A 72,089-nucleotide genomic window follows, 5' to 3' on the forward strand; every position below is an offset into this window, starting at 1 on the left:
GCTGACATTGTTCTACAAAGGAAAAAAAATAAAAACCCTGAAACAATCTTTTTTATGTTTAATTTAAAAAAAGCTTTCCCAAAATTAAACAGGTTTTGCAAATATGCAAAAAAAAAAAATAGGTCAGTCAGACTGGAATGAGTCAATCCCAACATCGTCCTTTTCATTCTCCCCTTCCCTACTCCCCCCCCCCACCATCCTCACTTTAGTTACTTACTTTATCTCCTACCCTTCAAACTGAAGGCATTGCCCAACTGTTAAGATGTGAAATTTCAGAGAATTTGTTTACATGAAGCCAGGCTGCAAAGTAGAAAAAAAAAAAAAAAAAAAGGAATTTTCTCCCTGCCGTATCTATTTTTTTCCTGCATTTTGCAAGTGTAAAGGGTTGTTTTTTGTTTTTTTAAATACAGGCATAAGAGTTGCGAGGCAAAACTGAACAAACTTCTGTTTCACTTCAGAAAGATCTTGTGATCTTGTGTAACCAACTAATGTCTCTTTATAATTAAAGCTGATAAAAATAAATCCATAGTCACCCGTTAATAAAAAATAATAATAAAAAAATCTGTAGTCAAGCTGTTCTTTCAAGTACGCTTCTCCCCTCACAGATGAGCTGCATTAGCCACAGTACTGATCAAAAGCTGCGTTATAGTCATTACGATGCAGACCTCAGGTCCAGATCTACCGGACTCAGGTCTCCTCGGCTGGATCCCAGCTGAGTTCATCCAAGGCTGGAGCAGGGGGTGTGCAGGGAACATATGGATGCATTATGTGACATCCATAACTCACTGCTTCTGCTGCATCCTCCTGCCAGTCCAACATGGTGACACGTTGACCACGTCCGTGTCACCTCCCATCACATCCCCTGGACAAGGGACACAGCCCAGGGGCTCCCCAGGGGGTCTGGGGCATCTCCCAGGGCCAGGGCAGCTCTGCGGACTGGGAAACGTCTCCCAGCCCACGCTGCAGAACTGAGCCAGAACGGTCGTTCCTGCACAACGTGGTATAAAGCATTCACATCTCCATCTATTGCAAATAAGGAAGCCATGAGAAGTTACCAAGGGGGGTTCTCCAAGGGCTGGCCCCAGCATTAAACAMCAGAATGTGTGAAAAATAAAAAGGGACAAACTTCCTTTGCCCTGTAAGCAAGGGTGGCAAATTCAACCTTTCATCTTTCCTTCCTAAACATCTCCTATTGATGCAAGAGAAAGTGCAACTTTGCAGCATGTTTGTTCACATCAGAAGTTTTCCCGCAGGAACATGTTTTGCAGTAACAAAATATGATCTATAAAGTAGCAAAGTGCACAAGCTGAAGGCACAGAGTACAAACATATAGGAAAACAGATTTTAAAACAGAGAAAGTTACAAAAAAGAAACAGATAAAAGAAAATCTGAAATTTAAAACTCCCTGACAGAAGACACTTTATATGGGACCAACACTTAAAAGGTGACATCATTTTCATACTAATGAACAAATACTGCAAAATAATGAAACTTTATTCTTATTAAGTAAAAGCTCCAGAAAATACCTTAAAGTTTAAAAACTAATACACTGATGTGTTAACTAGTTTTAAGAATGTCCTTAATATTAAGAAAAGAGTGCAAAAAAGGTTCTTCCATTCTAACACTTTTGGAAGCTGCTGATTTCGGCTACCCATTTCCACTTTGAAAGGATTGTTTTTCAAGGTGCATTCCTCACAAAAWCGCAGAGCAAGAACTGATTGAGAGACTAGACCAAGGAATCACGTCTTTCAAAGTCATTCCAATTGTAGCAGCAACTGACATTTTATTATATAAAGAAGAAAGTCCAAAACTCTTCTTCGAGGCATAGTTCGTGTCAGAGCTCGAGTATCAGCAGTTGCCAAAGGAGGCTCCGGATACCACCTGTGCTCCTCCAGTGTCTGTTCTGGCTAGGAATAGAAGCTGATCCAGTATATTCACTATCTGTACCCCCTGGAGCTTGCACAAGCTGAYGAGCCATCTGAAATTATACAAAGAAGTTGAAGAAATTCTCTCATATTAAACTTTCACCTCATGTCTTTGAGCCTCACCTCCCCCTCAACAATCCTAAAGGCATTTTCTGCAAAACATTAACAGTGAAAACTGAAGCTCATGTATCAATTAAACAAGCATTTATTTGAGACTGTAGCAAGGAGCTCAATGCTGTATGACATTTCAGGGAATGACATAAAGTGATTGCACCCTGCTTAAAGCACAGTAGGAAAATAGCCAGAAAGAATGCAATAAAATGAACCAAGATTAACAGCAGCACCAGAACAGACACCATTACCCAACCCACAAAGGTACTTAATGAAAAGCACTGAGGTCCTTACTGCAAAATGCAGTTCTAGAGCATATCAGGCAATGGAGTTTCTGCTGTGCAAACCGTTTACTCAGCACAGAAAATCTGACCAGGCCATAAGGAATCAGTGACYGACTGCACACACAACAGGAGTAACTGAAATAGTGCAGCCAGTTGGGAATGGAAATACCCCTCCTCCAYGCATGTCTTCCTGTTCCTCATTCCATCCCCAATTTACACTGGGGAAATTAGGGAACAAAGTGAAGAGTTTCCCAGGTAAACCAACAGCAAGAAACTTCATTCACAATTGGAAGTGATTTTCTCGGCTGCAAGACTCTGGAACTTGTAAGCCTGTGAATTTGTAAACAAGTTACAGCTTTCAGCATCTCAGCTCAGGTTATGAAAGACATAATTGACCATCCCAAGTTGAGCAGCACAACCCCTCTGAACTTTCTCWTTTGTCTATATACAGAAATAAGAACGGAGTACACAGACCAGGTAAAGACTTTGGGCAACTATGCTATTTAAGACCTCAGCTGCAGGCATAAACAAAGCAGAAAAATCAGTAKCCAGGCTATCTTCCTACCGTAAGGGGTGGCTATGGGAGCCTGGCAGAGTCAGGCAGGCTCTGCACCCCAGCAGTGTGTAGCATTACTCATAATCCTGGCAATTAAGTCAGCAGCCAGTTGGCTGCATGCCAAAGGGCAACCCTTAACACCCCTTCCTACTCCAAAACCCAAAGGTCCTTCATTACCTGTACGCCCAGTCTGCAAAGGACCACAACACGCTGCAAGGAAGGCTTAAAATTCACATTCAGCATGTCCACATTATTCCCTCCCAAATTTGCTCATAAATATTGAATACTGCACCTCTGCAGAACCATGTCTGACAGTGAGCATCTGACACTCCTCAATTTGACAGAGGAGCTCTGCTTACTCTTTTGAGAATACTTCAGCAGACTGTTCTGWATCTACTTTCAGCTGAGCCTAGGTTTATTGGGCACACTTAGGCATTGTCCACATGCCTGCAAGGGTCTGTTCTATCATAAAAGRAAATCAGGTTTACAATAAAATCAAGCAGCACAGTTCAAGAGGAAAGAATACCTGCTAGAGAAACACATGCAGAGAAATTGCATTTTCTTGCTTATTGGTATGAACTATAGCCAGAGCTGATGAAATACAGAGCACAGGACTCATACTTACTGTAAGTTAACTCTTCTCCAGCTCTCTTACGTGACTGGTCACCCCTAGGAAACAGCAGGAAGACAGACACTGATCRTATCTTGGTTTCAAAATATCTCTAACCTGCTTCTCAAGCCAAACGCTTTTCTCAGCCCAAGTTCTTACAACTAAGCTTTTAATGTCTTATTTCACACACAAACCCATCCAAAACCAAGGTTTTTCTCTACAGAAAGACAGTGAACAAAAGCAGCTTTCTTTCTCCTACTTTACCAATAGTGGGTTTACAGTAACATTTTCATTTGGGTCAGTATCACAGTTTTGAAGCTGACTTATTTACAGGGCTTTGTAGAGATGACCACTAAGGTTTAACCTTTACCATATTCCTATAAGGTGAGTGCTCAAACTACAAGACCTGATTCTCACTGTTCCACTGGTGACAGTAAASATGAAGAATTTCCTTTTCCCTTGCCAGATAAAAATAGGTACAGCAGGAACAGAGCACAGAACCTTCCAGAGCCTGATCTTGGTTTGTCAGGGCTACTGCAGGAGCTGAAGTGCTGTGACAAAAGTGCTGTGCTTCTACCTAAGCAGTTCAGTGAAAGAGCAGACAGTACAAGCCACTGTTCTACACAAACAGCAGAGCTAAATAACATTTTCTGCTCTCTGTTTGCTCATTTTTCCAGTTCAAGACTCAATAAGAAATGAAATGCCCATTTAAAATACTAAAAATAAATAATAAAAACAGTACAATCGACTGTACTGTTTTAAATAGCCCTGGAGATAGGGAAAGGCAATCAAGGGTCATTTTCAGAAACATCATGTAAAAAATATCCAACTATCAGTGCATAGAAAATAAATGAACTAGGTACAAGGCTGAAGGAATGACTGAGCTTTAAAAGTTCTGTCAAACCACAAGGAGGCATGAATCATGACAGGCTTCATGAAAAAATAAAAACTGTTGATCTTTTGCCTCTTGCTATCATCCAATCAGTTTGTACAGGGTAATTTGGGCACATTTCAGATATGGAGTTTTGCATATTTTTGACTAACTCAGAATATTTCTTAGTATTTTTCAGGGAACCCATTTTTACACTTTCTGCCTTGTCCAGGACAACTACCGTTGAAGGCCAATAATTATTACCTAGTAAACCCATTCTGCATGAGCTCTCTTTGGAGCTTCTGGTCTTGAGCAGCATATTCTTGAAGCTCAGATTCCACAGCAGGGGGTAGAATGTTTGGGATGAATTTTGAAAATAAAGCAGGTGCCATCTGTACCCATTCTGCAAGAAGAGAGAAAGTAACAAAGATAAAACATGTAAAAGTTTGTATTTTTTTTCATAAAAATTTTATACTCTGAAAAGAATTAGTACTTTTGGTCTATTTTAAATAAGTTTTAGGATACTGAATAACACATACGGGGGAGGGGAGGCGGGGGGAAGGAAGCACATGTCTATTTTGTCAGCTTTCCCACCAAAAGTAGGCATCATCACTGGCACTAAAGCTATACAGCTGTTGTTCTTTGAAGTCTTTCACTTTTGTAGCTATTTGCCACAGCAAAACAAAATAATAAATGCCATTAGTTCATAACAGTAATTATCCCTACCTTTTAAACATAAATAAGGTTAAAATACAAAGACTCTGGGCACCAATCTCAACATCTCTCCAGACCTCAGAACCCAAGTCTTAAACGTAGAACAAACATTGAGACTGTTAAAATCCGATGTTTACATCTGGATTAAGATTTTTTTTTCTTGTGCTCGTCATGAGGCACAACAAGCAATGGATTTCACCTTGATGACAGCAAACCCATGCAGAGAACCTCAATTATGCCCTTGCAGAGCTCAGCAATCCCAAGGACAGGCACCACCGCACAGCAAACCTACCCTGAAAACGTGCTCGTCTGAAACGGTTTGCTCATGTGGATTCTCTTGGCTCTGCTTCCACATCCCCTCCCAAGCCCTGCTTCTAGAAACTATGGCTATATCACCACACAATCCTTGTTCTCCTTCTCCCACTTCAAATGAAGTGAGGCAGTTCTCTCTGCTGAAGATTTACCAAAGCTCCAAGCAATGAATACCTTAATATTCAGATAATTTTAAACTCCAGGCATTCAACTACAGAATCCCAGCAGATCTAATTCCACTGCATTGAATGCAACAAGACAGCTGCCTTCCAGGCTGACAGTAGAAGACCCAGAAAAGACCAAGCAAAAGCACAGAACTTGGTTTATAGCAATTGCTAAAGAAGTTCTGAGAAGAATGCTCAGAGAGTTTTAAATGCAAATTTTTAGGAGACAACAGTTATTTTAAATCTTCTCTTCACATGGAAGAAAGGAACACTTTTAAGTATGTTCACTAAGGCAAATAGCAAGTTTATATCTAGTAAGAGGAGATGATTACTGATTGAGATAAAGCAAGCTTCAATAATGCCCTCTTTGACCAGGAGGCATATTAACAAAGCTGGTATCACACGGTCATAAGAAAAGATACAGGATTCCTCAAAAAGGTTCCTCTGAGACATGTTCCTAACTGGAGTCCACTCTCCAGCATTAAAAAGGTCAGACAATTTGGATTATTTACTCATTAGTCAATGAGAATTTAAGTTAGTATTTTACAAGTTCTTTATCAACAAAGTTCTATATTGCATTAAATGCTCTAATAGAGAAATTCTTTAATAGCTTTATTCCTAATGGGAAAGAAAGATGACAGGTCAGTTCATAAAGAGACAATTTGCACATTAAGGCAATATGCCTATTGAAGGGAAACTCCCTGAAGTTCTGCAAATAGAGAAAATATTTTTAAGACAGCATCAAAATTCTCCCTTCACATTCGCCCTTCTTGTTCTTCATCAGCTACTCCTGTTACTCTTCCCCCTCACTGTTCTACATAGAGCATCTGTCTTGAAACGCTTAAGCCAAGGCCTGTGTTCCCAGTGCAATAACACCAAGTCACTCAGTATCTTCCCACTACAGACTATAGATTGCTCTATAGCGTCCTAGACTGAAGGGCTTCCCGAGGGCCCTTGAAGGAAGAAGTAGGTGCCGCTGGAGAGACTAGCGCGGGGCATCCCAGGAGGACTAGGAATGCCGTGGGAAGGCAACACAGGCTGCAGGAGGAGAGAAAGCCCAGGGACAAGAAATGCAGCATCCCAGGAGAAAAACACGAGGGAGGGAAAGTTTCAGAGCTGCTGCCTTAGACAAACTCCCACTCCAATTGTTTTGAAATTGATCCTCAAGGGCCAGCACCAAAGAATACCCTTTTATAATAAATATTTCCTGTGTTCCTTTTGATTGAATTACTTTGAAAGTTATTTTCTTTTYCCCCCGTTCAAGCAACAATCAATGGTTTTGCTGAGAGATTAAATTTTAATTAAAATTAAAAAAAAAAAGAAAAAATGCAGCAGCTCTGTGAGAGACAGTGCATATTGTAACACCAAACTGTTACAATCCATTCTAATAGTCTTTCCTTAACTCTAACCGAAGACATTCTACTTTACTCCAAAAAGATAGCTGTTCTTCACAGGTTAGCTCTCAGATCAACCATATAAAGCCCAGTTACCACCTGAACATAACTCGAACTTGCTCTTACCTGAGCACTTATTTTGCACACACCATTTAAAAACCACTACAAAGATAAATCTTGTTTAGCAAAATACAAAGCCCCAACCTGATGCCAAATACCTCACTGAAGCAGTTAAAACATTGATATGTTCATCACAAGCTACACTAACTCCTGATTTTATTGTGAATCTTACTAGGCAGTGCTTGGGAATTTGCACATAATGCTCAAAACTTGAACCTACATAAAGTTATATAAGCTTTTTTTAACCTAAATTACTTATTCTCAAAGATATAAAGACTTTCCAAAGTTAAACCTTCAAACTCAGAAAGGCAGAAAAAGTATTTTAGAGGCCTTCCATTTTTCTATGGCATGACTTACAATGTGTGTTGTGTTAAAAACATGAAATCCAGTCACTTTGAATTGCACCAAATTGGTTCGTGTGTTGTTTAGCACTTTACTTAAAAAAAAAGGCCATAGAAATTAATAAATTCAGCACCTTGGGAGGCTGGAAAGTCTGARGAACAGGTAATTAAAAGCAAACCTGTACCTGTGCAAGTGGGAGCYAAAGCTGAATAGAAATCAGTATCACAGGTCTTTCTACTAGGCCATGGAAAGCAGATTTCACAAGATTAGGAAGAAGCTTTAAGGTTAAAGATCTTATAGGACAGCCTCTCAATATGGGTGATCAGATGGGTGATAGGAATCCAAACTAATGTCTACCTCTTAAGTAAACAGCACGAGGGGTATCACCTGAACCAGGCAATACGGATGTCACAGGCCCAGCCACTACAGTGGGGTTCTGCAGTACCACAACACTGCACTGAACTGCTTTCCAAAGAAACGTCCCTTTCACAATTACATGCACACGCTCCCCTCCCTTGCTATTGAATATTTTTAAGGTGATGAAAGGGGTGTTACTTTTAATGTTGTATGCAAATGCAGCTTACCTACTAGAAGTGATTTATCTATGYGTTTTGTAACATTCCTAGCTTGCAAATAAGGAACAATGCACTACAAAAAAAAGATACAAAAAAAGAGCTTTTTTGCTCTAGGGGCAACTTTTCTCACCTTCATTTCTATTTGTTATATTTGGGATTCCAAAGGAAAAACAGATCACAGCTGGGACACAATCTTCCTCTCACATCATRGTAACTAAGAGATGGCAGCAGTATTAAGAAAATGTTTCCCTAGTGTCTTCAGGGCAGAGCTTAGTTGGTTTGAATGATTTTGATACCCACGTGGTTATTCTACCTTGTGCAGGTCACAGACGGGCAGTAAGCAGAGCCAGGGCCTTTACACACTGTACAGCTAAGCACAGGATCTTAATTTTTCTTTTATATATGTATTATACAGGCAGTGACTACATATTTAGGAAAAGATCCAAGAAGCACAGTATGAGCTAATCCTAAAAAGAACAATCTTGTTTACCTGGTCTTAGTGTATACAGGCCTTTCACAATATTTGCCATGGTTGAAGGAGTTATTTGAAACGGTGTTGACTGAGCTTCCAAGAGTAAAGCTGAAATAAAATTGAGACATATAATTAACCACTGTCTTAATCAAAAATGCAAGCTCTTACAAATGCAATTTTGTGCCAGAGAAATGCACTAGTTCTATTTCTGTTATCTGATGCTGTTATCTGATGCTCTCACAAAGGAAGCAGCTTCATATCTCATTGCCAACTTAGGGGTTATAACAGATAAGGTTGCGTAAAGTATCCTATTCAAATTAGGCACAACGCAAATGTGAAATAAGTTATTTTCTTCCATTTTAAGCTTGGTATCTGAAGCTGCAAGGAGGGAAACAAACAAGCAAGCAACAGCATTTTAAGTATTCAGCTGGAGAACTAAGAAACAATTTATTTTTAGAAGCACTTTTGCACTCTGATCATGAACAGTCCCACAGATCCTTGTATTATCATATTTAACATCTTGTCCATAAAACAGGGTGGATTTAAAGTCTACGAATGAAGTACATTTAAGTATGAAAACAAATATGACGTTGTTTGTTCTTTCTCCAAACAAGAATCAACATTTCTGTTTCATTCTTGGTATCAGCTATAGTAAACACATCAATTTGGGCATCCRTCTCTTGRGGGAAAAGCCTGTAGGTAGTAGCAGACTGTTATTGTATCTGAGATTTTAGCCTGTTTGAATTTAATTTCATGTTTGTGATGTGTATGAATTATAAAATAGACAAACAAAACAAAATAGTGAAGTTGAACCAACTGCTGCTTCTCAGGTTTTATGTTTCTATAAAGGATTTGTGCATTATATAAGTCACTATATAAAGGAGAAAAGACTGTTACCATTCTACCTAACAGGCTAGGGGCTAATATCTCTTCTTCCTGCACTGTGGAGACTCTGTTTTTTTAAAAGAGGAACTGCAGAAGCTCTGGAATTAACATCTGCCACTATGGCACCTACACAAAAAGGAAAAAAAAATGCTATTATCCTGAATCTCAGTAAAGCAGCTCACAAAATAGGGAGACTGACTAAGAAAATATTTTGCTCTAACCTCTTGGTCTAAGTTATCAAAACAGTTAAATGCAACTGTTATAGAAGTATTTACTTTACAAATAGCCTCATCTTCCACAGCTGAAGCCTTCAGATGAGGACCTGTGATTTGTTTTGTAATGATGCACTTACAGTCTCTTCCCTAAACACTACTCTTCCAGATAGCTTCCTCACAGCCAAGTTACAAATTATAAAAATTAAAAGGGGAGAAGGTTTCACATGTACAGTTCAGTTATATACAGCCCATACACTATACATGCTTTTAATTAGGTTACTGCTACTTCAATACAAATCTCACCAAAAGATGCGTAAATAGATTTGTTCATATTTTCTATCATGCAAACAACTTATTTAAAAATAGAGCGAGTCTAACAGTAGTGCAGACTACAAAAATCTGGATTAAAAAAAATCACTTGAGCATTTCGTTTTTAACAAGTGCTAAGATACAAATGGATTACTGTAGCTTCTTGAGTTTATTCCTGGTAAACTATGACYTGCAACCTCCAATAATGTTCAGTTTATAACCACTAGGAGTAGTTTACAGATATTTCAGAAGCTATGGATAACTCACCAGTACAAACACGCAACATTTCTCATAGGCTACTTCTGAAACCAATTTACACCCATAAAACTCAATTCCACCATGAATCGGATAATCTGAACAGATGCTTTTGTGATAGGAAGCAGTGAAATACACTTGCTTTTACTCTAGATTGCTGACCATACCCCCTGTAGAAACCAATTTCATGAACAAGATCAGTGAGAGAATCCACCTAGAGGTCAATCCCCTCAGGATGGAGGTACCTCCTTCCCTGCCCTATGRCAGGAGTCTCTCAGCACCACTTGGGTTTTGGGGAACACCTTCCACCCCACCCAACGCGGGTGCTAATCACCCACTTCTGCTTCACAGTCGCTCTTACAAACACGACAGCACAATATCACTGACATACTACATTAATAACATCACCAAGCAGTGGCACGTGCTTCCTGTGGCTTCCCAAGGGCATAAGGAAAACAGTATTTAATTCATTAAACTCTATAGCACAAACTATCAGCCAGACCACACTTTTTCCAAAAGCTGGGTCACTATCTGAAGGATGATTAACGCCACTGCAGGAGATTGCCCTAAGAACAAATAAGACTCCACATTTCTCYGGATCTGAAAATCTCAGCTCAGTTTTATAGACAACCATATAAACATACAAGAGCTGTAAAAGTGAAGATGAATTTGTTTGTGAATGAGTTTTGCAACAAACCAAACAAATTCCCACCCAAACTTTCAACCCAACATCAGTTTTTAAGAGAGCATCATCTGAAAGCTCAGAAAGAGCAGGAACAGTCGTGTCACATGCAGAGTTAACTGTGCTGTTGTTTAACAACCTTACATTTACAGAAGACCTCCAATTCATACCGTTTGCCCTCTTGCTTTTTCAGAGCATTCAGTGAGTTGACAGTAGACGCTACACAGACTCTTACCTACCTCCAGACAACTCTGCCTGCAGCATTGACACAGATAGGGCAGAATAAAACCAAACCTCAGGTGAAACCGCTGATAATGACAGACATGATATTATCCAACCTCCCTCCCCAATACTTAGTTTGTAAAAGACAGTTTTATTTCACAAGTAACCAGTATGTGAAAGATTTAATCAAGTTGCATGTAGCCTTGGGAATAACCCCTTGCAGAATGACAGGGGTACAGGTTCCAACACTGAAATGCTGAGTGCAGAAAGCTGCAAGGTGCTCAAAAATGTTGTTGCATTGAGGTAAGACACAACACCCATAGCCCCCTCAGGGGCCTGCAGGACCACTGCATGAACCATTCCCCGAGTCAGCACTTCAGGTGCATCCAGCACTACAGCAGATTATCCTTTAATGAAGGTTTAAGCTACTTTATAATTACAGTGGGGTAATTAAGATAAAGATCTCCAGTAATTACAAGAGGAGCAAACAGTTTGTTCCAAGATCACTTGTTCGTAACCAAAGAAATAAGAGTTTGCTATTCTAAGACTCCTTTCCTATCCCTTAAAATCTTTACAAAGTAATTTGCCTTGGCAAATATTTTTTTTTTCCTGGCAAAATTAAAAAGAATTCTCTGCACATCAGCTCACAAGATTTTGTGGTACTCAAATAGAACTTCCTAATAMAATATTGCAGCAAACTATATGTAAGCATGGCTTAGGGCAGAGTGCTCAAAATTGTAATTATTCACCACTTTCAAAAAGTATAAAACTTATTCGCACCAGAAGCAACTCCAAAAAGCTTCACAACTAAGGCATTAATCAGCTGTTCCACTCAAAGTCTCCCTAGAATAACTGGACACCACAACAGAGAAGTGACACAGACTCCTACCCCTTCCAGACAGCTCTCCCTGCAGCTTTTATGCAGACAGGGCCAGGCAAAGCTGAATAAAAACACAGGCACTAAACARAAGCAGAACTGCTGCAAGCAACAAGACTGCAGAAGAAAAAAACAAGAGAGAAAACTTAATCACAGTGTCTGAACTCTTAAGTACTGACTCCAGTATTTGCACCATTCCACTGAACTCGGGGTGAATTTATCATTGCAGAGCAGCTATTTTTACCTCTCCACAGAATTTGAGCCCTTACACAACGGCAGAAACGCAGATGTGCCCCAATGCACAAGAGCACTATGGAAAGGGACAGTTTCACAGAGCTGAGTTGCTTAGCACAGGCCTAGATGTTTTACAAGAACAGAAACCACTTCCTGAATGCAAAACCTTAACATGGAAGGGGATTAAAACTGCTCCTAAGTGCACACGGGCACCCACAGGCAGCAGTTAAGTACCACCGAGATACRCAGTGACTGCTGTTTAGTTGGAAGTGCCATAACTAAGGAATTCTGTACATCCTGGTCCCTTCCGACAACAGAGAGGAAATACAACAGCTCTAAGCAAAGACTTCATTTCCTTGGATTCCCTCCTAATTYGCTCACTTTTGTGATCAGTTTTAAGCCATTTAAGCTATTGTTGCTCCTCAGCACCAGAATGCTGCAAGAACCTCCCAGCGCAGAGTTACAGGCCAGGGCTCACCTTCCTGTATAACTTTCTGGGAAGAGAATTGAGGTAACTGCAAACTCTCGTAACTGGAAGTTAGTTGATCATCAGCAGAAACAACAGCACACATATTTATTTATTTAGATTTAAAAGCCAACTTGCTTTGGCTACCCAGCTGCTGATCTTGAAAGAGAGGAAAGCGTCCTTGCTTATAAAACACTCGGTCCCACTGAATTTCACCCAGTGCAAATACCAAGGATTAGGAGTTTCAGGAGCTCTTAACTTATTTTCATCACTGAGGACACTTAACATTTCATAAAAACTCATGTTCTTCTAGAAAAAAGAATCATCGGGCAGGATGTTTCCATCCCAGTGAGATTACAGGTCAGGAAACCCACGTCTATCCTAAAGAGGCATTAATTGTACAAGGACAGAAAATACAGAAAACCTGTATTTTCCAAACACTCCCCCTTTTGCAGTGCTGTCCTGCAGGACCCAGCAGGAACGCAGCATTTTCCTCCCCACCTCCCCACCGAGGAGCAGGTTTTACCTCCATCTTTTGAAATTCAGAAGATTCTTCCCAGTAAGATGCTGCATCTCTGCTTGTTACACTCACTTAAATAAGTTTTGCACACAGCAAATTCTCCCACACCGTTTAATACACTGCCCTTATCAGCAASAGCCAGCTTTAGGTTTCGTAAGGAAAATAATCAGGTTATATTCACTTGGTTCATACAGATCCACTCTAACTGGATGACAAACATGGTGACACGGCCTCCATTCCAGGTATCCTCTGGTCTCCTCCTGCGACTAAGTCCTCAGACTGTCCCACAGAACCCCACAAAAACAGGTCATTCCACATCTCCCACCTTCACCCAGCACAGCACTGGGGACTGTTTCTCCAGCAGGAGTTTAAGCTTAGAAGCACTAAGAAATTTGTGCTGCCGTTTCCCCTTCTGACAGTTTTGAGCATTTGGCTGGAGCAGGAGCATTTCCTGAAATCAAGTGAACTTGAAATATAATTACAGAGCTTCCTGAACGCAGTTTTCAACAGAAATACCAGCTTCCAGGCTTTGATAGAATGACAAGATTCTACAAACAAAAATCCCTGTGTATGAAACCCATATTAACAAATTTCAAGAGCAAAAACAGATGTTGCTCTTTCCCTCTAATTTTACATCTCATACTGATTAATCTGATTTTTCCCTAATATATGGAGAGGAAGGAAAATTTCCTCATGCTGAAGTGGCAGCTGTAACATCTCTAAGAAACATCCAAGAACTTCTTTTTTCTCCTCTATATAAACTAAAAATTCAGTGGCTTTAATTTCCTAAGCACTCACAGCCTTCCTCTTTTTCCTCAGAATACACAAACACTTTGCTGAACCAAACCCACATTCAAGTATCAGAAAACAGTATCACACAAATGCTAAACAACTTATTGTCACCTTATTAAAACTAAGACTGGAATGAAATCCAGAGGTTAATAGCCCTCACCATAGTATACATAGAAGGTAACAGCTTTTTTGTGTTTTCAGTGTTTTCTTCTTTTAATTTGATTTCTGCAACTACCAAGTAGGAAGGGAAAAGCAGGAACTACCAGAATTTGTGGTTCCCACTGCACAGTACTTTACCTTTCATTGCAACATTAATTTATGATTGCATTGCCATAGTTAAAGAAAATGAATTACACCGCAAGACAGTTCTGGAGGTCTTGTGATATGCACTGTTAGTTGCATTTTCCATGATATTGTCACAACAGCTTCAAGAAAACCACAGACACGTTACCACGTTTCATGACATTCTCTTTAGCCTGAGGTAAAACATCAGATCCGTGCGTCGGCATTTCTTAACTCTCCTGCTATTTCCTTGGTGAGCTGATCTGCTACAAGGCTARAAGCTGCTTTTAGGAGGTTTTTCCAGATGACATAAACAAGCCAGCATCAGGAATCACCATCTTCCATCACAGCAGAGCACCAGATTCCCTAATCCAGGATATTCATCGTGTTCACCCATTTATTCTGTTAAGATGCCCAGGTTCAGTGACCCAAAAACACAAGGCTGCTTTCCCCCAGCCTTTCACTGAAAAGTAGAGAGCACTGCTACCTAAACAATAAAATACTAGTTATGCTAAAAGCTAAATATCTCAATATAACTCCAATATAAATATAAATACATTTTTAAATAAATATATCTCAAAAGCAAATATCTCAAATCACATGTCTTAGGAGAAAACACACATTGCTTCACCAAACTTGGACAACTGTGACTTCAAATTATGCTTTAAAAAAACAATAAAATAAAAGCTAAAGTGTGCYATATTCTTTCACAGGGAATAAAGGAAAATGCAAATGTTGTAACAAACGCTCAACTTCAAAACATTTCATTTTTTACCACAGTTAAAAACAAAGCAAAATCCTTCCCTCATGCCTCAAACAAATTTGCATTCAAGCCCASCAGCCGTTTCCTCCCTATTTGCTGTGGATTTTTACAATGCCCAGGAGAAAATGTAGTGCAGTTTTTCAGACTTTAGGAAAATTCAATAGGTTTACTTACGCATTAGGTTGTAAATGTGCTTTTCTGCAACATGGTCCGTAAACAGCTTTATAAGGTCATCTTTTAAGTCTCTGTTAAGCTTGGTTTCTATGTAAAATTTATTCTGGAAAGAGAGACAAAAGCTTTTGCAGTCGGTTTCAGTAAATTCAGTAAATTTACTTGCCCTTTAGTAAAAATGGTTCCATTTTTTAACACTGAAGTTATTTGACCATGTAAAGTGCTTACTCCATATCTGCATTTTCATTGTTCTGGAATGTTCTATACAATAAAAACATTATTTAGAATTCATGAGGTGTGCTAATGTCCATATACATGTGTGAGAGAGAGAGAGAGAGAGAGAGAGAGAGAGAGAGAGAGAGAGAGAGAGATAACACCATCATGCTTATAACAAGATAAGCATTTTACTAGTGTCTGAAAACAATTAAGCCACTGATACAGATATATTTCAATAATAAATCAGCAGTGGAGCTAGCTACTTTTGTGCTTCATTGATAATCCAAAGGAAATAAGAGTCAAAAGAAATTAAAACAATTGCAGRAATAAGTTATATAGGCAAAGTTGCACAAAATTGAACCATGTTAAGATTTTGAGAATTTTATTGCCTTGACCCACTTGGCATTAATACTTCTGGCTTATAAYGGTTTTCTTCACCCCTCAGAGAAAACTCTATTGGTGTGTTCACGAGGAGTTTAAAACTTAATATATTACTTGGTGTTATTCCTCAATTTCAAACCTGCAATAAATAGCAGGATTTCCTGTCCACTTCATTCAGAGGTGGGTTTTAGAAATTCAAATAGCTTCCCTCCCCCAGCCAATGCATCTTCTACCAAGTGCTAAGCAACACACTGTAATTGAGTCTTTSATCATACTTAATTTCTTAAACCATTTCTATCTTAAACTAAAGAATGAAATATTTGGGAAGGTTAGGGAGAAAATGCACCTTGACTTTACATTATTTTCCAGAACAGTCGGTGAGGCTGAGCCCATTAGCCTTGTATTTGTTACAGGGAGAATCTAACTCAGAAGTCACTAGCGTTCGGGAACAGCTTGAATAAAAAAGCRTTGGCAGAAACAGATTTATTACCTGAACAGAGCCCAAGTCATGTTTTAACGAAGCTTCTCCTTTGAAATAATAAACTAAGCTTTCTTTTGTTCTCAAAAGAATCCTTTCTTTTAAACTATTCATTTTATAGACTTGCTTATCATTCATTAATCGGTTTGATTATTTTTAGATTATCGTCTATACTCTTAAAAATTAAGCAATGGCAAAATTCAGTCACTCCTCCTTTAAAGACAGGCAAAGCTTTCAGGAAAAACTTTCATTACACTCACGTACAAGGTAGGATATTGAAATCTATTCAGGGGTTACACCTTGCCTAGACATAAATAAAGGCTTCTGTACTATTATCATGAACATTCTTTTGCACTTCCTAATTTCTGCAAGCTTAATTGGTGGGGAAGGAGTTTGACCAAGAGCCTGATAGATGTGACTCTCCCATAAAAATACATACCTGAAGAGCTCACAATTTAACATTCACTTACAAAAGCAGTAAGTGTGAGATTGCCTAAACATCTGCCTGCATAAACAAGTCAGGTACCTAGAGGTGGACAAATGCAGCCAAAACAAATGTCTGATTGCAAGAAAAAAACCTCTCCCTACTCTTCCCTGGCATTTCAAGATAAGAAACAGGGACAAAAATGTGGCAATGTGATTCCATTTTCTACTAACTAGATATTCCATTCTGTATTAACTAGATAAAAACAGATTACAGGGCATTCAGTTCAAATAAAAAGCCATTTTTTCCTTTTACAGTAATAAATCTACATGATTACACTGTACACAAACACCATACCAAATTACTTGGGTTTGGGTACATCTGCCAAAACAGAGGTCACACTTTGAAAAGATACTGCTAAGTTCTTAGAACTTACCAATGAAATMAATTCAAAAATTTAACAGCTATTTAACCAAAAACTTTTTTTTAAAGCCGTTCTATGAACAAATACTTTCTTTATTCTTTATGAATAATGCCAAAGCAAATACCAATTCTGAGAACGTGATACCCAAATCTATTTTGATCATTACCATAAAAGAAAAAGCAATAAAAACTTTGGCACAGTGACAAAAACTACGTAAATAATAAACTCCGGATATATGGAAAATTTCCTAATTTCCAAAATCCGCAGGACAACCAGTGTTTCCTGAGATTCTGCAAGTATGTTTGATAGAGCTAAGAAAACAAATTTGCCCTCATCCCCCCAATGCTCTCGACTGTCACTTGATCGTGCAYAGACATTTCCAAGAGACAATACAGAACATTTTCTGTCTGAACGACAGAATAGTAGCATCTGTCCTGTTTAAATCAGTKCAATTTAGAGTAATAAATGATCGGCTCTAACCTGCCCAAACTACCAAGCCAACATATAACAAGCTCATTAGCTATCTCTGTTCAAAAAGATATAAAGAATGACCTAACTATCTGTAAAGAACTTTATCCAACCAAAATAAAAAATCTTTCCCCTCCCAAGAACGGAGAGAACACAAGAGAGAAACAATTTTTAGTTTACTTAAAGACATTGATCTATCTTCCTTCCACATGTTTACTAACTCTTACATAAGTGAGTCAGGTATTAATAKGATCCACCAAGAAAAACAGTTATAGTTGCATTTTACTCTTAATTTTCATTTAAAATCTTGTGTATGGACATACTTGAAAAGAATTTTCTAAAACTTACCATATATATGAAAAGAGGCACAATGCTCTGCAATGCTCCCATATACTGTCCAAGAGCTATGTTAAATCTTTCAATATAGAGATCTGGAGGGCTGGCCTGCAAGAAACCATAAAAGTTATTAGGTTGCAATGTGAACAAGAGGAAGATCTGGAACACCAAAGGCTTGTGCTTTCATAGCAAAAATCCAAAAAATATTAAGTATTTAATAGATTCAGTCCACGCAAAGCCAGTCACATTATTGCTGAGTTTCTACTAAAACTTCCTCTAGCAAAAAATGTTTTCAAACAGCAGCTGTTTTTGTTTTGCCTGTAACTGTGTGTCCATGCCTAGCAAAGGGCAAGTCCACTGTTAAAGATGCTCTGCCTATAATAAATCAGCATTTAATATAAGCAAATCAAAACACTTAAATTAAGCATTTAAATACCAGACATTCTACTTAAAAAAACCTCTGTGTCAAGTGTAGAAGCCATGAGCAGATGTGCCCAAGTGCTTGTGGTCACCCCAAGGCAGCAGGTGACCTGGAGCTGCCGCTTTGCATCCGAGCTGCCGTCCTGCACATTCCCAGCTCTAGGGAACCGTGTCCTTCATGAAGAAGGACCTGGAGTGTTTGCTGTGTCACACAGACAAGGGAAATATTCAGAGAGGTGGAGCTGGAAGGACTGCAAAGCAAAGCCTCCAGATACAGTGCAAAGCTTCTGTCTTTGAGKAGATTCTTCATTCTTTCAATTCAAATTTATATTGATTTTCTACTCTATGAAGTGTTCTGAATTTAAGATTTTTTTTCCCCTTGTATTAGCTTCTTTTGCCTCCCTCCTAAATAATCTCAAACATGTGGGTAATGTTAACATTCACAATAAACACCTAGTGACACAAAATAGATATTTCAGAATGAAAAAAAATCTGGCAAGGGAATAGAGGGTTATTCTATATTCTGTTGCTAAAGCTTATACATAGAGATATTGCTTAAAGCCGATTTRACAACTTCTGACTTGTCAAGACTTTGGATACAGCTTCTTAGAATTTTAAAAAAAGAAAATTCTGCTTCAAAGACCATCAGAGGGTGACAATAGTGTGACACCAGGTGCTGATCTTGCACTTAGAGCTTGGACCTTCCTTTACAAGGGACGAGAGTTATCTGCAAAATAGTCTGAAGATGATTTAGCCACCTTCACAAATCCCATCCAAAGGAGCAAGTCTAGTTTGGCACTACTGTTTACAGGAGACATTAAGATTTTATTTCTTCTTCTCTACTGAAGATGAAAACACATCCTTCCTTCCCATCACMAAGTGCAGGTCACATCAAGCTTAAGAAAACAGTTTTAGGAGGAAACAAGAACCATGCACCRCACCAAAAACAATATCAAGAGTCCTTTGTTTACTAATGATGGTAAATTTACCCTTTTCAGGGAATACCTAGAAATTGTTGACTACAATCACCTTAAAACCAAGCAGAAAATAATAGTTTTAGACCAAAACCAAGAAGTGCAAGAGATCTACCATCTTCTCGGAAGGCACTCACTAGCGTAGGATGAATATTAGGCCTGGTTTTAGCCTCCAGAACACGAAATCACAGTGTTAACTGCTTAATTCATATGAACTACGGGACAGTTCCAAGTTTTATTCTCCTAATAMTGTTCCACAGCAACCTCACAGCTTGACAGTCAAGGCACTAACAAGAAAGTGCTCAATAAGCATTTCCATTTGTTCCAAAGAAAAACTTGACCACTCAAGCTCTTCTCTTTTCCTGCTTGATCTGTAAACTAACAAAAACACAAACCCAAGAGAATTCAAGAACAGTATTTTCAGTTTATTATCTAAGAATAATAATAATCCATGTGGAGAAAACATAGCCACCCCGATGCTCTCCGTCTTTGCTGTTCAATGTGCTGTTCTATGGCTGCTCGAAACTGCTGGACTGAAACCAGTTACTTTTTTCAGCATAGCAACTTTCTCCACACATTTGTATTCATCATAAAAGAATGACTGCATTTGAACTAATTTTCCATATGCTACTTGAGTTTTATAAACAATAAAGCAGTGGTTAACACCAAATCTGCTAAACAAATGCTGTCCTGACTGCACRGCTATTGCTTAGATTTTTCCTATTTAATGGCCATCATTAAAGCACAGCTTACATCTCAAATCTCTACAATTTCAGCTATAAGCATCATAAAAGTTAGGAAACTGCTTAGGATGGGGGAAAAAAAAACCTCCCTTGGTCGTAATAGAGAAAACACACCACATTCAGCTGTTTCAACTAAGGGGAAAAAAGTCTGACATTTGCTTCTTAAAAACCACACGTATAAAAGCCACTTCTCTCTTTCCTAAGGGTCTGCATTAAGGCAGCTGTTCAAACAGAGCACAAAGGCTACAGTGGTAGTCAAAGGTTTTCCTGGAAGGAGCRGGATCTTTCACACTCCGTGCTCACTGACAGCTTTATCTTGCTCAAGGTGCTCTATTAGGGCAGATAGAGCAAGTCCACCCCTACAATTGCTCTCACCTGTCACTCAGAGCTAAACACTGTTTTCTAGCAGCAGCTCTACAGTGCTGGGAGGTTTGCTCAGATTTCTCAAGCTGCAATGGATTGCATTTCTCAAAAAAACAAGCTGAAGAGGTCAAGACTTCTCTGCTAGCATGACTTCCTATGGCTGCTGCTAAAAGCTGGTATTCGAGACACCATTTAACCTCCTCATATACCACCCTGGACATCTCACAGCACTGACAGAYGAGAGAAATGCCAACAAAAACACCCACGAGAGGATGACATGCAAGACAGACGCCCTCAAACAGAAGCAAACGAAACCACCTTTCTCTTGTTTGAAATCTTGTAGCAAGTCATTATAGTTATCTTGCATGCAACAAACATGTGGAAAAAGTGAGGCTCTTTTTTCCAGTTTGAGAGCTCAAAAGTGTTGTTTGAACACCGGGCTTTGATTCCACATATGAAGGAACACCAGAACACCTGCCTACACAAATTAACCCRTTGTTCATGCAAGGAACAGCCTGAATCTTTCAAATCATCTTTCTTTGTTGCTCAGCAAAGTGTCATTTGCTTATGGGCTCTAGGAGAACAGATCTGCGATGMCCAAGTCAATGGCACTAAATGAAAGCACCGCTAAAACTTTAGAAACAGACATCAAGGCCACCCAAACACTAGCTGACTGTGTTGCAGTGCTCGGGGGCCCTCAAAACTGTTCGAACTGTATTGCATCACAACAGTCTCAACCCTGCAGAGCRGAGTCCTTCAAACGTCTGGGCTTCATTTCCCTTTCAAATAATGTTCATAAAACAGAAAGACCTACAATTTAAGCAATCGCCAAAACTGTTTAAATATAAGAAACCTTCCGAATTTTTCCATCTAGTAGATAACTCATTCTCACGTGCCACATTTGCTTACATCTCTCTCTGATTATATCAGGGTCTGCAGCACAGTTTAGTACGAGAAAGTAAAACACAAGTCTTCCTGAAAAGCTGCAGGTACAGCTTTTTTCACAGCACGGTAATTTTTAAGGGCAATTCTGATGATTTGGTGACTTACTCCTATTTCCTGTCAAAAGCCACCTCCTCGGAGGCCCCCATATTAAGATGCACACATTGCTACAATTTCTGTTCCATTACTGCAACATCCATTCAATCCCACTCAAGTCACTGTGTAACCCCAGGATCCAGGGCTCGTTTCATGACAACTAAACACCACTGCCCTCGCAAAACTGATGGGTGAAGGGCCACGGCACTGGAGATTTGAGGGGCGGGGACAGTTCTTTTAAAGACCTTAGGCCAGATAAGAAAGACTCAGCCCTGCTGTTTAAAAGATGTAAAATGGACCACAGTTGTTAACAGGACATCCCAGTGACCCAAATGGACTTCAAGAAATGCTAATAATTTAATGTATTTAGCAACAAGAGTCAGGAAATGCGAGATTTCAGTTTTCTACCTCTGCTGCTTTCTGCATCAGGCAGAATTTAGCAGTGGCAGATCTGTCTTCTCAGCAAGTGGTTGGGAAACTAACATCTCTGAAGCGTTTCAGGGAGGAGACAATTTTGGTTTTAAAGTTAATTTCAGYATTATTTCTGTGCTACAAGAGAGGAGATATCAATACCTGCAGAAGCTTCTCAGTTCTCATTTGGCTGGCATGTTAACAGTGCCCCCTGCAATATAATAAGGAAAGGCTTCCTCACAGGCATGGTGTTCAAAACTCTTCAATTATAATACATATCACTATATAAAGGTAATCAATGCACCTGAGAAGGAAAGCAAAATATATCCACAAAGCAATTTATGGTAGAATCACCCAAAGGAATGCCCATCAAGAGTCACTCTGTATCAGGTTACCCACTCACAACATGACACAGTCAGAACACTAYTTAGTGACACTTTCACACCATCCATAGTATAAGCAAAGCTCACAGTAAGGTAAACACTACAAGTCTCTTCTATGGTTTATACTTTATGCCTTCTATAATAAGAAATACTGAAGGTTAAACAAACGTTTCTAAAAGATTAATCAGTACAAAAAGACAGCCAAGGTTCAGAGCCAGGCCTCTGATGGTTTCTAATCTGATCAATACTATAAAGCTATCAGATTAATAATTCAATTAATGAACTCAACATTTCTTTCTGGACAAGATTTAGAATTGACTGGTTTCTTTCCTTCCTTTGCCTTAAATAAAAACAGTGTGCCAAGTGACTCAGAGTATTCTAACTAAAATGAAAATATATCTGTGCTTGCCTGGAAAGGCTACTGTTCTCAGACATCAGCTCAACATGTCAGTGCATTCTGACATTTTAAAGTCTTGTGACAGGAGGGGTCTGTCCCAAAGAGCTGATGGTGGCACAACAAGTGATTAATGTCACATAYGTTCCTGGTACAGAGCGTTCACTGCCCTACACCCTAACGCAGCCATATCCATCAGCATCAGCCTGCCCACGTTCTCCCACTGCCTCTGCAATGCAGGCAGCGGAGCAACTCTAAGGCAGCCAGAACAAAGCCAAGGTGAGAATGCTCAGACTTCACGAGGCTCCCGAGAGGCTTTTACGTTTTGGCATCTGACTGTTTTACTGCTGTTGTGGTAGGCGAGGTTTTCCTGGGAAAAGGGCTCATTCCAGCACGTCGCTGATACGCGGATGTTCCGCAATCCACCTGCCGAAGAACTGCAGCACTTYGGTGCAGAGCTGCTGCTCTGCTAGTCCTGGGCATTTTAGTTTTCATAATCACCCTCCTTCTCACTGAAAAAAATCAATATCCTTGCCTGTGTTGGCCTATATTTGTCTCCTTACATGAAAAAATGAGCRTGCATCAAGTCGCACATTGTCAGTTAAACAGAGGCCAGTAATTACATCAAACTTTGCTGGCAGTGGGGGTGACTCTCAAAGAAAACAAGGTACCACACAGTGTTCATTTAAGTCATTATTTATGTGAATGCTTTTTTGTTTSGCTTTATGGACTAAAAGTCTTCCAGGAATTCAACAGCAGAAGAGACCAACATATACCGAGTAACTGGGGAAAGGTCTATTGCCCCATAAAAAGAAAGAAGGTGAGTCAATATCACCCATGCATTTTAAGAACTAAAAAGGATAATATGTATTCTAAAAAAAGTAATTCCTTAATAGCCAATTTCACAATCCAAAGCTAAAGCATATAGTTTATTTACAAGACAATTTTCCCAGGCATCCCAGTGTGTGGATGAAGTCACACTTCACCCAGGCATGAAGTGTGAATTCAAGGTGCTCAAAAGAGGGATTTAGAATCTAAAAACATAAAGTCGTATTTGCTTTAGATAAAGAACACATCATACATTTATATCAAAGATTATATCGTGTTATGTTACAGTCATCTTTGCACCTGCCACAAGGTGTGCCTAACCTACGTCAGGAAACTCTTGCAAGACAGAGATTGCATTAAACAGCTGGCTCAATTATTCTTTCAGCAACTGATGTTCAGCAGGGAACCTGGTCTTTAAGCAGATGCATTTTAATACCTTTATGGACTAGAGGAAATTTTAAAGCCAGCCACTTCAGCCAGTTTTGAACCTTAGGAAGACAGTGCTGAGGACTGCACCAGAGCCCTGGGTATTCCCGGATTCAGAGGAAAGCACAGCACTGCCACGGATGTATCAGGAAAACCAGCCAAACCAGCACAGCTGCAATGACTCTCAGTTCTCACAATCAGAGTCAAAAAAATTACAGGCTGCACCAGTTCAACAGGACCAAGGGAAGACTTTATTCTAAATATTACGTTCATCCACGTTGAGCAGTTTTTACAGAGCAGTCAAGGCTGTCATTACCTCAGGAATAAAGAGCTGTACAGCAGAAAAGAAAGAGAGAATCTGGCTCAAGACGAGCTAAATACTCCACAGTCAGACTGTCCCAAAGACAACAGCCATAAAATTTAGGGACTTTTTTCTTTTAAGAAAACTAAGAGGAAAAGGGTAGAAAAAGTAAGAACACCAGAATTACAAAAGTGCTGTATGCATATGGACAAACATGGCTAGCTGTATCTGATATGGCATATGAAATTAGTTCTCAATTATTAGAAGGGTTTTGGTGCTGAGGTTAAGGTTTCCTGGAGATTTGGAGTCTCTGTTTGACTCACTGCTAGTCAGCCCTGAACTTTAACATTTGGAACTAAAAAAAAAAAAAAAAGCTGCGAGAAAATATAACAGTACTGCTGCTATAGCAATGACAATTTGCAGATCTTAAAAGGAGTTTTAGACAAGGAATACACACAAAAACAAATACGGATGCAAAAAAGATATGCACAGAAGGACAGGCATACACAGGTTGTATTTGGACTGCTGTAAACCACTGACATCTAGAGATAGGTACAAAAAATGCAGAATAATCTCTAGCATTCAATTTCATACATAGGAATTCATTGTGTATAGTTCATAACTCATACTTAAATTAAGTACTTCTCTAGATCCTCCCTTTTGCCTTGCTTCTGATGGTCCTTCTGACAAGGACAATAAACAGTTTATATAGATTAACCTAATGTCAGACATTGGTATCATGTGCTCATATCCTGTTTGACTGAAATATTTACAGCCTAGACTAGATTATCTAGATGCACTCTAGATTATCTAGCATCCAGACTTTGATTCTTTACTACATACGATGTTAGCCACTGTGCTGCATTTTTCTAAGGCTAACCAGATGCCATATAATTTCACTTAAAAGTTGGTGCTCTGTCTCACAGCCAGTTAGTGGGGAATCAAGTCGCATAMAGCTCAGTAAACTAGTATAAATTAATCTTAAAGGCAATCCCCTCCATCGTCTGTCTTCACACTACTCTGACATAACCACAGATCCCAGGAAAGACAGAATTAGATTGTGCAGCTTCTTACCTGCAGCTCCTTTGAGACTCTCTCTAAGTGGTTAGTTATCTTTTTTATTAGGTCACTATACATCTGTTCCGAATGCTGCTGGCATACACACTTATACACACAACTGCAGAAACAAATATAGGAACAAACAATGAACTTACAACAGTTTGCAATGGAAAGAAACAGACTTTAAAAAGTTTGTTCATGTCACAATTTAGAGGATAATAGGTTTAATGGAATGATTAAAAATCTACATGAATAAAACCTCCACTATAATAAGAAGGTTTAAGAATGTGTATAATTCTAGGGAAAAATCCCTACTAAAGGATGGGCAACACAGCCTATCAAAACGCTGATGTTTTAAAGGAAATCACAAAAAAAAATCTATAAAAATAAATACAAGCATGCAATTTAAATACCTCTACATTTTCACAATGAAAGAAGATGTGAGAAAGTGCATCAAATTTTAATTCTGCCTTCCATGGTTGGTTGGATTAACTCTGACCTTCAATGCTTTGCTCTTCAAAAATAGTTTAATATTCCCATAGAGYATGCTATAACAGCTTGTCTGCATTGTCAGAATTATTAAATACCTTAAGAATACATTCAAAACAAGTATAAAATAAACATGTATATTACTTTGAGCAAGGTTACATTAAGTTAGTCAATCTTCAGAACTGACACTCATGTTACTTATACTAAGCAGCTTTTAGGTTTACTTTATGCTTTTATTCTATAGGTCTATACTTGGAAAACCAGCTACAAAAATCCAAAGCAAAATTCACTCAATATCTGGAAAAGCTGACTCTCATCCGCCAGGCCTCTATTTCTGCTCTTCTCTCTCTATCCCATAAGCACTACTTAGCAAGGGATTTAGACCAGTGCCTGCTCCTTCAGCACATACCAATAAAAGCTCTGTTTCTAGTAAGGCTCCTATTCCAGGCTTGAATTCTGTCTGCTGCCAGTAGACTTTCAAGGCTAAAGCCAYGGTACAGCACCATCCCTAATGCCTCTCTGGTACAGTGACTCGAACTGCAAACATTACAACTCTCCCATGAGGAAGTTTTACAAAAAGAAAACAACTTGCAAAGATGGGATTAAATGAGAAGTAAATTAAGGGCTACTGTAATTCTGCAATGCAATGAACCATTAGGCATTAACACCACACGTTCAGGGGCCAAGACAGCTTGCTCAATCAGCAACTGTCACCCTCAGAGTTTTCCTGGAGTTCCACAGCAAACTATCACCAAAAAATTCAGTACTCCTTTATACACTAGCATTCTCCATATAGCAATTAAAATACTCTGTTCAACCYTTTGTAAAGTCTTCATCTGACAAACTATGCTGTACCTTAAAAAAAACACCTCTCATCCTATTATATTTGGAAAGTAATTATCTGCAGTTAGATACTACAAATCTCTTGGTAACGTAAGTCTATTTTCTTTAGCATGGAGTCTACCAATAGCAGAACCTATTTTGCAATCACTGAACATTAAAGACATTTTTGTACGATGCAGTAACAGCAAAAATAGCAATCTAATTTGGATCAGAGCAAAACACAGGGGAAAAAAAAAAACAGCCAAACTGATTTTTGTGATTTCTTACAAACCAGTCACTAGGAGACAACAGCAAACAGCTGTACAGTTTTGTTTACTTAATAACCAGTATATAGTTACTTCCACAAGCTCTTTCATTCGTAACTATCTAATYAAACCCAATTTTGAAGTATATGTCTGCTTAATACACACAATATTACTGTGCATACTCCTACAAGACATTCTGCAGCCAAACACCAGCCTCTGTATGTACATGCACAGCATGTTTACATTTCACTTGAGCACTTCTACTTAGGGGTTATTTCCCAATTTTCACATCCTGTTTTCACTTCCTGATTGTGGGCTGATCTTCTGAATCATCCTTGCCCTCCTACCAGCCAGAAGTCACCAGCTTGTTAGTCCTTTAGCATAATCTAGAGCCTTAAGAAAATGAAGCCCAAAAAGGAAACTAGAACTTGTGAGAGGAATGTAGGTCTGAGATTCAGGTTATCTTGAATAATATCAATATAATTGCACTACACCTGAGAATAGTTGTTAAARCAACCACAAACACAGCTTAACAATTCCTATTTTCCTCATCTCCTCATTTTCCTTCACAAGTTTTTGACAATATATTTAAGTCTTTTAGTAAGAGGTGACTATACAGAGGTAAGGTTTGGGCTCAAGCATGAAAACAAAAGCTAAACGTTAAGTTACCACAGTGTGGTAACTGATCCATGTAGATATCCCTATACACAAACTCTGTACACGTCTGTGGACTAGACACCTACAGATAAGACTGATCAGACAAAATACTGTTCTGCTGTCTAAAAGGGTATTTCCAATTTGCGCTATAGAAACCTTGATTCCTTTGGTCAGTACAAAGGTGATCAAAACCATCACGATTTTTCAACTCTGCCTCTCTATAATAAATAGYTGTTTGAACCATTGACATTAAAAAAATAAATAAATAAAAGCACCCAGTTCAAAATGAAGAACTAGCCTGGAGAGACAGAGAAAATCCAAACCCTAGGTGTGCTACAGACTTCCTGTTGTCTCCAAACAAATGTCATCACTAGAATACAACAACAAAGGCAGTTTTCTTCTGTCTCTAATCTATTTTGTTTAGATTAGGCAAAGATACACTTTCTTTAATTAAAGTAACAATAATAATTATTACTATAAAGAATAAAACTCTGGTTGTTATCAGAGAAATTATGCTCATAAAATTAATATTTAGAAAAACTTCAAAAACTGACATGCTAGCTTTATAGCTTTATCAGTAACACCAAACAGCAGGACAACCCTGAGTATTGTSCTAATGTACATATATATCATCTAGGAGAAATTTAAAATCCAGAAATAAAGATTATACTTTCAGTATATAAAAGCTTTTGAAAAGTATAATGATGATAAAAATCAATTTATCTGGAAACCATAACTAGGTATAGAACTACTCCAATTATTGTAGCACTGACCTTACACGTCTACTGTTAGAGCCGAGATCACAATCAATAGATGTCAGTTTAACTATTATTGATTGCTATAGGCACACAGGAGATTTTGAATTACAGAGATTATTTGGATTATTTAAACTGAAGTTTCAACATCTCCCTAAACTCAAATTGAGCATCTCAATTATTCACGTATTACTCATATGGATGCTGCTAAGTCCTAAACAGTTCCAAAAAAGTGGGAATAGGAATGGGGAAGCTTACTGAAGTTTTCGGATGGAGTTAAAAGGGAAGACCTGCTACTCTTGTATCTATCCTTACTTTAAAGCTTCAGGCTGAGACCACAGCAGCTAAGAGCATGTGCGCAGGAGACAGAAGGGCCGAGAGGTTCATTCTCAAAACAAGTGACCAAGATACCCATGTTATTTTTTGGAGTGCAACACGATGGCAGGGAAGACAGCACTGCTACTTGTACTGCTAGCAAAGGCCAAGTGGTTTTACTTGCAATATAAACAGTAAAAACAACAGCTTCTTCCCAGTTTCCCTATTAACCTACACACTGGATACCTGTCAACTTACACTGAATATCAACGACAACAATCCCTTCTGTGTAGCCAGCTAAGAACCTCTTAGGTCTCTAAAAACTGCACCAAATTTAGCAATTTGGTTTAGAGCAGTAGTGCAGTTTTGAAGCAAATCCCCTACCAAGACAACTGCTGTGCGCTGGCTCAGTCTGTTGGGCAATTCACTGAGTGATCGAGATTGCCGTGGGAGCTGAGCACCAAACAGAAGCTCCAGGGCAGGTGCAAGCCAAATGCTGTCCAGATCAAAGTAAGTACTACGGTCTCAACCAAAACTTCAGACAGTCTTTAACCAACAGGTTGCTTGGTCAAAGGGAAAACTGATCTAAATCTAGTCTTAAATCAAACACCCAAATGACAGGTTTTAGACTTGAGGGATCTCAGTAACTTTGATTTATTTCTGCACTTCTAATGCATCATATTAACTGCTATTAAAAAAGACAAAGAAGCCCTTTCAAACACTTTATCAATAACATGCCAAGCTCTTCCATGTCTATGGTCAATGATGTTGGGAACTTAATCCAATTCTAATCTACACTAAACAACTGTTAGAGCTTACTTCAGTGTTAATATTTTCGACCTTTAGGCATTCGTCTTTAGTGCTTACTGCTGTTAATGTGAGAAGCTAAGACACTTAGTATTTTTACATGCTGTTTAAACACACTGTATCTTTCTCACCCATACATACAAAATACTGTATATGCATACTCTACAAAAAAGAACAAATATTTAACTTAGCAACAGCCATATAGCATTTAAAGATTTCCTTAGCATTTAAAGATTTCCTTACCTGTATATTTGTTCATAGGATATAGGGATGTAGTCACCAGGACTCTGAGTTAAAAGTTGATCTATGGCACTGTCCAGCTTTGGCCAATATGTGCTCTTATAGTCTTCAATTGTTATAACATTCATTACTGCAAATAAAAGACAAAACCACGTTTAGTAACTTAAACTAAAAGAACTGAAGCAAGGGAACAATCAACTGCAGATTGCACAGATATGTTGGCCAAAAAAGGGGAAGAGTTCACTTCTGCTACCATCATCTAAAAATAAAGCCTATAATTGAAATTGTACCTTTACAATTACAAAAAACAGAAAGCCAGATAAAATAGTTCCTGGACACCTCTACTCTAAGGTCCTATGTAGCAAGTAAAAATATAAACTACTGGCAGTTCTAGTATGACAAAAATAAATAAATAAAAGCAGCTTAGAGGCTTGACTGAGAAATCAAGGGCTGACACAGAATTACACAGCTCTGCAGGAGACCAAAATTTGTAACACTGAAGTTGTTGCATACAGAAGAACAAGATTCAGTCAAGATTAGGGGGTGTAGAATACTCTATATCTAAATGTACATTCACAGCTGCTTTTGAGGGACAGGTTTTCTGAACTCAGTTTCAGTGAGGCTGAAGAGAGCCTGGGCTATTACTTTGTCTTAGTAGAATTCAGAAAAAGAATTTCAAGAAAATAGAGAATGGTTAACAGCTCCACAACAACAGAGGAATACAAAAAGCATGTGGACTAAAGAGATATGAGACAAGAAAAAAAAAATTGAATTCAATGCTTAAAAGCAGGTTTTACAAAGACTCCCATTCTTTTTCTCGGGGGAAGGGTGGGTGAGGCTGGATGGAAAACTGCTAAGTGAAGCACTGCTCGGAGCAGCACTCGAGTCTCCCTTCACGTTTCTCGCTCTTGCTTAATATCTCTTCTAGAAACCAACACAGGGAAGGGAAGGTCACCATTGCCAGGACTGCAGGATGCTTTCCCAATGCAAGCCTGCAATCTGAAAGCAAAACTGTCATTTGCTGTCAAATGTCAAATTCAGAAATGTCAGAGTTCACGAGAGGTCCAAGTACATACACAATTACTAAGGCAGAAGCTCCGTGATGCAAAAACATCCAGCTGATCAAGAGCAGCAAAGCAGCTACTGGGCAGCTACTTCACCTCCTCATTCATCTCTCAACAACCTGAGCTCTCTTCCCCTACAAAACGCAGGCTCTGGGCAGTTATTCCCAAAAGCAGCGTCCACAAAGCAGCTCTGGAGACTTTTACACTCAATAGCAAAACTTAAGAATTTGTATTTTACTTGGCCACCAGAACTTAAATGATTAATGACACAGTAGAACACAGGCCATGATTTTTTGTTTTGGAGGAAAGAATTAGGAGGGGAGGATCTGTATGAAGGTCACTGGACTTCTAGTTCAGCACAGAAATGTAGAAAACCATAAATGACTCATATTTTTGAAGATCACCTGTAGGAGAAATGTGTCCAAGACTAAGTGTCTGCTTGACAAGCAAGGAATGAGACCTACTTTGCTGAATGAAAAGCTTCCTGTTCTCAAAAAAAGCAATCTAAGTAATAGATGTTGAGAAATTCAAGTCTACACAGCCAAAACCATTCAACTGGGCTGGTTTTATTCATATATATACACACAGCATCAAAGCTACACTCAGGCAAGGAAACAAAAGGAACAGAGAGTTCTAATAAGCACAATACCTCAGGGAATTTCATGCTTTACATGAATTCTGGATTTCTTTATATGAATATACACATGCACACACAGTTATTAGCACCAATAAGGCAGATATTGTGCTGGGATTCAGATTCTGACACTTGAGAAGTGAAAACAAGAAGTCCAAAACCACACACTAAGCAAAAACAGGCACAGCTGTTTCTTCTCCCACTCAGACTTGAGCTGTAAAACTAGCTGGAAAGTCACCTTCCTATTCTGGGGAAGTTCTAAAGTTTAAAAACTATTTTCATTCTGAAATAAAAAACAAAAGCTCCAGTGCAGCTCTCTAAGCTTCTAGACTGGGAATTCAACAGTTTAGCTCTATTTCAACCTTAGCAAGGATTTTCAAGCCACCCCTGGGTACCTGGAGCCCCAACAGCTACGCAGGCACGGAGCCAAGAGGCTCAAGGTGTCTGGGAGCCTTAACTTCAAAGCCGCTGGTCTTGGCAAACTGCCCAAGGCCGGGGCTACCAAAGAGCCAGGGATCCAGAAGCCTGAATTTCTGGTTCCTGAGCTGCTCCGAGATGGGCTGCTGGGAAGCTGTGCAGGTGAGCTGGCACAGGAAAAAAGGAAGGGAAAAAAGAGTGTGTTTCCCATCGGAATTTCAGCAAGGCAGTTACATTTCCACACACTCTAATTAGCCAAATCCAAGCTTTCTGACAGTCATTAGCGAAAATGATACATTTCACCCTGAAGCAAGACTTTCGGGATTAAAAGTAGAAAAAGTAGCTAGATCTTAGCTCAGCAAAACCACAGAAAATTCTTGGTGCTTGCTGTTTCTGTCAAGGGCTACATCCAAAAGGTTCCTGAGCATTTCAGAAGCATTTCCTTGGGTAATTGGGTAAATCAGTCTCCTCTTCTAAGCATATTTTCACGGACATGTATAACCTTTCCAGAAGGGCAGACACTCCAGATACCACTAATCCACAGTTTCAATAGTCAGAAAAAGGTTTCACAGCCATATGTGGGGCATTTGTTTTTATTGCTGTCCACCAGCCAGGGCCAGCGTTAGCTTTTAATTCAGAAAGAAACAATCTTGAGGCAAGCCCTGTCCGAGCAAGACTTCAGGAAAAGCCACAGTACCTCCATCGACCCAGGACACACTCGCTCTTCCAGCACTAACACCCAACATCCTCACGCGTCTCCCTGCCCTGACAGGGAAGCAAGGGAGGCTCAGGAGCACGCAAGGGAGGGGACGTTTTCTCCCTGCAAGGGAGCAGCCCGCCCTGGCACGTTTGGTTTTCCCTCACGGCTCACACCATGAAATGGGCCTGTTCTGGGCCAGGCCAGGMGCTCAGGGGACATCAGGGAAGGGGGGCGGAAGGCAGGGGCAGCTGCAGAGCCCTGACAACCCGGGGGACGGGGACGCGCCCCCGGTACCCGCAGAGGGGCCCGGCCCGCTCGCTCGCTGCTCGGTCACTCACGGAACTTGGAGGTCGAGGCGTTGATGTTGATGGCGGCGGCGATGGCTCCGGCGCCCCCCTTGCCCGCGGCCGCCGCGGGGTCGCAGCTCCTCATGACGCCGTTGGCCTCGGGCAGCTGCGGCGCGGCCGGGCCCGGGCCCAGCCCGCCGGGGCCGCCGCGCAGGAGGCGGTCGCCGAGCGGCCCCGCGGCCGGGCCCAGCAGGTGCCGCGCGTAGCCGCCGGCGCCCCAGTTGTTGTGGTTCTGGTCGTCCATCATGGGCTCGCAGCCGCCGCCCTCCTCCTCCATGCTCTCCTCCTCCATGGGGCCCCTGCGAGGCGGCGCGAGGGCAGCGATCACCGCCCGCCGCCCATGGCGCCCGCCGGGGCTCCGGGCAGCGCCGCGCCGCCGCCGCCAGGCCGGCTTCGGCCGTAAAGCGCCGCGCCGCCGCACGACGCCGTGCGGCAGGGAGGGCCGCAAAGCGCGGCCGCAAGGCCTTGTGGGGGGTGTAGTCCGGCGGCGGGTGCGGCTCGCTCGCGGTGCACCATGGGACAGGGCGGCCGGTGTCACCCCCCCTCACTGAGTCCCTTTTCATCTTAAAACCTCGGTTTTCAGTCAAAACCTTCCCCGCTCTTCTCTCGCCGAGAGCAGAAAGGCATAAAGCGGCTTCCCCGAGCAGGGGAGGGTTTCACAGTTGGAGCCAGCAGTGGCGCAAGAGCCGTCCCCATGGACGTGCTCGGCCCTGCCAGGCCTTGGGGCTGCATCTCCCTCTAGTGGGAAAAACTGCCCGCATAGACAGCGAGTCTACCCCAAACAGAAAAAAAACACACAYAAAATCAAAACAACAGCAAAAAAACCCATTATTTTAAACTATTTTATCACTATAGATGTTATACCATCCTCCCAACACTCACTACTTTGTCATTTTAGCATAATTGCAAAATCTTACCATTCCACARCTTTTCCTCCAATTACTGAGGAAAAGCCTGCTCAAGCAATATGAAACTTCGTTTTCCTCACACGTGTAATAGCTAAAATAAGAGGAAACTAAAAATATTATCTAGTTTMCTTAAGTATAATTATGTATTTTCATATTCCTCTAAATGTTCGGGATGCTTTGAGGAAAACAATGGAAATGCAGACGGGTTTTTACAGAAAATAGATTTCCACTGTGTTGGTTTTTGCTTCTACTTGGAAAAAAAAAAAAAAAAAGGAAAAAAGCAGAGTGTCTGGCCTTTTCTGCAAAATTTTTTATGAAAAGTAAAGAACATGGCTAAGATGCCGCAAATAGAAACACTGATTTCTCTTTTGGTGTGTGATAAAACTGCCCTGTTTTGTAAGAACAGAGGATGCCATTGATTTTGCTGCTCTTTGAAGCAGGTCTGTTTTGAATTGCTTGCATAAAGGCAAGCAATGAAAATAATATGTCCCCAGTGCATTTTTATTGTATACGTGAAGTAATAGCATTTTTTCTCACACACACATATATTTAAAAAAAAAAAAAAAAAAAAAAGGAAAAAGAAAAAGAGAGAACAAAACTGTGAATCACTAACCGTTTCGTCAACCCAAAATTCAATACTTTACATTTTCTGACTTATTACACACCAGCGAGTCATTAGATCTTAGATTATGGGCTCAGAGTATTTACATGCCTCATTTTTTATTTTTTTTTTTAATTTTTCCCTGGGGGGTTATGCTGGGTCCGTGAATATTCCTTGTGGGAAGCAGCACCGTTTCTGCCTTCCCTGCACTTTCCCTGCAGCTCCATCCCTCGCTGTCCCTGCCCCAGTTACCCGCGGGACATCTGCATTCCCTGGCATGGCCCTTCTTCCCTCCAGCCCCCCAGGCTGCCCATGGATGTATTTTCTTCAGAAATACATCCCGGCAGGATGCATTCCCAAGGGACTGCGGCTGTGAGCTGCAAGGTTCCCAGATTCCGTGTACCAGACGGACACAGGTTTCTATGTCTTGTGTTTGTGTTTATAAAGCAGGATTAAGAGGTAGCAACAGTTGCCCTCTACCTCAGAGCTAGGTGCAAGTGGGAAGCAAGAAAATGTTGCACAATATATATGAATTGTTTTTATTTCCTGTCATTGATGGCAAACATGACTTGGACACAATCTTCCTTATCTTAAAATGACCATTTTGCCTTCCTTCTCAAGTGCCCTGTTCACTGAAGTCATTAAGTTAGTTTTCATTGACATACATGGGATTTCAGGCAAACCCTAACACAATATGTAAAATACTGGCCAGATTTATAGCCCTGGTTCTAAAACCAAGACTACAAATTTATGACCAGGAAATAAATAAAATAAATAAATAAATAGACAGTTTATGTAATATGCCCCTAAATAAATAATGCAATATGTCCCTGAGAACTAAAGGCAGTTTAACATTTGACATCAGTGATATTACTCGCAGAGAGGTCAGAGTTAAGGACACTCCGAGCAGGGAGGAAGCGACTGAGCAGAAATGATCCGCCGTAAAAGGCGTCATTTATTTGGGATGTCCCCGGCTGCCCAGCACTAGTGCAGCAGGATGGGGCTCGAGCCAGGGCAGGCAGCGACAGCAGGGGCACACGCTGAAATGCAGCAGCTTCCATCTCCACACAAGAATGTCCTTTGCGTTTGGCAAATAAGACTGGTCTTCCTCTCCGGGCTTTAAAAGAGGCTACAACTTAGGTTTGCATAAAGCTGACACAAGCAAAATACACATAGAGAGCGTAATGACTATGGTAATAGAACATCTGACTTCTCCTGACTTTTCCCGCTGCTGATCCCATTCCCTGAGTTATTTATCCATGGTGTTAGTGCCCTGAGTGCTCTCACAGACCTTCCCTGCCCTGCCTGGCTCCCCCATCCACAAAGGCTTATCCGGAGCCACGATGACAGAAGGATGGGTGACAAACACATGTAATTTTACATGGTCTTAGTTTTACAGCCCTGTCAAAAGCACAACTTTCTCAGCATAACGATGCTAAAAGCATTTCTGTGGTATAAGATACTGTTTAAAGCTGTTCTGACTATTGATGTGACCAGACTTTCTGAGCCATGAGCCAACATGGGAAGGAAATCACACTTAGACAGCAAAGTGCTTTGGCTCTTCTTCACGGGCATCCTCATCCAGGTTGTGTGTTGGCTCTTTAGTCACGTCTGGACTACACTAGGGTCAATACAAGCACTTTGAAGGACTTACTGAAAATAAGTGTGTGCAGCACTTCGCAAACCAGCTGCCTGCCTCCAGGACACACAAAATAGTCTAAAGTGCAACATACATTAGTGCTTATACAACAAAAAAAAAAGAAAAAAAAAATGATAATTGAAGCTACCAGCAGGGAATAGTTCAATCATCTCAAATGTCCTGGCCTGAGTCCAGGACAGAAATATTCCATAGGCCACAGCTCTTCCAAGGCTCTGAAGTGGTGAGGAGGGAGAAGCCTCACTGATTTACCACTCAGAGCTGAGGCTGCTTGTGCATCCTGCGCACATGGTTAGACAAAGCAAAGGCTTTGACAATATATTAACCAGAGAACGTAAAGCTCTCTTACAGGTGATACCACACGCTGGACATCCAAACTTGTCAAGTTGTTTCCTGACGCCTGGATTAGAACCTGCCGAGCGCTGGGCCGGCCTAGCTGGACGCGCGGCCCGTCTGCCTCCATTTCCCTCCCTCTGCTGTTTCCACCAGGGGGCCTGTCTGTCTCACAGCTGAGGGAAACTCGCTGAATACAACTTACAAAGGCTACTTATATRGTTGAATTCTAATACACAGCTTGTCTATGGGCTGTACTGCGATCTGTGTATTTCCAGGCACTGCGCTGTGGGTTTCCCACCGGGCTTTCCTCGCTTCAGGGATTGCTGCCCCATTAGAGGCACCACCAGTGCCCCAGGACGACGGAACCAGTCCCAGTTAGTTTTCCCAGAGGCCCAGCTGGATATATCACTCCATCTGCCCTCACGGATTTCGGTTTTCCATGACAATCGTTAGCCACACAAGCGAATCCCACACTTTCAGTGTGTCATTTAGGGATAAACACGATGGTCCCGATTTGCTTCATGCCAAAGGAAGAAGCAAAACAGAATGTAACTTCTCTGCTGCTTTGTCCTGCTTTTCCATTTGACTTTGCTGCGTTATCTCCCACCCTTCCTGTACCTCCATTCACATGTACACGCCGTTGTACGCTCACTAAAAGCACATTATTTAACAAACAAGGACCTCTTGACTAAACGCTAAAAGGAAATCAGACATCTCAGAAAAGGTTTTGTTTACTCCACTGTGATGTGTGCAGTTTCAGTAARTTCTCAAGCTGGGGGAGGCTTTAATGGCAGTCTTTCTACATTATCAAGCCTATCACATGTGATTTCTTTGTTTGTTTTTTTTTTTCAATTTTGTCTTTAACATAAGTTCCACCCACAAATTCTGTGGCACCTGGTGCTGTTTCCTGCTCTCAACTCTGTACTGTTTAGGTTCAGGAGCTGACATCGATCTTGATCTATTCCAAAATTTCAGCTGGCCAAACTAACTTCCCATCTCTATCTGTAAAATCCTTTAGGTTGAAAGGAATTTTACATATATATATGTGTGTGTGTGTGTGTGTGTGTGTGTGTGTAAACAGAAAAAAAAAAAAAGAATGAAAACCTCTTTTCCCCAATCCAGGTTCTATTTGCAGTCCATTGCTTTCTTTTTTCCCCTTATCTCCTTTCTTCCTGGCAATAATACAATCTCATCATATAAAACTRTAAGCACAACCTCAACATGGCCTAAGGAGAGTGTTTAGCTTTTCTCCCTGTTCATTAACTTCCCTTAGGTCTTTTTCTTGCATGCAGTATCACTATCACACCTGGGTATGCTCAATCAAAGCAAGTTATTAAAMCATGTCAGACCCCTCCTGCCTTACCTTCTGGATCCTCTTTTCTATTACATTAAACACCAGTTTCACTTGCTAGGTTCTTTATGATCCAGTTACTGTATTTCCTTAAGTATCAAGAAGCCAACTGCTTCCTCCAATGAATTCATGATAAAAGCCATTTTCTCCCACTTGTTAAGATGCTCAGTCAGGTACCTTTGGGCTTTTTGTCCATGTTGCTATAAACTTCAGCAAAGCTGTCCTTATTATCCAGCCTTGCCTTAAAATTCTCCTTTGACCTTATGTCAATAAAATCCTTACAGTTGTTGCTGTGCTGAAACCATCTGTCTGACAGTGCCTCATATGTCTTCTTTGCCTCCCTGCCTGCCTATAATTCATTCATCAGTTTTTGTTGGGTGAGGAGATTTAAGCCTTTGAAGGAAGGACATGCTCTTTCTGCTGAACAGCCTCCGCTGCAATAAGGTCTTGACCCATGACCAGCCACTGTATTACAACAGTAAGGGAGTAAATTAATCCATGATCTCATTCCATCAAAATTATGCTTGAGGATTATCTGTGATGAGTAGCCCAGCTGTCCCAASTTCACTGTGGACTATGTGCATATAGCACATATAGCATATATAGCACAGCAGGAAGCAATGAACCAGCAAAAACATGGCAGAACATTATCCAACATCATTCCTGAGTTAAAAAAGAAATATAGAATTTCCTGATAGCACACTAACACAGTAATGATGAAAACATGCAAAAGCATTCCTGGGAGTTGAATACTGAAATTCTTGACAGAAGTAAATTTTTTGAAAGTGAATTTTAAATATTATTAAGTATTCGACTTAATCAGATCACTGAGTGCCTTATCAGGAAACAAGAAGTGGTTGAGAAGGAGGCTTTTAAAGGACTTCTAAAAATCTAGCACCCTTTAAATGTCATCATCTGACATTACAATAAATATCAAATCCCATCCCAGTTCCTCTGCGGTAAAGGTACSATCAACAGATTATGCTGCGGGACAATTAGCTTCTCTGCTCTTGCAAGCTGCTCCTTCCCTACCCAAAAAATGATTCACCAGGACTGATTTTATTTCTAGGTCAGAATCCTATCATATTGGCTTCACAGAGATCTCCTGTGAAGTAAGCAGAATTCARGCATTCGTTTATACCAATATGGTCAAAAATTTGTGGTTCCTGTTAAGCAACAATTTCTAAGTCATAATTCTTTCCCAGGGTGGCTTTACCTGGCAGAACTGCAGTGACAGCAGAACTACCATAACATACCTGGTGTTTTACATTGCAGATCCCCAAGTTTTGCATATGCCTAAGCCTAGAACTGAGGGACTAGGCTGTTCATTTGTGTAAACCACTGATTCAGTCTCTTTGATTTATACCAACTGTATATGTGGCCCAGAATCAATGTTATAATAAAGATACTACAAGAAAATAAAGGCAGTAGGAAACAATACAGGAACAACAACAACAGCAAATSTACAGTGAATAAGAAGACACAGGGAGAATAGCAGACAAATCAGTTATCTTTATTTGTATTCATTAGCATGGCTTAAGGCATTTGAAAAATTTACAATGAAATTCACTAGTGAAATGAATAAATAAAAAAATCACAGGGATTGCCTTCTATCATAATGAGAAATATCAACTGAATCTACTTATCTTTCACATGGTTTCCTTCAAATGTTCTCTGCTGAGGTACAATGAGAATTACTATGCTGTAGGTGAGCTTTTTATGTGCTGCTTTATAAAAAAAATTAGCTTTTATGCCAAAATAAATAATTAAATCACAATGGAAGATTTGGTTGAATTACATTAAGCAAATAAATATGCAATAAGCAGTTTACTGCATTAAAAAAAAAAAAAAAAAAAAAAANAAAAAAGCAGCAAATAGCAAGCCAAATTGGTTAGCTTCACAGACAGGAAATGACTTTAAGTTCTTTAAATGTTCCCTCTGGGAGCAAAATAGCTAAAGAAAAATCCATACAAAATAATATGAACTAAGTCTGGACTCATCCATCAATGTAAATGCAGGACAACTCCATCTCTTTCCATTCAAAAAATCATTTAAAGTGGTTGTTTTCAAGTCAGTCTTCCACCATTCACTTTCTTTCTTGCCAGGGGCCAGAAATAGCACTTCATAATTCATCCTCTGTGTTGAGCTTCCCAAGAGCCACCCCTTCTGAGCCACTGCACTGTGTTTGCTGCGTCTGCTTTCAATATTCGCACTGGAGCCATCTCCTCACTCTTGCATTCACCTGTCAAGCACAGTTTGAGGGAACACGCTTCACATAGTGCCAAGAAAACCTGCATAAACAAGTGMCACATAAACAAGTGCCACATAAACAAGTGCTACTCCTGTGCTTGTAATGCGGTGTGTTTGTGAGCTGCTTGGAAAAGCCCACAGAACTTCATCACCTTTCAACACATTGCAGGGAACTGATGCTGCCAATTCGTGTTTGGGAGTTCTTGCCAGAGACAAGTTAACGGATGGTTTTAAAATGTCGAAATTGGCACTTCCTTTGGCCCTGAATTTCCCAAATTTCTCCCAAAAACCAGTGGTGAAAACTCTTCATGTTTTGACATTCATCCTCTCTTTTGAGCAGGAAAAGCCATCGATATATGGGTCAAAAGAGAGCGTATTTTAGACCTGCTCTGGTTAATCAGGAATAGGACTGTACCACACCCTGTATTTGCCACCCTGCAAGCAGCAAATCTAATCTAGCAAGAAATATCTTCCTCCCAYTAAGTAGATCTCAAATAGGATTAAAAGAACAGCTTCCATGGCAGGAGAAGCTTCCTGAACAAGGGCATCACCATACCAGGCTGCTTCTCACTTTCCATCCGTTATGTTCAGAGTCATCATCAGGCTCACGATTCCTCTAAGAACACGTGCAGCGAGATTCAAGGAACTGGCATTTGGCACATGGCAGTTTATATCCCTTTACCTTAATATCTGCTTCTTCATCTTTAAAAAGTAGAAAGAGTAGCCAGTCCAAAYTGGAATCCAACCAGCTTTGGGCTGAACAGAGAATCCCCTTTAAAAGGTTAATGTTCAGCTTGAGCTTTGTTCAGAGGCACCTCCTGAATAGCAAGGGTTATGTCTGCAAAGGTGTGTTCTTTTAGCAGCTCCTGAATAGGAGAAACTGTAGGAGACTGCACATTTTTACAAAGGATGAAAGTGTTCTTCTCCATTTACTGATCCAATGCTCAAAGAGCGGAGAAATCACATCCTGCGGGTGCCAGGGTTTGAGAGCAAAACAAAACAAGAAAAGAAAAATGGATATTCTGGTAACTATGGAGAGGCTAAGAAAGAAAATAAAATCATGTTTTTCTAGGTCACTAAAAGCAAGCAAAACACAGAGAAATATTTTCTATTTCTACTTCATTCCCCTCCCCTTTCTATTTCTCCCAGCACCTAAGCAGATATATACGATGATTTATTGGAACTTTGCTGTTGTTTTGAATGTTGAAAAAAACATTTCTAATTGCTCTCTCTCCATGTACCAATAATAATAAGAGAAACTAAGATACATTTTTACATAAAACAACATGGTGTTCATCAATATCATTACTGCATGAGTTCGGAAATTCTTAGGAGAAATGACATTTTCCCAGAACACACATTAAAGAGAATTAGATAAACAGAAATTGTCTCCTCTTACTTTTCATCAACACATCAAAACAAAAACCTGTCTTTCCTGTAGGAGTTACAGTTCTGTTAAAATACCAGTCRAGTGCTGGCTTATACGTATGGTATTTTTCTTTAATTAAATTCTCCATTATTACAGTTATGATGAAGATAGTTCCTATTGAAATATTTCATCTTCTCTCATTCTTTGCATTTCAAGTGTATGGATTTAAACAGCACTGAAGTRCATATATACCATTTGTGACAGCTCTGCTATTAAATGGAAAGATAGAATGAACCCCTTAAGCCTAACCTAAAGGTAAAAATATGTAATTATGAGTAGGGGGTCAAAGCAAGTGGTGGACCCTGTGCTACAAGTATCTCCATTCAATAAATCAGCAGCCAGTTCCTTCCCAGCAAGGGAGGCATCATCCACAGCAGAACCAGCATCTCGTACACGGGCGTGCAGCTGGGAGATGAAAGGGAACATGCACCTTTTCTTTCCTTCTTTTAACCACCAAACCCTTTCAGAGTCTGCAAAACACCATTGCCTGGGACATGTCTGGCTGTACAACAAATGCAACGCATCAATTGCCGATGTTATCAAAGGAAATAACATTTCCAGCCACATGGGAAATATGTCAGCAAAACAAATGGATTCAAATAAACAGTAGCAGAAGGCACACAGAAATATTGATTCGTGGCTCTTTATCCTCTGTCCTTTTCAAGTGGTCCTGTTCCAGCACTCCAGCTGCTGTGATAAATACCTCCTCCCCGTCAGCATTCTTGACTATAGAGGATACATTTTGTGTGATTTTTCAGGGTATAGGGGGAAAAAAGAGAGGGAGAGAGACCTATAATTTTAGTGATTSTGCCTCTGAGCCACTACCTCACCCTGCTGGTTCAGACGTTGCTTTAAACATCTCCCTAATACAACAGTGGCTGATTTGTATCAAGGTGCTTCTCAGTAAAGGTGAGACATTTCTGAAAAATACTGAATTAATGTYGTTAACAAGATTAGCAGGAGAAGTGCATCAAAGGAAACAAGATCAAAACCACTGCAGAACTGCAGAACAGTTGAAGCAACTGGAAAATCCTTCCCATTCMGATAGGTCACCTTTCAAATCCATCTAAATCCAAAGTGAAAATTAGTCTTCTGTAGCATGGGAGGGATGAGAAGAGAGCTGTTTTTGCTGGGTTTCCATTTGACAGACAGCCCCATTAAAAACACAATTACTGTCAGTTTTAGCAAATGACAACACAAGGTGGCACATTTGACATAATTCATTCAAAACATTTATATTAAAAAAAAATCATGTTCACTTTTGGAATCAACCCCACAAGTACATTTTTGTCACCTGTAATAAAAGCATGCAGAAGATGCACAAAAGGGTTTTTCTAGCCGCTGTTTTGTGAATGGAAGTGAGAGAAGGGAATTACACAGAATCCTAGGACAGYGACCTGTGAAACCTTGCAGTGAAGGTGGCAACCACAAAGGATTATGAACTACAAGCAAAAGTGCCTTCTCCTCCATCAGGGAAGCACAACTCTGCTGTTTGCAAACAAACAGGATTTTATCTGTCTCGTCAAGGTCACCTCTTCACAGAAACAGAGAAACCTAAAGCCTCACTTAAGTCAGATATTTGAGAAGATGGAAACTGGGCTCTTGTCCCTCAGCGTAGCAAAGCCCTGTGCTCTTGGTGCACTACGTGGCTGCCCRTCCAAGCCTTGCCTGTCCTCCAGACAGGACAGCCCATCTGCACAGTTCAGCCAGAAAAGGGCATTGTTGATTCAATACCCTTAAGGGCAAGCCACAAAATACACGTTTTACACATTTTTCATATTTGTTGCACATTTGAGTCTGTCTGCTTCCTTGGTCCTGACTGTTCTATGGAAAAGACAACCCTCCCCACCTCTGTAAACTAATGTAGCTCCATGCAGCTAGTCTGTACACTGACATGAGTTATGAATTTCAAGAGTTTCAACAGATATTTTGGAAGCAGAAGTCATTAGCAGGTATCTGTTTGGCCAGTGACAGCCGGAACAGCGAGAAGAACAATTGTTTAACCACAGCTAAGGTTAAATATATTCCTGTAGTTTATAACCACTCGTTTTCTCTAAATGCAGAGCATCAAGCAGTAAATGTCAGGGAGAAGGACACTGTGAGTTACACAGTGTGGCAGATATAACCAACAGCAGCAGGCTTTGACATCGACCCAGTTCAAAAATGGGAGTCTGACAAATAACGTCAGGGACCATCATATTGAAGTCCTCATAATCTCAGCATCTCACACAGGTGACACAATAGAGGCAGTTCTTTGGTAGTCCGTAATGACATACCTGCCACTGCAGTGATCTACGCACTGGATGGAAGGGAAACGAAGCAGGAATTGGGCACGGGGCATCATTTCTTTTGCTGCTGGGGCTGGGGAAGGAAGATTTGCAGCACTCCATTTTTTTTTCCATGAGAAAATAGAATGCTTTATTTTTGTTGATAGGAACGGGGGAGTAATTTGTGAGTAAAAGGGTTATTACCCCGAGGAAACCGAGCTTCAAGGTCAGACCCTGGTTCAGTGARAGAGAGAATTTTCTATATATACTTTCACTATAGTGAAAGACCTGGACATCTCCAGCTCATAGCCACCCACAGGATAATTTGGTGACCTTTTTTTTAATCACATATTTCAGCCTATGAATTCTTTTATAATGAAAATTTTCCCTTTGACAGTCAGCAAAGGTGACAAGCTTCTCCAGAGGACTATTTGGAGCACTTATTTCTATTAACTATAGGGAACCTGTAGTTCAGAATCTTACCCAACTCCTCACCCCAAGCCAGCTGGGAAAGCTTGCCAAAGGGTGTGCACCTCTAAGGCAAAGATCAATAGACTTCCAAGAAGGTGTCTTCATAGAATTGACCAAGCAGAACACAGAGGAACCCTCGCAACTTGCTGCAGCGTTGACCTATCTCATTTCAATATAGATATATCCAAGGCTTGGATCACCAGAAGGCTGTCCTCATCTTTCTCCATGCTTACAGACAATTGCTCACCAGATTTCCAAGAAAAACTAGCAAGATCTTTATGGCCTTCTGCTKTGTGCATCTGCTCCATTCAACCTGCTAGAGAACTCACACTGATGAGAAAAACTTTGCTTTATATAGGTGCAATAGACCTAGCAAAGCTTGAGAAGAAATAAATCCAGAAAGATAAGATTTGCTTAGAAAACTACCCTACATGGCATGAAAAAAAAAAAATTGGCTTTCTCTATCTTGCTACTTAAAGGCTAAAAAGAAGATTGTTAAAGAAATTGCACTGCTTCTCTGTTCAAAGCCTGCTCTCTACTGGCTGGAACAACTAGCTTGTTCCCTTGCTGCAAGATAACTACTGTACCTTACACTAGTAGAGATTCAGCAGAATTAAACTCTAACCCACAACTCAAGATGATTTTAGGATGTCATCACACAGTAACAGAACAGAAAGAGCAGCCGTAACCACTGCCCTGCAACAACAGGCAGTTTTTTAGCCCACGTTTCCTACGCAGTCATTCATAGCAGCACAAAGCAGGTGGAGATCGTTGCCATTCTGATCTGCAGAACTAGCATTTTACACACACTCTGAATCTTCGTGAATGAATTCAGATAAATAAAAAGGTACAATAAAGAGGTACAAGGTAAGAGGCCCAAGTGGTCTCCTAAAGAGGGGCATCTGAAGGAGCTGTCTTCCCTGCCCACCACTGCCTACCCRCAAAGACAATTACTGTCTTGGCAAATTGAATTGTGAGATGCTCCAGGGTGCTGACAGAAGAGAGATTCATTTTAGATACTAACAAGTCCCCATCTGCAGCAGAAAGCTGAAGCAGGTGAAAATCCTAACTCCAAACTGCATGTTGATTTTCACATCATCTCACCTTTTGTAGCTTTTCTCCCTCTCCAGGGAGAAGGGGAGGTGAACTCACTCCTCTTGCTCCCAAAAAATTTGCATCCGTCATTCAGCATCTATGTTTTCTTATTACAGAGCTGACAAAGTGACAGCAGTAATTAACCTTACTGTGTACAGAGCTGATTGATATCAAGCAGAATTAAGCTACTGTAATCAAGTTAGTCAGCTGCAGATGTGTGAAGTGCTACAGTTTATCAAATTCTGAAGGCACCCAGTTTGGTTTTGCATAACAARGAAGAACAATACTAACAAGATAGCAGATAGTCAATAAACAGTAAGATGCAGGATTTCATGAATGCCTTTTTTTAGCTCTTAAAAAGAGCTGCACTTGCCAGCTGTGCAAAAGCTGTCATGATGTGTTAATACATCTCTCATCAAAATTCTCAGTGTAAGCTGCACACTGGATCCGTGGGTATAAGCTCTGTGTTCAAATAAACATGTGCATGCACATACTTACTGGGAGATACCAGAACTTCAAAAGCTGGAAGTCCCTTAGCTCGAATATTGGGGGTAAATGTGCAGCTCTATAGAGGTGTGAAAAGAGGCKAAGGAGGATTTTGAAACAGAAGCAAAACTCAACAAGGACAATTATCTCTGTCAAAGGCTCTCAGTTATCGATGTCAGCTGCCATCACAGTAGGAGAAGGGAAAACCATGACATGAATATTTGATTAAATTARGCCAATCTGAAGTCTCTGCCAGAGCATCTGATGCAACGTGTTTTTTACGGGATGTTAGGGTTTTTCTTCCCCAGTGGACTCTATCTTTGTTTTGCTTGGCCTGAATCTTTTTCCTCTTTAACTGAGGTGCTTTTAGCGCTCATAACTAAAGGTGCAGCTTGTCCATGTTGGAGACGTCGGGCATCCCTCTGCACCAGGCTCCCTGCCAACCTGAGGGGCAGTTATTGCAAACAGGCTGAGRGCACAGCCAGGCCTTAGAGCTGATGCCAGCCAGAAACATCGTGGGACCTGCAGGACAAGAAGGCCATGGAGCCACCACGGCCCAGTCTTTTCAGTGATTTTCTCTTCCCTCAGAGAAGAGAAATTCATTTTTCAGTCATGGTTCTCCTTTCTTGGTAAAAAACCAGCAGGTGCTTTCCCAAAATTACCAGACTGGATATTACATGGGAGTAATTAAGAGAGAGAGAGAGAGAGAATGAGCTGTCAAAACAGATCAGTTTTGTCTTTGTGAAGCTTTCAAGGTTGTTTTTCATGGCTTTCAGGACACTTGTTTGCAACATCTCCTCTATTCCTGATCAAGATTTTAAATTTCTGAAGTTTTTTACAAAAATGCTCTGAAAATATATCACATAATAGACTTTCAAAGCGAACATCTTGAACTGAAGCAATGGATATATCTTCACAGACAGCATACAAGGTTAACTTGACAGAGAATCGTTACAGGAATGATTAACCTTTCTGCTAGTGACATTAAAGAGTTTATTTAGTTGACATTGAACAGGAAAATAGACCAGGAAAAGGTATAAAATAATCCCCCGCATGAAAGCTTTAAACGCAGTTCTACCACCCTTTCTAAGATAAAAGCAAATAAAAGCCTATGATGAACTGCATGATTACAAATCCATAAGAATATAGGAGCTTAAGTACCAACAAAGATCTAGTTTAGCTTTTTAAAAACATCTTGTGAACATGGCAAACCATTTGCCTTTATGCGTTTAAAAAGCTTAAATTTGCAACTGAAAAACTTTAAAATTGATTTCTCCATCAAATACCGCAAGAATTTAAATATTCAGAAACCACTTTGAACAATTTTTCTCTGATAAAAACCTAGCTATCCGCAGCATTCTGCAGTATCTGCAGTAGCCACCTTGCAGCTGTCTGCAAAGATGACATTTGGRGTAAAATCTCCATGTCTCTCCCAGCTTTGGTCAATGAAAAGTTCCATCAGAGAATGTTGATCATTTGTAAAAATCAGGTTAATGGTAGAGAAAAGCACAAGCAATTAGTTGTGTCTTTATTGCACTACTTGACCTTCATTTAAGTTACTGCTGGTTTGCACCAACATAAGAGAATAGATTCAAGAGTGAAGTGAGYGGGAACAAGGATGCTGTGACAGCTTCATTCCCCTGAGCACCAAGAGGATGCCCACGCTCTCCGAGTCCAACAGTGTTGACTTCAATCCACGACAAACTGACAACAAGACTGCAGTGGGAATAAGACCATATTAATTTCCAAAAGTAGCAAATGAGATGCATTGTGGAGAAGTCTTTGCTGCGTAGGAATGATAGAGCAATTGAGATCATCTCAAGTGCTTCATATGTTGGCATTCTGATAACGAAGGAACATGAGGAGCACCACAACTCAGCAGGGTGGTGGTGGTTTCTATTGTACCTAGAGCGATTCCAAAATTGCAGCTCACAACTTCACCGTTCTTCTCCGGTAGAAACATGCTAGATCTAGATCCTTCATTTTCACATTTTCTGAACAGCTTTTGTTCTATGTCAAAGATACGTCTGGGTCAAGCAAATCTTTTTTATCTTCTCTGTTTTACATTTCTGTGGGAGATCAATGCACAAATATTTAACTTGCACTTCCTTAGTTCAGTCAATGACCCAAAAAATCAATTCTTCRCCCATTTCTAATGCTCAGGGTCACAAAATGTGAAACACATTCTTTTCCACTAAATCATTCCTTATAAGAAGCATGGAGCTCAGTGAGCAAATGGCTGTAGTCTAAATCTGGAGACAACRAAATTGAAATGAAACTACTGTTCAGCATCTCCTTCTTCCCACAAAAGATAGGTATTACAGGGCAATATTGTCTAAGAACTCATCCATGTGTCAGCTGCTCAATAGGTTTTATGATGATTTTGCTGTCCTGTTCTGTATAAATAGCAATTTACTRCAGTGGCTTCTGCACAGAGAAAGCTATTGGGCATGTTTCAATGAAGCATTTTTGCTAATGATCACTGTTTCCAGGTTACTTTAATAAATAGAATGATAGCAGATGAATGTTTTCTCTCTCAATGTACAATTTTCTTTCATTCCTCCTTTTTAGAGATGGGGCCTTTATATTTGAGTTTGAAAAAAATAAGATACCAGTGGGAGCAGGTTTCTTCTCTGCAGCTGTTCAATTCCCAGACTCTATCTGCAAGACAAAACAATCCTAATCTTTACATAGCATGATGATTTTCACCACAAATATCCTCTTGGACCTATCACAGCACAGTTAAACAGTAATATTAAAATAAAACGTTGACCATGTAGGAAAAAAGAGAGAAGTCATTCCCTGCTTCAACTTACCATCTTTGTTCAACCAAAAGGGAGGACTTTCTCTCACCTTTTCAGTATTGGAGGGCAAAGCGTTAGAAACAGTTTTCAGTTCTTTCTTATAGTCAGGAAATGTCAGGAAAGAAGGGACATGCTCTCCACGGCCAAACAACCCGGATGTCCTGCGCACTGCCCGTCTCCTCCACACAATGTCCCTCCCAGCCCCACAGTCTCAATGTAAGTAGAGCTACTCTTTTGTGTGTTTTCCTATTCACACCTTGGTTGGAAACACAACCAAGCACTTGATTTCAGTGGGGTGTGAGATCTGGATCTTGGAACAGCACAAACAGCAGTCACAGATCAATGAGCTAACCTCAAGACTATGATGCAGATAATTCACAGCAGGCCCAGATCTCAGCCCATACAAAAGATCAGGGCCACCATCTAAATGCATTACATTTGGAGGTGTCATAGGTATTAGGGACCCGGCATTAGAAAATTACTCCTGGAAGCAGAGATTTACAGGTGAGAGACTGGGTGAAATTCTTTCTTTATTACTGCCTATGATGGTGTGTGCACTGCAGTTCTCTCTGTAGTATTCACTCTAGGACATCACTATAGCTCTACAAACATGTGACTTTTCCTTATAGACGTGCACTTTCAGAATGAAGTTATAACGCTAGCATATAGCTTTGTCACAGCTGGCACAAGTTCAGGGAAAAGAACCATGAAACTCCTCTTCCATTTTGGGCTAAGCACTGAGCAGTGTGTTAATTTTCTGGGTCAGCATCCCAGGATTTTCCTTTTTCCAAGCACGCTGTTCAGCAGTCTCCAATCTTGTACATCATGTTCAACTTCTGTAGCGAGAGAGTGTTCAGTCCTCTCTGAAGCAATTCCTTTCTTCTTTATGACAGGGGTCCTGGACAGTCTGTTATGCTTCATCCTCACGCCTAAATTTAGCTCAGTCATCTTGCTCATTCTTCCCCTCTGCTACAGCTTGCCTAAAAGGAAGAAAGTGCAGTCATAAATAAAATACGAGGATGAAAATGTAATTGTTCATCAAACTTTTAGGCAAATTGCAGCATCATGGAAAAGGGACACAAACGTGCATTCGTGGTTCTCAGGGAGACTTTCCATGCAACTCACTGACCAGAGGTGAAATACAAAAGGTTTAAAATGATACAACATTATAAACATAACAAATGGGACAAAATTGAAAAAAAAAACCAGCCATATAGAAATAAATAAATCACAAACAGTCACTTCAGAATCCTGACGTAAGTTGAGTGCTTGCTTCTGAAAGCAGGTGACAGGACATTCAAAAAAAATTGTTCTTCACAGAATAATTTTAAGCAGATTTTGACCACCAGCGTATAGTATCGCTCAAGCAACACCTATTCAAGATGGCATTTGTCATCACTTCCAAAAATAAGAAAACTTCATCTGCATTTAGATGTCATAGCACTGTATGTAGCTCWTGACTCTTCAAGTTAATTCTGACACCATTTTTGAGACAAGTGTGCTCTTATATTGACAGGATGCAGCCACAACACGATGAAGAATGCAAATTAAGACTGCTTATTCTGACATTGATCATATGGCTGCCCTGTCTCATCTACATCATGTGGACAGAGCTTTCACCATCTCACCCAAAAAGAATGGGATGACAGTATTCACAGTCCTGAAATTTGTTATCCAACAAGGCCTCCAGCACAAGAACTATGCTAGATTCTCCTCTCAGTATCAACCTGCAGTATCTCTAAAGCTTAGGTGTTACTTTGCTCAGCTTTTAGTAAAGGCATCTTTYCCTGAAATGCATAGCACTTGTATTTTGGGGTAAAGAGCTCAGTTTCTTCAGACACCTGTGCCTGAAATGATGCTACTCCCTACATGCAAAGGCACAGGGATACAAAAGTTTTGATCTTCAGAAGGGTGATGGATCCAGATAATTTTTAATAACTCAGGGACAAAAGTTGTTAATTCTGCCTTTATTCATCTAGTTTTATAAATATGACATTTTTATTTTTTGGTTAGCCTGAATGTTTGCAACTGAGATGCTTTAGCCTTCAAACTGTTAGTACAACTGTGCTAGATAGGCTGGTGACGTTTCCCTCACCATTTTCACAGACCAGACACTGACTCACACACACACAGCACAATTGTTCAGATAAGTCCAAATTCGTAGAAGTGCAATGTGCTCAAAAGTTTATCAGCAATCCATTTTTAAAGCACTTTCAATCTGCTCTGTTTCATACTTTTCTCCCAGTGACAGCGAAAACTTGTGTAAATCTGCTGGATGTTCCCAGGGATGGAAGGGGCTTGTGTACACACTGGAGCAAATGTTGAGTTCCACATTCTAGAACCAACTAGAACTAACTGAACTTAAACTAGAACTAACTGAACTTAAAACCCACACACAGAGGCATGACACACATTAACAAAGTTTCCGCTCCCAAAGCACCATACCAGAGAGGAACTGGGTGGTTTCTGTTTATTTTCTGAAAACACACTAACCTTCCTTTAGCAATCAGTTAAATGAAGAACAAACCCCTTGTGCATTTCATACTTCTGGTCTGACAAATCAACCAGGGRAAAAAAAAAAAAGAAAAAGATCATCCAGGAGAATGTGAAGCCTTTAACTTCATGGACATTTCTACCGCAGGAGGATCCCTACCACGGACAGATGCTCCATATCYGTCAGCCCTCCGAACGGCCGCACTTCCAGTCTCAGCATGACCCCTATTCCCATMTGCATCCTGGGGAGCAGAGAGGAGCAGAGGGAGAGGACGCAGCCAGGCCTGTCCTGTGGCCAAGGGGGCCTTGCCTCTTTCCAACCACCCCGTGATAAAGAAGGGAGGTGGGAAAGGCCACCAGCCGGCTGGGAGGCTGGAGGAAGGCCAAGCTCCCCCTCATTCCCGCGAGGCCGCTCACAAAGACTCCCTTTTTTATTATTGTTTTGTGCCCTTTTCGTTACACCAGGCCCACGCTAAATAGGCATTTCCTTTGCTATTAATGAAATCTGCTTCAGTTTCTAAAGTTCTGTTTACAGGCTGCAATGTCAGCCTCAGTTCAGTTTAAATAGCCGTTGTTTTGGTGGTGAACTTCGGGACTACAGCCCTCCAGCTCGATGCCAAAACCATAGCGGAGAGAATTTCCCCCACCATTAGAAGCCATCTGGTTGCATTGCTCTGAAAACCGACACAGAGAAGGAGGCACATGATACCCGTKTAAGGCAATTTGCTGGCCTGTTTATCATACCCGGCTCTGGGGTGCACAGCTTTATTTTGGTTTGATAAAAAGCAAAGGAGTCCAGCTGCAGCACACTGCTGCTTTGCTCAGCGACAGATGGGCATCACTGTAAGGAAGCCACATGGCCTTTTTTTTTTTTTTTTTTTTTTTTTTTTTTTTTTTTGGTTAAATTCAGCTCATTAGGTTTTATCTGCAATATGTTGCTCTATTGGCAGAAAACCTTCTAGCGAGCAGAAACATTAGCCAAAGTTTGTCAACAGATATCAGAAAGATTCTATTGTGCAAGGACCCGTGCAGGGACTGGGGTGAGGTGGATTGCTTTTAAACATGCAGAAATCTGCTCGTCCAACTTGTTTTTCAGCTGGCTCTGTATTTTGTATCGCAACAGTAGTCCTGACTAGCATATTAATAAGAGCTGCTATTCACAGTTTGCAATTGTTGCTGCATTTCAAGACAATTCACAAATGGCTTTTTCTGAATGGGTGCAGAAAGTTTGTCAGCAAAAAAAAAAAACTGGAAAGCAGAGAATTTCCTTGCCTGCTGCAAATAACAAAAACTCAGACACAAAACTTTCTTTTGAAGTAAGAGGTATGTTTCAAAGCTGGAACCCATGTCTGCTTTTCTAATCCGTGTTGTTYTGAGACATTTCTGAGCTATAAGCAGTCCTTTCTTATCTTAGGTCATTGGTTTAATTACAATAGGCCAGTTTAATTTTCTTCTGGAGAGCAAACAAGTTAATAGGAGCTTTGTCTATGGATTGATAAATTTAATATTTGGAAAACAATCCAAAGAATTTTCAATCCACAAACGAAACATAAACTTTGGGAATACCCATTTCTTCAAGGTAAGGAACTGCACAGCCTGCTCTTGGAAATCCCAAGCATTTCAAACTCTACAAATGTGGGAGTCCCAGCACTGGGCATCTCAAAGGATTTGACCTAAGTGAGATCTTAGGAGCTCTCACAAATATATATATATATATAATATATATATATACACACACACACACACACTATATAGATAGATAGATAGATAGATAGATACACAAATGAGCATCAAAGCTACTAAAGGCCATTTAGTCAGTGAGGGTGCAGCAATGAGCATCACAGCTCATGGCAGGGGCTCCTGCATTGTCACCCTCTTTGGACAACATTCCCAAGCTGTCCAGCACACAGATTGGTTCTTTGGGAATGAAACAGCACCAGCTGCTTCTCCCAACGCATCCACTCCTATAGCACTGAATTACTCGCTGTAAATGCAGATTCAGAAAATCTGCCTTATTTTCATTTACTTACATAGGCATAGGTAATTTTATACTGGGCTTTTCATTTACTTTAAGCCCAAGCCCAATTACATCAAACTCAGCCAGAATCTAATAAGTCCATCTTAAATCAATGTGGGAATAGCCACACAGCTTTCTGGTGGAGTGTTCTAGTTACTCTGAATATGCCAGTTAATATGATASCTTGGATTAAACCAGAGCAGCTCAGCATATAAATGTAACCTTAGCATCTGTAAAAGAAAACATTATTCAGTAAGGCAGAGACTGGAGCTATGTTTTCCATTAGTGGAAAATGTGATCACATTCAGAGACACTTGGTATTTTTATACTGGCGTTTATTTTTTGCCATTTCTGTATTAGAGCAGTGCCCATTATCTTGCTGTAATTAAAGGTCACTGCTCCTGTTACTATCTCTAGCTATAAAACTTCATGGTAGACTGCCAGATCTTAACCCAGAATTAATAAATGTATCTTAGGTCACATATTTCCCACTTTCCCAGTTGTCTAGCAAATACACATGTAACAACTGAATAGTAGTAAATCCTTTCCAGCTCYCAGCCATTTTAGAAGTGTGTCTGAAAAGTATTGCAAAAATACCTTTTGTAATCCCAATTCTCCTTCCATCGCAGTGGTACCTGAGCAAACAAAGTATGGGAATCACCATCTTAAACCAAAATCATTCTGAGAGTAAGTTTTCCTTTTTCTTGATTTCTGTAAAGGACCTAGCAATGCAGAATGCTGACCAACACACAAAATTTGGCATTTCTATAGTACAAATAAATACAAATACCTTAGACTTATTGCTGTCTCCCTCCAGTCCTATTTCTGCTGACATGCAGTCAGAAATTAGTTTACCAAGATGAAAATGGACTCTTTGAATACAGAAGATAATTTCATGTGTGGAAAATAATGGACATAAATCTGTTGCTACATGGCCCTTTTGTCACCATGATCATCTGAATTTGATAACCACCCATCCAACAGAGACAACAACAAAAAAGAAGCAAATACTTCCTCAGAAATAGTCCTATTTCCTAGTAGTCCTTATATTCTGCTAGTTTCAAGACTAGGCATTTTCTTCCATCTCAAGTACTACAAATTTTTCTGTCTTTTTAAACCTCAATCTTGCTGAAAAAAAAAATACAATATTTGGTCACACATGAAGGAGCTAAGCTCCATTGTAATTGAACTGCATACATCCTACACTGCAAATTCTGCCCAAGAGCTCCTGTGGATATTGCCTTTCAAGGGCAGAACGGGGAATGGCTTTTCCTGATAGCCATTGTAAATAGAGATATAACAGCAAAGAGCAGAGGGCTATCAGTATGGTGGGACCGAATGGAAAGAAGAGATGGGGAAGCCTTGACTTTGGAAAACACCCTCAAGTTTCATGTGAGAAAGGGTCTGTGTAAAGATTAGGCTTTGAGTCTGCTAAAAGTTAAAAAAAAAAAAAAAGTCTTCTAAAATGCAAGTTGTAATTGATATTCATGAAAGTGTGATTATGAATTATGTGATTATCTCATGGAAATGAGATGAATGTACTCATGCATCACTGCCCTTGCATCTTTTAATAAAAGAAGTCATGTCTGGGAGGAGAGGGAAGGGAATAATGAAGTGTAGGAAAAGTAGCAGTAAAACAGGAAAAGGGAATAAAAGAATGGAGCTGGTGATTTACGTGTTTATATGGATTGCTGGTCAAATGCTAGTCTGTTTTGCACCATGTAACCCTGGAGTTACATAAGAGTTATCCTAGTGACCTGAACTACTAACTTACCCTAGATCCATGCCCTTTTCAGGTATGCATCAGAGCAAGTTATTCCACAGGAAGATTTTCTAATCCTGAAAAACCAGCTGAATGGTTTGCTTTTTTAGGAATACAGGGCAAAAAGGGCCCTAGGACACTAAGTCAGATTATCTGGCGTTGTGAGCAATGTGCCAAAACAAGCTGCCCAGGGTCCTGSTGAGTAAACCTAGGGGCCACAGTATACTATACCACCAGAATGTAGCGAGAGAGATAAAGAGCACCCAAACTTTTGCTTCTTGTCAACTTCCTCCCCCATTCCCATAACACAGCAGACCTTTATGCTAAGGAAGGATTGCATCCTATCTTTATGTTATGCTATATCTTCTATTTCAGCAGAGAAAGTCTTTAACTCCCTGCTGGACCACTGAGCTGTGTTGTCTGTCTGTCTGTATCCTGAGCAGTCAGGCAACTTTTGGACTGCCAATCCAACCAAAGGTCAGCAGGGAATCTAGATGTGTCCAAAGAACTGGCGTTCTCTCCTTATTCTTTGTGAATGACTCCCCCACACCAATCCTTTTTTCTGACCATCTCATTTACTGAAATGTTTCCATCAGGGAASCAGAAAATCCTATCTGAAGAGCTCAGTTTCAAGGATCATCAGGCTTTTCCATCTGTGCTGCAAAGACCAGGATCAAGAACAWGCATTTCTCCAGCGACTTTCCTGTATAAACTCAGGACATCCACTTGTCTCTCTGTTCACGTCAAGATAGCAGAGCTGCATGTACCTTCTCTTTACTACCTCTTCAAAGCAATCATGTGATTGAAATTTCTCAGAAAGCAAAGTGGTCCAATACCCTGAAGAGCTTATCAGAAGTACTAGATTCTCAATCAGTACTAAAAGGCATGTAATTTTGAGCCACAAAAACCTTTCCTGGTGATCTCTTTACACTCATCTATGACTAATCCCCAAAACGGAGTTTGTAGTAGCACCCATGTGCTCTTGCAGAATTTATGCTTTTCCTCACTGTTGTGGAAAAATTCCAAGAGCAGCTAAAAGAACTGTAGGAAGGACTTCGTTCAGGCAAGTGTTCACTTCTAGATGCACTTTGCATTTTTCCAGAACACTGAGGAACAGCATCATTCACTTTATAGTCAATTCTATGGAATCATAATCTATTCTATGGATCAGAATCATTCTGAACAACATTTATGCTTTTAACTCATATCTTATCTCATTCAGCTCACACCTTAGAAACTCTTCTGCCAGTGCTGTGGTGTAGTTCACATCTAGCAATACTTTCCTTATTAAGGAAAGTCTCACTCTAAAAAATCACCTCCACTAAAGATCATGGAAGAACATGCCATATCAAGAACTCAGACTCAGTCCAGAAGAGATACCCTGGTGTACTCAGGTATGGCACACACTTAAAGCCTGATGGAGTATTATTTAGGACCCTGCTCACACCTACTGCTAGTAGCAGCATTGCTGCATGTGGGCTTTTCTTTTGGAGTCTGCAAGATGCTGAAGACTTTCCATTCTATTGACCCTAGTGGGAATTCAGAGAATTCAGAATCACAACTAAGCCCCTTCTTTGGCCATTGTGTCTTATTTAAAAGGGTTGTTTCTAACATTATGAGAGAAGTAGGTCAGAGATAACCCTTGCCAGTTCCCTTCTACCCACTTTGCTGTTGATGTGGGTCAGCACAAAAATAACATTATTTTCCCACACGAGGATAATGGAAATTACCTCCTAATGTTTAGTTCTATCGCAGGCAAAAGGGACAACTGAGCTGTCCACATCTAAATTTGATTTTATTGTCTATCCTTTTTGCTGATTTACTAGCATTTCCCCTCATCCCTTTCATATCAGCACAGAGACAGCACATTGTTAGGTTACCTCTTTGTATTTAAGACACCAAATCTGCTGTCCTGCTGACACTGAAAATCCCGGAGGACAAAAAAAAAAACCCACTTTCTGACCTCCAAAGTATTTTCTCAATGAAGTACGTCCATTATTTTTCATCAATGACCACAGAACAAAGCCAGCACTGATCAGTCTTTATAATTGGAAAGACATTGAGAACCAGCGTAACTCAGCATTCAATGTGCAGTTACCCCAGAGGTGAATTCCCTGCTTTATTTTCCTGTTTCTGTAGCTGTATTCTCCTCCAGCTATACCCTTTCAGTGCTGTGCAGGGAAGCAGGGAGGTCCAAGCAGATAAACAGCCCATGAATTCCCCTGCCATGCTCAGTTACTCTTTTTGTGCTTTAACTAACTTCTCACGTCAACGTTGACTTTACAGGCCAGTTTTTCTTTATTTCAAGAGCAACAATGCACATATGGACTGGAGACATTTATATCCAGCTTCAGGAACAGCGTGCTGACTATATTTATCTTTCCAGGCACTTGTGCCAGACTCATCCCCATGGTACCTGCAACACAAGCTAACTAGGGCCTTTTGGTACGGGAGCAATATGAGAGCCAGCACCCCGCTGCTGGGAGCCATCGAGGCACTCACATTGTTCTGGCACGATTTGGGAATGCTAAGACATGGTGATCATTTCCTTCTTCCATCATAGCCTGCTCTGGTATGTTAAGTGCCTTCACCCTCCTTCTGAGCTGAGGGTTTGTGGATTATTAATCATTCCTACTTTCAAATATATAAATCATGATAAAGGCAAAGGAGGAGAAGGAGCAATATGCCGTTAACCCCTCCAACTCAGAGGATGTACCTTGTCCTGCCTGATATACTTCCCTATTCCAAACAGGGTTCTCCCTCTCTGTTCTCCTCATTTCTCCAAGAGAGAGGCCGCTATATTTTTGAAGCTGTCCTAAAGCTCAGTCATGCAGTAATCTCACATCCAACAACTGCAGGGTATAGACCAGACTTACAGCTACCAGGCAGCATTGCTTAGGCGGAGTGTCCATGTTAGTGCTGAAATAATTCTATAGGTGCTAATATAATTCTCTGGCAATAATTCTCTAATTAAAAAAAAAAGAATAAGAAGAATCCTGCCTATTTTCCTTATGTTCCCATCTTGCCTTTGTCTAGGAAAAAYTGTATTTGTGAATGGCGGAGGATCCTCCTCAGCTGGATTAAATATTTTGGGACGGATCGTGTAGGCTAAATGCCCAGGATTGACTAGTTTTGTAAGGCTGGAGGAAGGCTCTGTGTAAGCCAAGCCCACAGGCTAGACAGTTTCTAGTCCACAGGAAGTCTATCAAACTGTGCGGACCTCCTCCTCTGCCAGAAATCTGGGTTGACTTCAGCCCCAGCTAATGAAGGTTTCAACTGAACAAACTCTGCTCTGGCTGGAGCTACCAGCTCTGGTTTCTGCACACTTGTGTGAGGAAACCTCTCACAGCTGAGGAAGAGAACAGCTCTTGCTGGATGGAATTGGGGACCAGCTGTGCTGTTTGAGAGAGACATGGCTTCTGTGACTTTGCAAAACAGAGCTCTGCCCACCCATGGCCTCAGAGAGCCAGTCTGTGGGCAGTGCAGAGGGCTGACAAGATCGTTAGGCTAGATCTACAAAAGTAACTTTATGCCAGTACAACACTTTATTTCACAGAAAGCTTTCCTGTGCCTGTGCATAGATTTGAGGTTTGTTCATCCCAGCAACCCCATGTTGGCCCTGGGTAGAGGTAAAGTCACTGCTGCTTTGAGCAGAAGACAACCAGAGTCCCAAAACAACCACTGACCTCCCATCTCCACCTTCCCGCAGCACCCACTGCTGCTCCTCATTTTCCTCAACACCGAAGCAGCAAGTCCAGTTCTCCAGGGTGCTGTTCCCAATCTTCCCTCCTCCAGATCTTCCCTTGTCCTTAAGTCCTTCCTTTCCAGTGACACCAGCCCTCCAATCTTCCCCCTCGGGCTCTTGCCATGAGCCGGCTTTGGTCCATCTAGCACAGCTACCCCAGCAAACCTTTCCTAGGTCCTGTCCTAGGCTGAAAAAAATAGACTTTTCAGAAGAGATTTTATCTCTTCTAACCTTTTATTAAAGAGGAGGCTGATACAGCACTATAAATCTGACSCTGGAGCAACTGTACATGTTCTGATAGCACTTAGTCCAGCGTTTTATAATTAAATATAGCACAGAATGACTTGCCATGACTTGTTTGCATGTGTTATGCCATGGCACAGACTAATAGCTTGTTTCTTTTCCCTGTTGGGCTAAAATGTTTATAGCTAGTAAGGATAAATCTGCGTTTTATGTCACTAAACAGATATAATGTTCTAGAGGCCTTGCAGCAAAACAAAGCAGCCGATAGCCTAATTACAGCAATGATGACTGAGAGCTGTAGCTGCAGGTTTTTTTCTAAGCTTTGGCTTGATTTCAGGTCTAACTGTATCCTAACGAGYGTGTTTATAAGGGAACAGAAAAGGCAGTGGATGCAGCCAGGTCCTTTTGTAAATCAGCACAGTCCTATTTCAATCCCCTGGGCTCTAGCCCAGAAAAAGAGCTGGTGTCCATGGAGCTTCAACACTTCACAGCAGCACAGCCCATTACATATAAGAGCTGGCAGCACCAGAGCAGGTYTTTAATATTGAAGGCTTTATCCAGCAATGGCCTAAAAGTATTCGCATGTCCTTGCAGCAGCATTTAGTGCATCTCAGGAGAAACAGAGGCCTCCGCACAGTCATTTTCTGTTATCATCTGAGCAAGGCCACATACRTGCTGTCAGGGTGGCTGAAATTCATCCCTGCGAAGACAGTCTGCACAGAGCACAGCTCTGTTTGAAGCCCCCTTCAGCCTTTGAAGTGAATACAAATTAATTTATACAAGGGGAAAAACTCCATCCTCTCTAAATCGTCCTTTGTAAAGCCCTGGAGCTAAAAGCCTCACATATATAACTGTATCATGAACATGTATTCAGAGGCTCTGCAGATACGACTAGGGTCAGGATAGTATTTTTGGTTAAATTATATTGACAGTTGCAGAACACAGCCTCAACTTTTCTAAAAGAATAAGCCTGTCTGGTTCCCCATTGCTTTAAGACTCAATAAGTCCGACATAAAGCGTCCCTAAAGCCAGTTGCATGTCACCTGTCATAATAACCAAAATCGTTTGCATAACATTCAAATATTTATAAATAGGTAATAAAATTGGGAAACTTATAYGTTGCCCAGGTACAAATGATGTACAAGCAAATATGAAGGTTGATAAATAAATGCAACTTGCTGCAAAACATTCTCACAGAGCTGCAGCTAAGCCAGAGCATGGTTTGAGCTCTTGCTAGTCTCACTTGAGGGTGAAGATCAGCAGAGGTTTTAGATCACATCTATGTTGTCCTACAGGGTAGAAAGGAAACCCAGGTTCTCCCCAAAGGAACCTTTATTTCAGAAGAGCCTGCTCACAGTAAATATTCTAAAATATCTGTATAGGAATAGTTATTCCAGAATAGGCAGTCGGTTTGCCCATACAAACAAGTCATCAATGATTCTTCTTGTTGAAGGAGAAAATGTCCTTACGTGGAAGGAAAAAAGAACAACAAAAGCCTGTGGCCTAGCTCTGTAGCTCCTGCTTTCTCTTTATACAAAGAACTTATCAAAGGCTGCTCTGAAATGCTTTTAGATGTAGAGGGACTAAATTTAGCTCTCACCTGCATTGGTGTCAGTGTCTTTAACCTCATGTAATGAGCATATATTGGCTCATTTGGTTTTTCATCTTTCTTTCAGGTATATTAAAACATAAGAGCTGACATCTGAGGAGAGTAAATATTGCCAGGAGCAAGGCTCTTCCGAGAACAGCTCCTGAAACATTTCGTTCCCTAAGAGCCTTTGAATTAGACCACGAAAGCCACTCTGTAGTCATAAGCTATATATTGAGCATTCTTTTTCAATTACAATCACTTTGACTTTTCTGGACTTACATTTAAACTAGGAAAAAAAAATGAACCAACATTAGATACAGGCCTTGCATTCAATTGCATGGAAAACTTAAGAGTACTGCAATATCAATGAGGGAAAAACAATGTTTTATGCAAATTGTGAGAAAGCAAGAAGCAAAAACGTAAGAGAAACATCCACCAGAGACTGAATCCACCAAATGGATGCYGCTTTATAGACAAACTCTTCAGAAGAAAACAGTGGCAATTAAATTGAAAATACGTTCAAAATGTAGTAGATTATGGCTTTGTGAAACATTATAATTTTCTTTATTTGACTTTGCAGGTAGTTAAATTTAAGCACTACTTCTATTTTCCCTTCCTCCCCACATTTAAAAAGCAATATATGGCCTTACTCTTTTCAATTTTGCTTCCTTCAAGAGATTTAAATTGGTTGCCTGAATCCCTCCCACGGTGTTTTTGTTCATTTGCCTGTTTGTTTAATGAATAGAAGAACCACAGAAAAATCAGCCTCCAGCTGCCACCAGAGTGAACCCTGATGAGTCTGAAGGCACCCCCAGGCCCATGAGATCTCCCTACTAACCAACATGGGACCACATACCTGCCCTGTGCCTTCTACTGCTCCCACGTTAGCTGAGAGATAAGGAAGAACAAGCTTGCATTAAAATCAAGAATTTATACCTGAGAAGTCCTGCAGTCTTCTCACAGTTACCAAAATTTCCCCCTAGGGCTAATTCAGGCTGGATCAGACYTTTTCTTCTGCTTCTGTGTTTCGCTTATGACAGTGGAAACCCAAGGTATATCGGAGCACTTAAAAAGCACCTATTCATGTAAAAATGAGAGTGAACATTAAAAAAAAAACAAGGAAGCTGGAAAGGAGGCAGGAAAAACCCTGGAAAACCCTAAAAATTAAGGCCTGGTGGCAGGGCTAAGTCTGTAAATAACTTGCACGTCTCTGATAGGAGGAGAAGGCAGACGGCAGAAGCAGATGGGCACAAGCAGCAGAGGTTGCATCGCACAATTTCTCTGGTGCTTCCTGGCTTGCTCATCTAAAGGCAAGATAAGCTGTGAGAAGTGAAGCATTCTGAAAAACACGGCCACTTGATGGGTTACATGTACRGAAACCCTGTGAACTCACCTCCAGACTCCTGTGAAGCCTAGTGGCAGCCTACTCAATGTTCCCTCTCTATTAAATTCAACTATGGACAAAAATAGCAAAGAAATATTKGGTTTAATTAATGCTTGCCTTGATCATAAATGGAAGAGATTTTTTTTTTCTTTTATTAAACTGTATTTTACTTATCAGAAACATTCACTATCTTGGATGCTAGTAAATTAATTCTGAACTAATGAAGCTAAAGGAGGTCATTCCTTATAGAAAACTGATTACATATTGGGATTTCTTGCAGGCAGAAATGAGAAAATCACTATAATGAAAAAAATATTTTAAATGATGCAGGTCAACCAAGTAGGTCATTAAGGATACAGAGGGGCTGGAAATATTAATGACACTGTGACAGGAAAATGCTGGAGGGGAAGAAGGCTGACATCAGTAAACAGAAAGGCATTTGCAGTGCTAGGTTGCAGTGCTAGGTTGAGTATTTTCTCTTTTAATAATTGAAACACTTGAATTTCACAGCTTACCTCAAATTATCACTCGTGCTCGGATATTTCAATGGTTGGAAAACAGCAAAGTGCTAATGTTTAATAAGGTTATTTGTGTAGAGCTTATTCCTCTTTTGTAGTATAAATCACACTGGCACGTAAAGACCTACCTYGAATGCTCCAGGCTGCATTGGATGAGACAGAGAAGAAAAGTGCAAGAAAAAGGAAAAAATGGAAGGGCAAGATCACTGCTTCCCAGAGGTTTCATTTCAACTAAGAGCATCACAGGGAGGGAGGCTGACATGGCACATTGCAGGAACAGGGAGAGCAAACCAGGCTAGTGTTTAAATACARCCAGCCAGAGCAACGGGAGCAGCGTTGCCAGGAGGAATAAAAACTGCTCTGAAGGGGCCAGAGCTCTGATCTGGGCAAGTCCCACTGCCTTAGACCACAGCAGCAGGARATGGGATTTAGGAGGAGCACGTGAGCCTCACTGCTGCACATGATCCATTCCTTTAGTGCTGCTGCAGCTGCTGTAACCCCTGTAATTGTGACATTACATAATTCTGCTCTACCTGCACTCTTTAAATCCATTTTGGACCCGCACTCCACCAGTTTGTTTGGATACATTTTGAACCTGCTGACACCACAGAACTCCAGATCCTCCTGTAGCAATGAGCCCCTATGGCAAAGCACATAAACATTAAGGTTGGGAGCACCCACACGTACACCAGGTTTGCTGAGTTTTACTGAGCCGTTTTAYGAAGTGTTGGCAGAAAGCTTGAATGTAGAGACCAAACAAGAGAGGAAGCACAAGCAATGCTATCCCATGGAAGGGGGAGCAGCAAAGATAGCATGTCAAGGAAGGTTGCATATCACAACTGAAAAAGAGGAGAAAAATCTCCTTTCAATAATACAGGGATCTTCCCGTGAACACAGTAAGCCAAAAGTAATCCAGGTGATAGAAGAGCTGAAGTTAGCAGAACACTGAAAGAGAAACAAAGAAGTACCAGTGAATTAGCTRAAACAATCCTTTTCTTTATGAAAGATAAAGTGCTGGCACACTTATTTACAAAGCTCATCAGAAAGCAGTTTATTCAAAGAAGAAAGGTAACAATGTCATCCTGGATCTACTGAATCTACCCTTTCAGGATTTCTACAGCTAATTATACWCAAAGAATCATGCTAGATCTATCAAGCAGGTGCAACACTATTTAAATAACATTACAGGCAGTCTTATCACAAAGAAATGTAATTAGATTTGAGGAGCCAGTATTTCAAACAGAGCCTGAAAGGGTGATCAGCAGTTTACAGCTTGGAAGACTCCCAGAACGGCAAGACTACGAAGCCAAATTCTTCAGAGCATTTAGACAAAAACTCATCCCTTCATTAACCAGGGCATTTGCTGAAATTCCAGGGAGGCAGATGAGGAGAAAACTTCCACGCAGTCCGTACACAGAAAAAGGCAATCCGATTAATTGCTGAGAATTCTTATGATTTATTTCTCTTTTAGATGCAGATATTAGGATGAATATTTAAAGACCGATGACAAGAACAGAGGTTACTTTATTTCAGTGGTAAGTGTATCTAGCATATTAGTTACCACTTGTTTAATTTTAATCTCCAGACAAGCAGAAATAGTGATTGATCTGTGTTCACATCAGAACCAAGAACTAATCTTGATAGTTTACAATATAACGACAGCACTAAATTGAGTTGAGGACCAACATCAGTTAATATCATGGTGCTGATTTGGCTCCAAATTATGTATGTTGAATGAAAATTTAGAATGCCTTAAAGAGCTCCTTCCCTAGAGAGATATTCCTCAGAAAGGGCAGGAATTCCTATTTCCCTCAGAAAGGGAAACAGCCAAGCATATTTGTATCTTTTCAAATACTCTTTCAATTAAAGCTTTCTGACAATCTTCAGAGAAACTTCAGAGATGCAAACATTTTAAGACCTGACTTTCCTTTTTGTACAAACATATAATATTGCAATATAAAGAGATATTCTTTCAGTATCGAGCATTATCAGCTGTGTCACACAACAAAACCAGCAAAACCCCAAAGTTGTGGCATGCGTGTGTAATGTTTAGTAAAATGAGCTGGAATAGTCAGCTTCAGATACTACTCCAGTACAAACAACAGGAAAGAGATATGTCAGCTCTAGCGGGCTAAAAACAAACAGATTCCTGCCACAGTATGCGCACTCTGAAGGAAAAGAGCTCTTAAGGATTCTGAGAGAAAGCCAGGAATCAAAACGCCCTATGTTAACTGATTGGACTCTATCAGATCTTGTATCACTCAAAGGTCTTTCCCACTATACATTCCAGACATCTTTTTTTTTTTTAGAATAAAGCCTGCTACAAAGCTGTCCTGCGCTTTGCACCCTCTTCACCCTTACAGTCCCCCGTGGTCTGGAATAGTGGAAAGTAGAAGCCCCTTTGATTTCATGTAGGAAATCAGATGCAATAKATTTATGAGTGGTGATCCACACACCTCACTGAGCTTCATTGCAGGAACAGAATCACTGAATACATTGCATGGGGAAAAACTTTAACAGAGAGCAGGTTTAAGAATATACTACACTCATCAGTACAATCTTCACCTTGCCAGGTCATGAGGATTACTGATGCTTCATTTCACTTTTTCACTTCTGTTGCTGTGTGGATGCAGACCATGCAATTACCCCCACACAGAGTGCCAAAAAAAATTAACAAAGAAAAAGAAAACATGAACTATAATGAAACTTGCAGTGCGTTCACTTTCATTCCCATAGGAGAGAAAATAGGATAAGCAAAAGTATCAATGTGATATTTTTCACTAGTCGTAGATAGAAAAAGGACTACATTTATAAAATATCTAACTATAGTTGCAATCATAAGCAAGCATTGACACTTTTTATATATAAAAAATTTATCTGTGTATGCATATACTTATATAATATACATATATACACCCCTGTTTATTCAAAATATAAATTGGCCTAAGTTGCAACAATAGGGGCAAAAATGACTGCTCCCATAATAGCTGTGCTTCACAGTTTGGTATCACCACCCAAACTTTATATGTAAATTGTATTGACAAGGATGAGTTCTAGTTGCCTATAGAAATTCAAGTTACATACCTCAAGATGTACATATGCTAAAATGGGAATATGACATCTGTTCTGATTGTTCTGATGAGCATAACTTGAAAAAGAGTGAAATTTATTAYCAACAAAACATTTATTTTCAGTGCAACTGTTCTACTCATCTCTGGCCCCCCCAAAAAAAGGAAACATTACTAAATTTTAGCAAAAGTATCTTATTCAGGCATTCTYATTGTGTTTCATCTCAACTGAGATCCCTGTTCTCAGTTACCACGATAACACAGCATGATTAAAGTGAATTGAAGCACTGTATTAAAATAAATATCTCTACCTTACATCCAAGCAACATGTGGCATYCCATTACAAGCCGAGAAGGCTTTGGTAGAAAATTGATCAGTTATTCTAACAACCAGCTACTACAGCTGCTAATAAATCATGKTTTTTGTGCAACCCAAAAATATTGCAAACTCATGTCTGTGAAAGAAAAAGCGCATGCAAGACTGAGGCAAACTACTTCACACCCATCTAATGTTGGCTTAAYTACAGGAATGCTGACAAATGTGAAACATATGCTTTGTCCAAAATTGAATGAAAATCCTTGTGTGTGTATATATGTATTGAAAATGAAATTCAGAAATCCATAATAAYAACTGTAATATCTATTGCTGCTATTAYRATATACAAGAGTCTCTTTATGATATAAAAGAGTTTCTAAAGCCACTTTTAATTAAAAAAGATCCTTTTAAATCTATACCTGGTTTTAGTGACATTACTGTTAATGCAGCTGATGAAATACTAAGCRTGCCATTACTATACATGCTCTATAAATGGCTTTCCTGATGTTCAGTCTATATAGAAGACCGTGTCAAAATGAGGGGGAAGATTTGGGTTTTTTTTTTTTTAATCAAAAAGCATCTTTTTTTTTCCCCAAAGATTCTACATTAGGTTGAAAGCATTTTGCTAAGAAGAGATGAAAGAACCAACCAAAGCTGCATTTATTATGACAAATGACTGAAAGAGGGAAACAAGCAGAGCTCTCGATTGCTGCCTTGAAAGTAGAGCAGCCACGGGCTGGCGACACACCTGGGGCTCCCATCTGCTGCACCCAGTTGCTCACAAAGGGAGGCAGGATGGAGGCCATCTTCTTAAGAAGGCCCGTTACCACCTTCAAGCGCAGGGCATGGATGAAGAGAGCAGCATAAAGGTCACATCATGCTAATTTTTCAAGGAAAACAGAGCATTCGTAAGTGAGAAGTCCACAAGCTGATCACTGGCTTGTGCTCCTTACAGTGTGAAAAGGGGCTTTCTTCTGCAAATGTGCTGTCTTCATCCCACTCTTGAGTCTGCAGCCACAGCCAATATTGGTTGAGATTGCCTTATGGTCTGATATGGCCCAATTGCCTCTACATGGGCTGGTGTCAGTACCCACAGACACAAGCGCTGGAGGAGCTACAGCATCTGTATGTCAAGTACACAAGGCTCCTACCCTCGGGTCCCACTGACTGGGRCTGCAAATTGAGGCAGAAGTCTCCTGTTCTGGAGTGTTGACCCTCAAGATTATTCCCCTATAAAATGAAGGAATTGGCTGCCAGACTGGTGAGTCCTTGCAGTTCAACACTCGACTTTGCTGGCTCAGAGCTGTGCCAGAAACMCTCATTCTCCCTGGATATTGAAGTTCTTACAACATTCCTGGCTCAATTTTGTCTCAGAAAGAGCATCACTGGTCCCTTTCAGAAGTCTCTTCAGGAAAAGGCAAAGCTGGAAGGATCCCAACAGCTGGTATTTCTCCCGGAAACTGATAATTGTATGCAACATGGGCCTCAAAAAATACGATTGGTGCAGTACAGACTGCTCTTGCCTTATAAAGATGCAGTATAAAGGAGGTCAGGCTAAATGCAACAGTCCCTTTGGGGCTTAAATGCTGTAAATCTATGAAAAGGTTTTATTTTATTCAGTGTCTCATAACCAAATGAATATGCTCACCCTTTCTCCTAGTACAYCACTATCGGTGACAGATTTACAAAATAATACTGTTCCAGACAGAATGAAAGATAAACTGCCCAGGACGAGATGGGCAGGAGAAATCTACAGTACTTAGATATTACTACTAGGACGCACAAAGATATTGTTTGTTTTGGTCTTGGGCAGAAACATCTACATCAGAACAGGTGTGTTTCAAAATAGCAGCTAAAAAGTACCAAGCTTATAAAGCACCTGACATATTTCTGATGTTTGGAATTATTTTCACACAGCTGTAATTCAGCATTCAGTATCCTAGTCCTTTGGATCTGGAAAATAAACCTCTTTCCYGTTGTTCATTTATGATCTTAGATCTGAGATACTGGATGATAATCTAAATATTTAAACTATTATTCAGGTCTTTAATCARTTCTACTAAACAGCCTTTCTGGATATTTTCCAGAATAAAAGGATATACTTTGTGATGTAATGGAAGAATTACTGCTATTAAAGGATTTAATCCTAAATATAACACAGAGTATTTCTTCATACTTCAAGCACAGAGTCTGAAGTGCTGCTATTTTTATCAGCCTTGTATTTTATAGATAAACCTTAACTGCAGATTACAGGATTGGTTCACACCGGGTTTCCCCATTATTAAAGGTAGGGCTTTTCAGAAACAGCAAAGCTCTTAGCTAAAAGTACTGCAGGTTTAAGCATCATTAACATATTTTTATGACTTGTCTCTCCGATTAGCCCTTCCACAGCAGCAAATTTCCCTGTTGCTAGGGGAGAGTCACTGGCAACCAAAGAAAAGGTCTATAGCAGCTGGAAAGACAAAAGGCAGTCACAGAGGATGCGCATGATTAACACCCCTAATAACAGTGGTGGCCCGAGTGTTGTCCAAACCAAAGATTCTTTTAAGAGAAAAAAAAAAAAAAAAAAAAAGAAAGAAAGAAGAAAAAAGCATAGCATCCACCACAAAATCCAGTTACAGCATCTTTTAGTAGAGTCCTGAAAGGAACTGTAACAGCAAAAGCACCACCTAAAAATTAAAGCTGAGGAAGCAGGGAGAACTTTGCTTCAGAGAGAAGTTTGGGGTAGAGAGCAAGATTATTCAGTGCCTGTGGAAAGTAAAAATATAAATAAATCTCCCCAAAGGCTTCAGGGTCAGAAATATCGCTTTATGAAGAAAGCACCAGAGAAGAAAATAGCAAGCTCAGAGGAAACCACTATCATGTGCTTAAGAGTGGCAGAGTGTGATGGGTTGAAAGAGATTCCCAATTGATGCAAAAGGAAGAAAAAGTCCTCAGATGTTTCTTCAGAAAATGGCTGAAGACAGGTGAATTCACACTCAATAAGGGATGACGGAATCAGTTCTGCATCCTTCTGCAATCTGCCTTTCTGTAAGGCAGCAGTCAGAGACATCGTAGTAACTAACAGTGATTACAAGCAAGACACTAACAGCTTTTAGAAGAAGAGGATGCAAAMAGAGCTTGCTAAGTATAGAGTTTAACACGTAGCAAGGACATGAAAATAGAAGATAGGAAAATGTAAATTAATTACAAGAGGAAAAGATAAGAGATAGATTAGCATTGGACAGGCTGTCTGGGACTTTGAAAAGACAGCTACAGCAAGACTTTAGGACTAGGCTACATAAATAGGCATCTAGGAGAAACAGACTTGTTTCTGCCACAGAGCAGGAGAGTGGACTAACTCTTGACCTCGTTAGCCCTTTCCTAACTTAGATATAGCGAAAAAAAAGACCATAGAATGCAGTATTGAAATAAGTGTCTTTGTTTTTAAATACTGTGAAGCAATATAGAGTAAATTACAAGCCCATTAAATTATCAAGAGGAAATTTGTCAAGATAAGAAGGGCAAGAAGGAGAACCGGGGGGACTACAGTTCAGCCAGCCGGCTTCATACAGCAGGACAGGAGACAGTGAATTTCCTTGGCTGGAGAAGGATTCTGAAACTACTATAAGCAGGGATTTAATTTTCCTAAAATCAGCTTCTTTTTCTCCACCTGCTTTTGCAGCCATCACAGAAAGCATCTGAAAGGGTCAGGAGATCTCCTTTGTAGAAAAATAATTGTCAGGCAAGAYCAGCATGGCTTCGTTGTCCCTGCAAGCCCATCACATCATGAGCAGACTGCACAGCAGTGCAGGATAAGAGGAATATAATGTCATTCTGCATCATCTTTCTCTTAGATCCCCATTGCATAGAGAGGGAAAAGATCTACCCTGGACCCCCACATCCTAACAGCTCTTGATAAAAAAAAGTAGATAAAACATGGTGGGAAGGGAGTAAAAGTGAGCTTAAAAGCAAAAAGCCTGCTGCTGTGGTGAATTTCGTGAGTCACTAACAAAGGAAGTTTCTACATGCTCGTGTCTTCCAGTTCAAATAATATAATTAAATTACCTCAGCTCCTGACTGTAAAGAGCTTTGTTATTGCAACCGCTAAGTCTGCAGATGAATCACATTTCCATTGTGCACAGCAGGTGCTTTATCACAGAAGTCACCCAGTTGCCTTTTAGGCAATTACTTGGAGAAAAATGCACTTTTTAGTGTTTTTTTCTGAGCAAAAGATACAATCCCAGCCCTTGACAGTCTTCAACAAAAACCACCGAGAAGGCAACATTTAAGGGTGGAAAGAAAGAGACAGCAAAGCTGTTCCAACACTAGTGATTAAATCCTAAGCATTCAAGTATTTTTTGCTTTACAGAAGCAGGTGAACAACCCAGCAGCCCATTACGGATATCTTTTGAAGACAGAATTTCTGTTGTTCACGGTAAGATTTACCTTGAGTACAAATTAAAGAATGGGCAATATAGGAGAGGTCATAGTGATCATACTGTTGCCACATAATATGCTGTAAGATACAAAAACCAGTAAAGGCCTGCTGCAAAACTCCACATTTCTTTTTAGCTACACATTTTATTTCATTTCAGGATGGGGTTCTGGCTCTGCTTCCCTGCAAGCAACAAAAGCATCAGGATTATATAAACAGTTCAGCAAGGGAAGTGCTGAAGTCTTTTGTTTTTCTGGACAAATGAGCCCAAAATATTAGCTCAAATTAGCTAGGTGCTGAGCACTATATATATATATATATACACACACACACACACACACATATACACACACACACACTTAACCATTTTTTATCTTGAGTAATGCTAATTATGACTTTTCTTTTTATATAGATACCACCATGATTGCATCAAATCAAGAACAAGTAATATACAAAAAAAAAAAAAGTCCTTTAAAGGGCAAAAATTAACTACCCTTGGAAAAACAATGAGAGGAATGTGTGTAACAGCATTTCCTGTGGCATATGTACTTATCTCATGCCATTGCGATTAAGTGCCTTGCTTGTCTCTGCCCGTTACAAAAGGGATTCTTCACATTTTCACGTGGTTCTGCTGTACAACCAACCACACAGTTTTACCACTTCATCTCAGCTATTTTGGTGCTTAGATACTCAAATCCTTTTCCTTTCCCCCGGCCCCCCCACTAAGTAAATTTTCCAGGCAAAAGTTCAAAGTAAATTCCTATGTGATTATACAAACACATGCATGCTGTAGATTGACATCATACAATGCTATTCTTTGTTGCTGGATTTTTTTTCCTTTTTCATTTGCAAAAATTTCTGCATGCCTAGCTCGCTTTCCTAAAATAGTAGTTCATTGCACTCCACTGAATAAGATAACACTGTTTATTTCCCTGGCAGTGCTAAAAGCTTATGTTYTAATTCATAAAAATGGACTTAGCAAGGAAAAGTAACATGCCCTATGAATCTCCCTGTTTATTAATGCAAGTGATTAGTGGAGAGGGAGCAGGTTGATGTGTTTCAGTCCATCATGACTACGAAATTGAACTGTAAACGGTACCTAACGCAGTCAAGTGCAGCAGATGTCACGCAGGGAGTTAATGGAAATGCAGAGAGCTTTTCTTTTTAACAAAGTCCTCCAGCAACGATCCCAGCACGCCCACGGCGGAGGGAGATAAAGTTAGTCTGCATGCTACAAAGGCTGTTAACTGCAAAATAAATTTACTGACAGCCATTTGGAGACGTTAGCTCCTTGTTCTGCATCTACTAACTGAAAATGGCAAGCAGCAAACAGRGGAATGAAGGGCAGCACTGGGCAGAGGGCAGGGTGACTATGGCCATTACAGCAAAGGGCGACGTGGCTCAAGGTTATAGATGCTCCTGAGCACAGGATACAACTAGTTCAAGGAAGCAATATGTTTTATTTTCCTACTCACCTCAAGCAGAGCGGAGCTTCTCAGAGAGCTCTGGAGCCTTGCTCTGTTTTCGGCAGATACTTCCAGTTCCCTAATGCTCTCTTCTGGAGCTTGATGCCATGACTTGTTACTGTAAGCCTTGGCTACTCAACCTTTTAAAGCATCTAAATTCTGAATTAATATATTGTTTTTTCAGGGAAGTAAAATTTGAAGATCTGTATCTTTTGCCCTTCCTGATATTATTTATGGTGTCAGTAAGAAAACAGAAACTAAAATGCACATAACCAAAGTCTCCCTCCTAGCAGATTTTGGCAAGGAACTGCCACTTTTTTCATCTTTTATTTAATGCAACCAAGTTCCACTTTATTTCCTCAACTCTTGTGTCTTATGTAGGCATCCTGTGCAGCTCTAACACAATTGCACAAATCAAGATACTCTTCACTGTCTTCATAACCTTAATCTCAACTCCAGCAAAGAGGAGACTCAATACTGGAAACTGCTCTGATTTCAGCCCTCCTGATCCATTCGTGGGCAAAGCTGCCCTTACCTCAGTCAAGGGACAGTGAGCTTGGAACATGGTCAGACGTGAGACCAGCCTGGACTCCAAGGAAGTCACTGTTTCGTCCTGCACAGAGGTGCTAATATATGTATGTATATATATATATACACACACACACACATATATATATCTATATTTATATATAGATATGCTGGCTCCTCTGTC

General features: G+C 40.3%; 1 protein-coding gene across 1 annotated transcript; it reads right to left on the reverse strand.

Moving 5' to 3' along the window:
• Window positions 1-683: 683 nt before the first annotated feature.
• CACUL1 (CDK2 associated cullin domain 1) lies at window positions 684-32,995 on the reverse strand. Its single transcript, XM_026050502.1, has 9 exons — window positions 32,695-32,995; window positions 29,545-29,671; window positions 25,206-25,308; window positions 17,863-17,958; window positions 15,127-15,229; window positions 8,469-8,558; window positions 4,622-4,760; window positions 3,502-3,545; window positions 684-1,978 (listed from the first exon to the last, which is right to left on the reverse strand). Exons 1-9 carry the CDS (start codon window positions 32,993-32,995, stop codon window positions 1,938-1,940), a joined length of 1,044 nt encoding a protein of 347 aa, XP_025906287.1. The 3' UTR covers window positions 684-1,937.
• Window positions 32,996-72,089: the final 39,094 nt, after the last annotated feature.

Source organism: Nothoprocta perdicaria, unplaced genomic scaffold, assembly GCF_003342845.1.
Source record: "Nothoprocta perdicaria isolate Ctin4 unplaced genomic scaffold, notPer1 scaffold_7, whole genome shotgun sequence".
NCBI lineage: Eukaryota > Metazoa > Chordata > Aves > Tinamiformes > Tinamidae > Nothoprocta > Nothoprocta perdicaria.